At 33.6% G+C, this 72,089-nt stretch overlaps 1 protein-coding gene and 1 pseudogene across 1 annotated transcript; one reads left to right on the top strand and one right to left on the bottom strand.

Annotated features, from left to right (window-relative positions):
- The first annotated feature begins 23,504 nt into the window (after window positions 1–23,504).
- Window positions 23,505–24,680, top strand: LOC131035488 (AAA-ATPase At4g30250-like). The gene has a single exon (XM_057967201.2). It carries the CDS (start codon window positions 23,505–23,507, stop codon window positions 24,678–24,680), a length of 1,176 nt encoding a protein of 391 aa, XP_057823184.2.
- A 24,829-nt stretch (window positions 24,681–49,509) lies between these two features.
- Window positions 49,510–63,641, bottom strand: LOC131035481 (AAA-ATPase At3g50940-like; annotated as a pseudogene).
- Window positions 63,642–72,089: the final 8,448 nt, after the last annotated feature.

Genomic DNA, 72,089 nt, shown 5'->3' with positions numbered 1-72,089 from the left:
GTTGGTTGTAGCAAGTTCAATATTTAGGAAAGAGATTTCAATGTATGTAGGAAACAATATTTAATGTTCCATTGGTAAAATGATTTGCATTCCTCCAAATGGTAAGGATTATGTCTTATGAATGTTGCATCAATTGGTTTTCTAGTTCCTAGATTGCAAAAGCTAAGTGTTAATATTCTTTGATAGTGATGGTGCTTATCAGACTTGTTAAAACAATCATCAGATTCCTCCATATATGTTGAATATTATGCTATTTCATGGACATGTTTATTTGGTTCATGCAGTGTTTCAATTTTGTTCTCTTTTGGTATTTTTTCTCTACATGTGAGCTTTGTTGGTTTGCACTTGACATGTTCAGTAGTATTGTGGTTTAGTGTATCTTGTTGGAATATCTTATTTGAATCATACCTTTTTGGTTTGGATATGCATTGAAAGTTGAGTTAGGACATTGCTATGGGTCTCACCATGGAAAGTGGAGATGCGCATTAAGTAATTTGCATTGGAAGATGTCGTTTGGTTGACTGAGTACTAATCTTTATTGTTTATCTATGTATTTCATTTGGCATTGACTTTGGAGGATATTTTAGTTTGTGTGGTTTGTTGGATTTTACTTGGAAGGATGTATTATGATGTATTTGGGTCCCCTCTTTCTCCTTGAGTGGACTTCTTTGAGTATTTTTAATTTGGGTGGCTTTTTTTTCTGTAATATTTATTATTCTATTTTTGGTTGACCTTCAATTAGGTTTTTGATGGTCTATCTTATATTTAAGAAGTTTGGATGTATGAGTTATGTGTGTGGTGATATGGGATAGAGTGTGAATTGATGAGAAGTGACTGTGAATGACGTGCAAGTAGATTTGAGATTATGGATGTGTGAAAGTAAGTTTGTACAAATATTTAAAAGTGATACATTTAGTGAGACAATGTGTTGTGAAAATGGTGATTATCAGAGATTTTTTTGTGACAATGTGTTGCTTGACACAAATTTTTTCAGGATAATTTAATGATCAAGAGATTCCTCTCATATCAATTCTACTATTCTTTCTATTACTAGATGACTGTGTCTCTCTTGGTAGCCTCTTTTGTATCTTGCCCTAAAGGAGTGTGCCTCAGGTAATAAAGTCCTTATATCTTGCCCTAATGTAGTGTGCCTTAGTCTTACAAGTCCATCAAGTTCATATTTCTCCTTGGAAGTAATCCTAAAATTTAATAAGAAATTAAATTTATATTGCAAGTATGATTTTGACTATGGTCTTTTTCTGATTGGGTTTTCCATGTAAAATTTGGTGTTCATGTGTTGATGGTTGATGTTCTTATTGTTGGTTTTAAATATTGCTAAGTAACAGTTAGATTAGATTTGAAGTGTTTCAGACTAATTTACCAACCTTTTCAGTCTTGTTGTGGGCTTAACTATGACCTCCCCAAATTTTATTGAGAAGTCAATCTACATATATACTTGTTTCTTTTCTTCTTATTATTTGTCTATCATTTGCATTTCTATATTTCATTGGTGTTCTATTTTTTTAGTATGGATTATATATTGACCATGGGAGGTGACCAACTGAAGATGAAGCCCAACAATAGTGAGCCTTTTAACAATGAACTATAAATCTAGCCCATTCTACAAAAGGAATTTTGGTTCCTACATTGAAGAAATGACTAGCCATGAAACTCTTCTCCTTACTAAATTTTATTGTTCTTGGGAAGAGGGATTGGTGGTTATTAGGGGCCTCTCACTTAATATCAATATGTACCTCATTTTGGTTATTGTTATACTTCTTGCTAAGGGATCCTAATAGCTTAGGAAATCTAAAGTAAAATACAACAAGGATATGGAAAAAAAAATTGAATAGAGGGGAGGAAATTTTTTGTCTATAGAATGGGTTTAATTGTGAGGACTTATTGAGGGTGTGGAAGACTATTGTGCAGGCTCTTTATTTTATTCATAGTTGTTTCCTATGATAAATTACTTTATGCATAACAAAAAAATACATTTTTCTTTCTAGATTCATTATTGCTTAGTACAGTCAATGAATGTGATTCTAACCAAAGACAAATATTTTCCACTTCAAGGCCTCATTTATTGTATTTATTGGTTTAATATTGCTCATTATTCCTATTTGATTTCCCTCATCTTACTAATAACTTTATCAAATTTGAAATAAAACCTAACACCTCTACTAAAAACCTTGAAGTCCCCTCTGGGCTATTTTAAACAAAACTAACGATAAAGAAGCTTTTCTATTTAAACCCTCCAATCACAAACTCTATGAGGAGAATAAAGTATTTCTTTAACTATACACTTGTTAAGTGATGTGATTCTAGAAGGGAGTGGTTTTATTGTGGGAATCAACTGTCATATCATGGATAGGCCATATGGGTAAGTAACCTTATCATTCAATTAATTAATCACATTTGGTCAAGCTACCTCAAAGATGGTGGAGATTTAAATTGAAACTCCATGAATATATAGGTGTAATATTAGGGTGATATGACTTAGCAGAGAGAAATCTTCATTCCATACAAATGGATCATTGTTTTGAGCAGCCAATTTAACAAGATCTATGTTGTATGCCTTCCCTATACACATGTGTAGCCATGTGATTCTAGAACAAAGTGTTGTTGTTGTAGGCATGTGTCACAAATGGGCTAGCTAGGCTTGGCCCTATCAATCAAAAGATTAATCACATTCAATGAGTCACCTTATATTATAATTTTTTTAAACCTTTCATTTTGGTAATTAAGATTCAATAATAAGTCACAAACGCCTTAAAAAATTGTGATGGCTGCACTCCTAGGTTTGTGACATCTAGGACAAAATCAATTTTACTTTGTGTTGGCTTTGCACACTACCTACTTATCCTAGATTTCCATGAAGCCACAAAATTTATTGATAAGGCTACAAATCAAGGAAATTCTTAGGAAATTTCAAGAGAAATAAATCTAGGCATATGTTATAATAGAAATAAAATTTCTTGAAATTATTTATGTTAATAGATATGCACTTTTCATTTTGTAATTATTTGAATTTATTTTAACATACTACAAATTTTAAGGTTTATACAAAATTCATATTTGAGGCTAGAAATCAACAAAATTATTGGAATTTTTTCAAGAAAGAAAAATATAGGCCTAGGTTATAATAAATAAATTCAACTTAATTGTAATATTTTTTTAATATATTATAAACTCATTATGATACATTGGTTGTAGCTAATCTAGCTCCAAAAATGTCATGATTTTTGAATAACACAAGTGCAAGTCAAAAATTACAGATCTCAGCCATGCTTTACAAAACTAGTTGTGTCTTTTATTTTTTGACTCTGTATAACATGAAGGTTAGTTAGTCATTTTGGAGCTAGATTAGCCGCATCCATGATATGCCAGGATGTGCATTTTAATAAGATATTGTGAATACAAGCTATTCTCTTCATTTTTCTCAAAATATCGAGCAACACAACTTACAAATTACAACTCAATCATATTATAATCTATTAGATGTGACCTATTACATTCTTCATTCATAACTTAAATTGAATTTTTTTATTTTAGAATTTCATACTTTTATTAATATTAATCAATTTAATATTCCATCAATAATCAATTTATTAGATTTCCCATTTCTTTTACCATACAATATTTCACCATCTAAATACAAAAGAAAGAAAAATTCCAATATACATGTTCAAATTAAATGTTAAATTATTATTATAATTTAAATATTAATTTATTATATAGAATAAGTTGCTTTAATAATGTTTGTTTACAAACATATATGTTATAATGATAGGAATGTTAATGTAGTTTATCAAGAAAGTAGCTTTATTGACTTTGAACATGTATATTTAGATGCTTGTTTTATAATTTTATGTTACTTTTTATTTCCTATGTGCACTTTATTTTTTAATCTGAATGTTTTTCTTATGACTTAAAATACTTTGAAATAATAATCATTAAAATTAAATATTAACATTTACAAATTATTAAAATTTATATATTATTATTCAGTAATAATTAGAATGTCTCATGGAATTTTTTTATTTTTAATATGGCATAAATTTTTCTATACACTTGTAATTGTTAAATCCAATATTATTTTATAACGTAAAAGGGAGAAATGCTAACATATTTAATTTTGAAAGCTATAACATATGATTTGGTAAAGTGGGAAACCCAACTTTTAAGAGTTCTCTACGGAATCATTTTCAAGATTTATCCCTACCTTCGTCATGCATTTTTCTTCCTCCTCCATTTGTGACTGATCCTTTGAGATTGTTTTTCCTTAATATTGGCATCCAGCGAACTAATCACATTGCTCACTTCTTCGCCATGAGTGTATATTTTACTCATCATAATTTTTATAATTTCAACAGGAGTCATCTTAGCCTCAGAAGCGATCTTCTCCTCCACCAAACGATAAAGGTCGTGAGCTTCAATTCTCAAATAATTGAAAGCAAGAATTTTAAAAACAACATGAAAGGATCAAGTGTGAGCATGTGGAAAGTGGAGGGATTCTTAAAAGGCATGCTATACCATCCTTATCCATTCAAGGTGCATATTTTGTTGTTGGTATATAATTTGAGTTCCCATTTGCTCTGTCGCCTTTTCAGATACACGGTTCAAATAGGCCTTGAGGAGGTTCTAGTCTAGTTTGTTCATTTTGAGAGTATAGGCGTGTCTTTCAACTGTTTCTTTGTCTACCACTTTCTGTATGGTGTGTTGGGTCCAGCACATTCTCACTCTATGAAAAGAGTCGTGGATGAGTTGGTCTATGTCAGGAGAGATGCCCAAATCTGTCACATTCACGCATCGATATGTCATTAGATTGCAAGCTTCCGACGTGCTTTCCAGAGTTTTTACATACTCTTCAGCATCCATGTACAACTCGTTCTTGTTCATTCCGTGCTTTCCTTTGAATTCTAGGAGGCTCACGCAACAACACAGATTTACGTAGTCAAAATTGTGCATCACCCATTGCCTCACGATTTGGCATACCTATGGGGTAAGATAGCTCTGTACGAATGTCAGAAACTTGATTATGGAAAATGTCTTTCTGATTAAGGCTTCCAATTCCATCTTTATCTTGAAATTAAGTGCTCGCTCACTATTTTCGTTAGATGACAATAGTTTTTCATGTTTTATAGACTCCAATCGTCGTCTTGTGATCAAAATGACTTTATTACCTCACACGTCATCCAAGTCGTATATTATGATCTTGATGATTATAATAACTGAATATTATGGTTATGAGATTCAAAATCTTGAGTATGGTCAAGATTTGAGGTATGCGTTTTCTATACTAGTCATATGACATCTACACATTCACATATACTTTGCATTCTCACTTGAAGCATGTAGTTTTAGACCTCATAACCTTCACATTATTAGTTATTAATCCATAGGTTATTATTGTAGGAGAACTTCATTGAAGTTGCGTCATGTCTCATGCTGAAAAGTTTGTTGTAGTCGCTGGGAACTATTGATGTCATCATCTGGACATAGTCCTTCAAAAACTCCACAGACATAATGGCGGATCATCCTCCAATGAATAAATTTTCTTAGTAGGACAAAAACATTGAAAAGAGTCTGTTGAAGACTGAGATGAATGGCTTTAAACCACAAAATGTTCGACTTTTCTAGGGTGATATGAATCCAACTATGCAAGTGTGGCCATAGACGGTTGCAATTGATGATAATTTTAAGCTCATAACAACACCCAAGAGCTTGATGATTTTGTTGTCAAAGGCCCTAGTTTGAGTCTCCTCGTCATGCAAAATCTTGTGTCTATGGATGTAATTTGTCTCTTACACTAAAAGAATGCACTATCTTATGACCTTCAATCCCACTACTTCCTGGTATTTTTTTGTTTTGCTCTAATGTGGAGTTGGGGGTTCCTCAGAAATCTCAACCAGAGCAGGAACACATGCTAAGCGACATATTGGTTGTCCCTAGGCAATCAAATTTATGGTGAATGTTTAGAAGGTTTATAAAAAATTAGACAACTTGTTGCAACAAGCAACCTTCTGACATGATACTATGAGATACATCAAAAATTTGAATAGACAATCAGAAAGGTGCATGGAACTGGGCTTTGTAGTGATTAAGTTCATGAAGGAAAATTGTAGATGAAAATATGGTACAGTTTCCCAACCACATCCAAGACTCCCTCCTTCCCCTCTAGCTCTCTTTCCACGCTAATATTATAGCATATAAGTAGCAAGACTACAAGAAGAATCAATCGATGTTATATCTCGAGTTTGGATGTCTCTTAGCATATAAGTAGCAAGACAACCATAAGAATCAATTGATGTTATATCTTGAGTTTGGATATCTCTAAGCCCAGCTAATTAGGATTTTGACAAGTTACTTTGTATGAGATTACTTCCAGGTCATTTTCGCTTTCGAAAGGAAGTTGCTAGCCATGAGCCATATTTATTCTTATTTTCTGTTATTTTTTGCTAATGTTAGAATCTGTTTGAGAATGCTTCATTAATTCAAAGATTTTGAGAGCTTCCTTGCAAAGTCCATTTTGTTGCACATTCTTCAATCATTTCATTTCATCCTTAACATGATAGCTCTTTGAGGCATTCTATCAAACAATTAAGGTGCATTGTCTATTATTCCACATTTTGCATGCATGTCTATTAGAGGTTTCCAACTATAATATGTGATAGACATCTTCTTGCCATTACGCTCTGATGAATTTCCATATCCATTTTGGCAGGGGTAGGGAGGGGTAGGGAGGACATTACGATAACGTTTTACATACATTTCCTACAATATATTGTGACCATTGCATTCCATGAGACAACATCTCTTTGAGGCATCCTACAAATCTTGTGACCATTGCATTCCATGAGACAAAATCTCTCGAAGACATTTTGTCAAGCAGTTCGCGTGCCTTATTTGTGCTTCCACATTTAGAATACATGACAAAATCCCTCCTTCATCATGCTTTGAGGGACGTCCATACCCTATTCCACAGCTCCCATTTTATCATAGGTAGGGAGGGTGTTGGCAAATGTTATTGAATTTATCATTACACTTTCCAATTACAATGGCTTGAAAATTTCTAAAGATTTTAAAAAAAAATCCTTTTTGTGCATATCCCACAATCATTTCAATCCATGAAACCACATTATCTTCCAAGAATAGTGTCATGTTTTTCCTACGCTTTATGGATGTTCATACCCTATTTTCAAAGCTTGCATTTTGACATAGGTAGGGAGGATGTTAGCAAAGGTTGTAGTTATGGTTGAGACAATACTAAATATGTTTGAAATGGAAAAATAAATAAAAAATTAGCAGTTATAATGGAGTTCTTTATTGAAGATTGTTTTCTGTAATGGACTTGAAACCCAAAGTATTACAAACCAAGGCTGGTAGCCAACCAGACCAAAAACTAAGCAGGATAGGGGACGAGCCCCACACAGACCAACAACAAAAAACAAAAGCAGAACCAAAAAATAGGACCAGACACTCAAATAAGAGAGTGCATAAAATCAATGTTTTTCTGAATAATACTCCTATTAATCTTCTCCAAGTCCTCCGTGATGAATCTGGACGTTCCCTGGTCCTAGCTCTAGCTCTTGGTTCTAGTAGCCAAAATCGAACCAATCTTCCTAGCAACAACACTTAGTCCAGCCTCCGAAGTAATATTTTTCTATTTTTCACCCATGGGAGGGTCACTGGCGATGGTCCAAGTTCTATAATTGGTCATCATGGAATTAATCTTTTCCAAACTATCAGTACTATTGTTTGTCACTTGCTTACTAATTTTCACTAGATTGTTCAGGTTTTCCTTGATCTCACTCACATCCTCTTCTAGCTTCTCAAGTTGAGCAATAAGGGTTATGCAAGACATATACCAAAGATCAACAAATCAGTAAGCACATTTTTTGATGAATGTGTTAAAGGAAAGAAAAATAAGGTCTATTTTCAGACTAAAGAACATAATACCTCAGGGTCATTAGAAATGGTGCACACAAATCTATGTGGTATTACTAAGACAAGAGTTGTTACTGGTGAGAGATACTTCATGCTCTTCATAGATGATTACTTAACAATGACATGGGTGACCTTCCTCCAAGATAAATCACAAGCATATGAGATATTCAAGATCTTCCAGAAGATGGTTGAGATGGAAAGTGGTTGGAAGCTAAAATGCCTTAGATTAGACCGAGGTGGAGAGTTTATATCAAATGAGTTTGAGGACTACTGTGAAAGACATGGAATCAGAAGACAATATTCAACTCTGAGGACACCATAGGAAAATGGAGTGGTAGAAAGGAAAAATAGGACAGACAAGGAGATGTCTAGAACCATGTTAAATGAAGCTAACTTACCGAATACCTATTGGAAGGAAGTTGTACACACTACAGTGTACACTTTAAACTGGGTGCAGTTGAGAAAAAACAAAGATATGACACCTATGAGTTGTGGTATGACCGAAAACCATTAGTCAAACACTTCAAAGTGTTTAGAAGTATAATTTTTATCAAGAGAGACATGGATGCTTTGGGTAGTTTTCATTCCAGAAATGATGAAGGCATGTTCTTAGGGTACTCAACTCACCGTAAGGCCTACAAATGGTACAATAAGAGACTAAGAAGGGTCATTGAAAGTGTGAATGCGAGAGTTGATGAAAATACAAATAAGGGAAAACAACCACAAGTGAACTGGTATGATGATTTTAGTGATGAAGACAATGGATTCCAGACTGATAATGAACCAATAGATGAAACTTGTAAGTCCCCCAATCGGTATGTGCAGAAAAATCACCTGAAAGAGAAGATCACAGGAAATAAAAATGAAGGTGTACAAGCAAGAAGGAGATTAGCCCGGAACAATGAGCAGGTAAATTTCTGCCTCATGAAAGAAATGGAACCCAAAACCTTCTATGAGGCCAACAAGGATGAGAAGTGGATGGCTGCCATGGAAGAAGAATTGCAACAAATTGAGAAGAATAAGACTTGGGAATTAGTCCCAAAACCGACAGACAAGAACATCATTGACACCAAATGGGTCCACCGAAACAAGATGAATGAATAAGGTAAGATTGTTAGGCATAAAGATAGACTTGTGTGCAAGGGTTACTCTCAAGTAGAGGGTATTAATTTTAAAGAAACATTTGCACCAGTAGCTAGACTAGAAGCCATTAGGATGTTTCTAGCTTTCTCAGCTTACAAAGGGTATAAAGTGTATCGGATGGATGTAAAATTTGCCTTCTTAAATTGAAATTTGGAAGAAGTGTACATCAAACAACCAGAAGGAATTTTATTACATGATGATAAAACCTTTGTGTGTCAGTTGAAGTAAGCTCTGTATGGTTTAAAGCGCCCCCCTAGAGCATGGTATTCAAGGCTATATAAGTACCTGAAGGAGCAAGGATTCAAAAAGGGGAGTCCTGACAGAAATTTGTACATCAAAGCAGATGGAAACAACATGATCATTGTGGTAGTATATGTAGATGATATCATTTTTGGAGGCAACAAGGAAACTATTTGTAGAGATTTTGCTGATCAAATGCAGTTAGAGTTTGATATGTCAATGCTTGGATAATTGACATACTTCCTTGGTTTGTACATATCACAACTAGATAAAGGAATATTCATCTCACAAAGGAAGTATGCAAAGGACATGCTAAAGAAGTTTCAAATGGAGGAATGCAAACCGATAAGTACTCCCATGGTGGCTGGATGTAAAATGAGCAAGAAGGATAAGTCATCGGTAGTGGATTAGACCCGGTACAAATCCATGATAGGTAGTTTGTTATACCTAACTGCAAGTAGTGTGCGTGGTGGCCAGGTTTCAAGCAATCACAGATGAGTGCAGTCAACAAAATTTTTAGGTACCTACAAGGAACACTCAATTATGGATTATAGTACCCAAAAAAGGAAAATTTAACTTGGAAGAATACACATATATTGATTGGGAAAGTTGCATTAACGACCGAAAGAGAACAAGTGGAGTTGCATTCTTCCTAGGTGACCAGTTGGTTTCATAGCACAAGAAGAAGCAAGATTTTGTCTCCCTATCAACTATTGAAGTATAATACATTATTGTTGCCACATAAAGTTCTCAAGTGCTTTAGATGAAGAAGACCCTCAAGGACATATAGGTGGATACCTCTGATCCTCTTCCCATTCGGTGTGACAATTCAAATGTCGTCAACATATCAAAGAACCCAGTGATGCAATCAAGGACAAAGAATATAGCCATCAAGTATCATATTCTGAGAGAGAAAGTTGAAGGACAAGAGGTCATGATGGAATATGTCCCCACCAATGAACAAGTGGCAGACATCTTCACCAAGCCATTATTGGTAAGAACCACATGATGATCATAGGGGGAGTTTAGGAATTCATCCATTAGTACCGGTTGAGATCACACAAAGGAGACTTGACAAAGGGGGAGTATACACACTCAAACCAGTTGAAGATGAATCAAAGGGGGAATGGACCTGTTATGGCAGAATGTAACTTGTGTTAATAGGGGAAGAATAAACTGGATAATGCAATACCCCGAAGCTTTACCATTATTGTCAAGTGGGGAGAAATCAACCAAGGTGGAGTCCAGCTCGTGTGTTGACATAAATGCCAAAAGGAGAGATTATTGGCATTAGGTTGTCATTAATGTCAACCGGTATAGAATGGTCATTGGTGAGTAAGTAGAGGTGACCAACAAGTCTGAGCAAGTATACAAGATGTAAACCAGTGAGAAGGAAGAAGTATACAAGAAGACATGAAACCGGTATGAATTTACATAGCATCACAACAAGAGAGAGAGATGCTTGGATGTTGATTATGATGAAGAGATAAAATGTTACAAGAATAACATCAACACCAAAGGTGAAGTATGTGCAGGCCACCGGTATAAAGGATGGATTGTGTTAGCTAGAAAAAACTGTATATTATCAGTATACTTCAAGTGTGACATCTACCTATAAGCAGGATCACATGCAAGAAAGCAAGAAAACAGGGCAACCAGTAAACAAACTTAATGAAAGGACTATTAAGGATAATGGCAAGCCAAGTAGATCCACCTACAGAAGATATGTTGTAAGGTTTGAGGGAGAATTGATTAGGTTATACCAATAAGGTGTATTAAACTGGTAGTGAATCTTAGTTGGTGAATGGAGTCAAGCTGACATGACAAGTCTAAAGATCAAGCAAACTGACTCAACAGTCTAAGAAAAGGTTGATAATGACAACGATGACATGTGGCAAGTATGCAGAGGTCGATGAAGTGCTCATCGACATGGTAGTTGTGAGTAGGTTGACGTTTTAATGAAGAACCAAAAAATCACTGGTTGACGATAGAATGTTGCGGCTCGAGGAAGACATAGAGGTAGGTGATTGATTTGGTCATGCAGGATGATCCGATCCTTGTGCACGGTGGTCGGAACAAACATCTGAGCCATTAATGGAAATGGAAAAAGAAAGCTTAAAAACCTATTGTAAATAGATAAAATTAGAATACATACATAGGAAGGTGAATTTATGGCACTCCTTGTCTGATGTGATATAGATCATCTTCTCAGAAAAGAAAATCTGATCGGATCTAATGAAGATTAAGTTGGTGGAGGAAAACCCTAGCATGTCACCATTTGAATGGTATTTTTGGCAGGAACCTCCACATATAAATATATGGACTGAAGATTGAATTGTGAGAGAAGTGCGAGCTTGAGAAAGAAGAGAGAAATCAATTTCAAAGACATTTCACTGATAATCAGAGTGATGAAGTGTTAGCAGGGTAAACTTGTACGAGGGCTTTACCAGCAGTGACAAAGCAACCAATGAACTGAAACAAAGTTATCAGTCTAGTATATCAGCAGAGTACGTACCGGTAGGAAGGCATTTGTGAATGTGTTATTGTGCAAGGAAATATTTAGAGATGGAGAAGAAAGGCAGAGGGAGACCTGTTGGTGATTTAAGATAGAAACTAAACAACCAGTAATGGAAGAACCGGTGTGGCAGAGAATAGTGTTACCGACAGACAAAATTTGATCAGGTGTTGCATAACCCATTTGCAACAAGGTGCTCTCATAGTATTTAATTATATTTCTTTGTATCACATCAAGTTGGTGCTTGGTGTAGGGGTTGGTGCTCCTTGGGTTGGTGCCCTAAAATATTTGTAATTCATTGATTCACTATGAGGTTGAATTGCAGCAGTAGTCTCCAACAATATTTCTCACCAAGGTTTTTCCCACATTGGGTTTTCCTCATGTATCTGGTGTTGTGTGATTGTATGCCTTTGTGTGTTTACTTTTAATTACTTCTCTTGGAAAACTGACATAACCATTTTTAGTGTTTAGATTGTTAACCAGTACTTAAAGCCTGGTTTAAAAGTAAAATATTTTTAGGAACCACTGATTCACCCCCCTCTCAGTGTTACAATGTGTTTAACATGCTCTTCGCAGAAGTGGAGTCATTCACAAAAAAACCAACAACAGCTTCCAAAACAAGAAATAACCATAAAACGTACGAGGACTAAAGATAATAATTATAAGTGAAGGCATTCATTCCAAAACCAAGCCAAAAAATGATAGAAAATATAATTACTTGTATGATCGAATTTAGTAGGAATCCCATCAAATCTGCCATGTGTCTGATCAAGCATAAGAAAGGACTTGACCTCAACCTCCAAGGTGTCTTCCTTAAACCAATTCTTCCTTGAGTCAAGCCTAACCCCCATATTGGTAAAATAATTCACATCACAATTAACTTCCCTATAGTCAAGGGAAATGTAGGACTCATAAAAAAATTTAATTATATTAATAGAGGCCTTAATGGTATGCTCAATAGTCGAAGAAGGTTGGCTTCTCCCTCTAAGGCACTAAATAATGTTATTCGCTTCATCCTCAATCCACACCTTCTTACATTGTAATTGTTTGGAAATTTGAAATTTTTAGAAAGCACCCATAGCTTCAACAATGTGGTTGGTCTGAATACCCATGGGAATTTGCACCACTGCAATACACCTGTCATGCTCATCCCTTATCACTCCACCACACCCAGCTAGCCCTAGATTGCCCTTAGCCGCCCCATCAATGTTAATCTTTACCCATCCTGAAGGAGGAAATATCAACACACTACCATCTATAGACATCTTCACCTTTCTTCTAAATCTAGGCATATCAAAAACAACCCTCCACTCTTTAGATACAACAATATCATAATCGATGCCCATGACCAAGGAAAACGAAGAAACAACTCAACACCAAATTAATATTCTCAAAAATGTTGCAAATTTTTTCAGCAACCACATCAAGGGGAAGAGAAGAATCCCTAAAAATATGATTATTCCTCTCCTTCCATATTCCCCAAGAGACATGAGGAAATATAAAAGACCACAACACCTTTAAAATAGAATAAAAAGGACACCATCACTACTTCGAAAATTCCAAAACATTCTGAGGGAAGACCCAACTGAGGTTCCATTTCTGAAGGACCCTGCTCCAAGAATCAAAAGCAAAGGAATAAAGGAGGAAAATATGGAAAACTGATTCCTCCTCCTACAATCATATAAAACATCTATTGGGAAGCAAAAAACCCCTTCTAGAAAGATTATTAGTAGTGAGAATTTTATTTTGAAGTGTGAGCTGAAAAAATATATTAACTTTAGGGATAATGTTCTTCACCCACGCTTTTGCCGAGCAAGGGGGGCGAGAGGAAGAATCGTGAGAGTCCAAAAAAGGATTGACATAAAAAAGATTAACCCACCCGGAGTCCTTCCAATAGTCAGCCACAAAAACCCCAAAATTAGCTTTACAATCCTCCACAAAAGGAGCAAAACTAAGATTATCACATAAAGAGCCAAGAGAAAGCCACGATTCTTCCAAGAATCTAATAGTCTTACCATTTCCAACCTTCCAAACCTCTCCCATCTCAAACACCTTTCTCGCCTTGAGGACATTATTCCAAAGGAAAGAGCATGAAGGGAGACCTTCCACTCTAAAAAACTTCATTAAAGAGGGCAGATAGAACATATACTTACCGCACCAGACTGAGTTCCAATCCAAAAACCTAAAAAAATCCTCCATATCTACTTAGACAATAAAGCTTTATTAAAGGGTCGAATACTTTGAATTCCCAACCCCCCCCTCTCTTCTTTTGGTTTACAAACATTATCCCATGCGAGTAAAGGCATACACGTTTTATCCTCCAACCCAGACCAAAGGAACCAGTTTTGAATCCTTTCAATAACTTCAACAAATTTGGAGGGAATTCTATATAATACTTACAACATAGACCAGGAGATCTTGAAGAGTAGACTTCAAAAGTTGTAATTTCCCAACCTGGCTTAACAAAGCACCTTTCCAACCTGCAAATTTTTTATTGAATCTATTAATCAGGGACAACTAAAAGGAATCAGGCGGTTTTAGACAGAGGGGAAGCCCAAGATAAGTAGAAGGAAAATAACCAATATTATAGCCAAGAATGTCTGCAATCCTTCTCTAGATGATCTCAGGAGTATTGCAAAAGAAAAGGGAACTCTTATTCCAATTAATCATCTGACCATAAGCCTTTCCATAAAGATTAAGAGCCTTCTTCAAAGTTATATCTTCCCTAATAGTAGAAGTCCCCGGGAGGATAGTATCATCAATGAACTATTGGTGGGAGCATAGAAGATTAGAAGAAGAAGGCTTCAAGCTCTAAAAGGAACCTTCCAAAACCAATTTCAGCAAGTATCTGCCAAGACCTTCCGCGATTATGGTGAAGAGGATCGGAGAAATTGGATCCCCCTGTCTTAAACCTCTAGAGGACTTGAAATAATTTAAAGGGGAACCATTAATCAGGACAACGAAAGAGGGTGTAGAGATCAACTACAAAATATGCCTAATAAATCTGTCAAAAATCCCAAAAGCATGAAGAATTCTCGGAAGAAAAGACTAGTCAACATGATCATAAGCCTTGGATAAATCCAGCTACAGGAGAAATCCTTCTTTACGAGAAACTTCCAAAGAATGGACCTTATCCTACACCATAATGATAGAACTAATAATCGTTGATGTTGCAGATATGTCGAGACCATGCATGGAGTAGCTAAATGATAAATTTAATGGTGATGACTGATATGATTGTTTCCTTTTTTATGTTGATTGTACTCATAAATACAAAATGTACATGTATATTTTGAGTGAAAAATACATTGATAAAATAGGAGAAAAGATACATATGTAGTTGTGAATAATCAAATTTGCTACTATAATGCTTTCATAGTGTGAATCAATTGATTATGAAAGGGTTGAAAATATTTATGTATGTTTCTTAGTTGAAATTTTTATCTCTGAAATTGTTGAATATGGAAAACATGTTTCTCATTCTAGTAATGGTATTTTATATGTTTAGCTATAGCCTCTTAACAATGACAGTGAAAATGACTTGTGGCTAGAAAATAGAATATGAATTTCTTAGCTGAGATTACTCAAAAATATCTAGGAGAGGTAATCAATTTCTCAAATAAGATAATTTTGTATATAGTAAAATCTATTTTGGGTCTAGAGTTTATCCCTGCTAATCATAGATACCATATAAACGCAAATATTTCGGCAATGTTTTTTGCCATAATGTTATACATGGGAGAAAGAAAACTAGATGCAAAAATGTTGTGTCACTGTCTTTTTAAAGGAACATTTCTAGGTGAATTGGATAGAGTGTTGTTAGTGAAAGATGATTGACTCACAATCTTATGTCCTAGATAATATTTTGTAGTTAAAATTAGGGCAAGGGAGCTGCCAAGGATTCCAATTCACTATGTAGAACCATTAGAGCTTTGAGGCAAGAGATTTCAAAATCAGTAGGGGTTTAAATTTTTTAAAGAAATTCATGGGATTTTCGTCTAACGACCAGGGAGAGAGCCATAGGCGATGATGTAAATAAAGATGAAGGATGGGTATGAAAATACAAGCATGGTGAATGCCTATATGGTCTTGGAAGTTTAGATTAATCTAAAGACGATGAGGAGGAGAGAACCTTTGAGTGGGTGGAGCAACTCTCAAAGAAAATTGATCGTGTTCAACTACATTCACCAACATCTTTTCATGAGCCAAGAGGCTAAGGAAAGGAAGTCTTTTATTTTTTCTCTTAGCAATATCATTTACTATTTTCTACCATTGTCAATTTGGTCTTGTCTTAAAATCTAGATATTATTGGTCCTCGTATTGTTATCTGACATAGAATTGGGTGATTTGTCCCTATGTTTTGTTTATGTTCAAAACTTTGTATTAATCTGTTAATATCTAATAGGATCTCTGGCTTCAACCATTTACTAAGAAAAAAAAATGAATGTGTAAATGATCAATTTGATGATTGTGAACATGATTTGTATACTAAAATATTTCCTTGTGATGTTGATCATATTAGCTTTAAGTTAGATGTTCTTGAAAGGTTTAAGATCAAAGATAAGTCAAATCTCCATGGTTATACATTGCAAGAGTTGTTTGATGAATTGAAGAATGGATCAGATTTTTTGTTCAAATATAGAGTGGATATTTTTACTGAATCAAGGGATATTGATGTGAATGATATTATTTATTGTTGGCATATATGCTAGATTTCGTTAAGTATTGTCATTAATGTCAACACTATATCTCGGTTGGACCTATCTCAGTTAGTCTTGGTGATCATCTTGGTTTTAGCTATGATTATGATCTGGCATGATCAGACCTCTGGAATCAGTTTTGGATGCTTATTCTAGATGGTTATATGCTTGCTATATTTTATTGGTTGATGATTTGGTGCTCTGGTTGCTATCGCTTTTGTTCTTAGTTGGTATTTCTTGGTACCGGTTAGCTTTGCTGGTAAGCATTATTTGATGATCTAGTCAAACGATTTTGGTTCGGCCTATGGGAATGATTTATGTTGTGCTGAAGGTGCTTCTTGGTTGCATTCTAGTTATTTGATGGTGTTGCATTACCTAGTTTACTTTATAGGTTATCCTATTTGGATCCGGTTAGACTTTCTGTTATTTCATTGAGGGTTTCTACCAGTTGGTAAAGTATGTTGGATTTTAGTCTTCCTGAAATTTCCACTGGATATAATTGTTTGGTTAATTGATTTAGGTGGTATCATGTGATGTAATTTTTTTAATTATAGGTTTATGGGTTTAGGGTTTAGCTAACCTTGTCAATAAGGTTTATGATCTATATTTGTAGGTGACTTATTCATGTAATTGGCATTGTGGATGGTTATGCCAGCATTATCAAAAAGTAGTTTACGTGCGAACAAGATTATATAATTCAGGGAAGGTTTGAGAAGGTCTTGTATTGCAGGGAAAACATCTATGCTTAAATGGAACTATATCAAGCATTAGTAGATGCCACTTTCACAATTATATCTTTTTGGATTGTAGTCTGATGTTTATGTAAGTCAGTGTGACTTCTTTTTTTTAGGAGCAGTCAGCTCTATATGGTTGGCCTGGTTGCAAGTGCAATCCCCATTGTAATTAATTCACATACTTCTACAGAAGTATCATCTGATTGTGGGTAGGGTTTCCCACCATGGTTTTTCCCTTTACCGAGTTTTCGACGTCAAAATATTAGTGTTGAGTGTACTGTTCTTTAATGTTTTATCTTTGATTGTGTTGAAGGTTTTGATATGCAATAGTTCTGATTTCTGATAGTAAATTGATTCAGCCCCCCCCCACTCTTAGTTTACTCCAGGGATCAGATTTGTCCGACATTTATAATATCTCCTCTTTGAATGCTACTCAAGTTGCTATGGATAATGATGAATTATACTTTTCTGTTGTGGTAGATTTGAAAAGTGAAAGTGAATATGAATGTTAATATTCTACAAGAAAAACAGAAATGGAAACTAGGGATGAGCAATTTTTTCTTGCTAAAAAGGATGATTTCCAATTAGCAATGAAAAATATTCCATATAATAAATCAAAGGATGTATATGAGTTTTACACTTTTGCTAAGTTAGAGATGAAATGTAACCTTGGTAAATTAATGCAATTCTCATCAAAGATATTTATCAACATTTTTGTATCTAATGCTCAATTATTTGATAATGTAAATGTGGTTGATGTCAAATTCCATGTAGATTATGAATATTTTTACTTTTGGGTTTTGTTGGATAGCTATCCAATAGTGCGTGGTAAATTTTTTTAACATAAAGTATTATAAACACAGGATGATTAATGCGGTATGTTATTGTCACATGATGATAATTTTTTTAAGTTTAAGCTTGGTTGCACAATGAAGATTGAAGAAAGTAATACTAATAGTGTTGGGCTCAATGGAATGATAGGAGATTTTAGTGATAGTGTGTGTGATTGTCCAACCTTAAACCACACATACTAAGTAATATATTAAGCTAGAGAGTGTCGATCTATGTTTGATCAAATAGAGTGTCGTTATATTTTCAAATTGGGTTTATGTTTCTCAGATGAAAATCAAGTGAATTATAGAGACCAATATAGGCTCTTCATTTGTTGTGGCACAGGGCCACCAAATGAGTTTTTATTGTCAGTGCTTATTGTAGTGGTAGAGTTGGCCAATAGAATATGAACCTAGTCTACATCCTGAAGAAATTGAGAATCTTCCATCCTCACAAGGTGCATGTGTCTCCAAACATGAGCCATTGTTGGCACCTACAAATTTGACACATTTACAATGCCTTGTTTTTGAAGTTCATAATGTTAGTTAGTGTTTGTGCCTTGTTGAATCTAACTATGAGCCCAACTTTGATGAATAAATTTTTGTCTAGGAAAAAATATTTGGTGAATTTTTTTGAAGATGAATCATTGTAAGTTCCTCTAATTTCATGGTCTCTAGGTGAGTTTTGATGTATTATTTAATGCAATTGCAACCACCAACATGCTTGAATGGACTCCAAAAAAAGTTTCAAATCGTGTAGATCTAATATGACCCAATTGATATTTCGGCCTAAATAGCTAATTGTTTTAATTAAATTATTATTTGAGTTAAAATGATACATTATCAAAAATAATTTGGGTCAAGCACCCCCTTCTGGTAGGCTCAATTACAAAGGAGGTCTCATAAATCTTCTTGAAATTCTCATTATGGTGTCTCGCAAATATGAAAGTTTCAAATGCAAATGGAACTATTTTGATCTTTTAAATGACTTGTGAAATATTTATTAATATTTTTAATGTTTATTCTTTACATGTTTTGACTTCATGCAAGCATTTGAATTTCATATTTTTGCAAATTCATGAAGGGAGATAAAGTTCAAATCTGCAAAATGCATATTTGGTGCAATGTATTTTGCAGCATACACGTGGCATGCTTGCACGCTTTTGTGGGATGAGGAGAGAAGGCAAAGAGAAGCTTCCAAAAAAAATCTCTTAAGCATAATACTTCGAAAGATATGTTGTTTTTTTTATTTTCTCCTCGTATGGGTTGTTTTTCTCAAGAAAACAAAAATAAAGTAACTTGTGTAGCACAAACAATCATAGATGCGACTAATCTCTACACAAAACAACACTATGTAAAGTTTTTAAAATTCACAAAATACAACAGATATTTGTGAAATTTTCAGGAGTGAAATCTTCTTTCTTTGCATCCCTATTGCTCTTAAAACGCAAAAAATTGAAAAAACAAAGTTGTGTTTTGCACATCTAATTTTTGTTTTGAAATGCCATTTTGTGTGGAGATAAGACTATTCCAAAAATCACAACAACATCCCTCCATTGGCAAGGATGATTTTTATTATAGTTGCAACTACTGAGTATGCTTATTGGTTCTAAGTAGATGAATTGGGAAGTTTAACAGGTGTTCTATAAGAAGTCTTAGCTTAAAGTACATGCGCAGTGGTGGTTTTGGCTCCTTATTGTGGTGTTTTTCAACAAGATACTGATGCAGTAGATCCTACAAATGAGGAATTAAAGCACACAATGGTTCTATTTTTAGAGTTATATAGAAACTCAAAAATATACAAACAAATTGGTTGAGTTCAAGGTTGCGTTCTTTTACTGGGACTCGACATGCTTGATAGTGAAGGTCCTTGTGTTGTTGAAGAAGTTGGGGGGCTGTTGAACATCCTATCAAATAATAATCAAAATATTTTCCAAATAGTAGAAACTAATTGTTTTAAGACATTTGTACAATGTTTGTTTGAAGGTTCAAATATGACCAAGATTCTCATGACAAGCACATCAACAAGAATGAATCTCAAAGAACAATGTAAGGTTTCCTTGGAGAAAGGTGGGGGTGATGTAAATTCAAGAGATAATATTATATTGATAACACTACTATGAAATGGAACCTAAGAATGTAGATAATATACTTCATTCCACTAATAAGTTGATCAAGAAACTGATGTGAAGCTTTAAAAATTAAGTGGTTGCAACCTACAATAATACAAAATTATGTGCCTCAGATTTGAGAAACTATTCACCTATATATAATTTTGGCTCAAGAAATATTTAAGAAAACATTGTCATTATTGATATACATAGGTTAATGTCAGCAAAATAGTTGCCTATGTAACATATGGATGTTTCTTCAAAAAAAAGATGTATAGGGAAAATTGAGTATGTATATCAGTAATATTAACAATGAACTTTTAGAGTAGAATAGAGCTCAATTTGGCTTAAAATGACATAAGGGAAATCACATTGAATTTTGGCAAAGTGTAGTAAACCTCTTTTCTTTCCTCTCAAATCAATCTCAATTTAAGTCTTCTATTTTCAATAAATGGGCCACCTTAAGAGGAGAAAAAATGACATATGAATGGTGAATGCTATGATGAACCTAACTAAATTAGTTGCAAAAGAATCTTAAAGATTCTTCTAGGTTATTTAATCAAAATATTTTTTGTTTGAAAGATTGAGCCTTTTTAGTAATAAGATTTCATTGATTCACCTAAGGATAATAACACTTTGATGTTGTTTCTTTGTTAGTTTACATTTAGGTAGAATAAGATTTTAATTACACTTAGTATCTTTCCATAGATGAAAAAGTTGATTTGGAAAAGAATCTAAAAAATTAAAAACTTAAAAAATATAATCTAAGTTGCATGAGCAAACATATAAAAATGGTGTGGCAAGAATATAACTACCTTATGCTTTATTTTATAAATAAAAGAAAAAGAATAAAATTGATTCTTTTTATACATAATAGTCTTAGGTACAATATGTCTACTTTCAAAAAGAATGGAAAACAAGAATTATGAATCCATCAATTCCATCATAAAATCTAGGTTAATATCAATGAAATAGTTGCCTATGTACCATAGGGATGTTTCTTCAACAAAAAGATGTATAGGGAAAATTGAGTATGTATATCAGTAATATTAACAATTAACATTTAGAGTAGAATAGAGCTCAATTAGGCTTAAAATGACATAAGGGAAATCACATTAAATTGTGGCAAAGTGTAGTAAGCCTCTTTTCTGTCCTCCTAAATCAATCTCAATTTAAGTCTTATATTTTCAATAAATGAGCCACCTTAAGAGGAGAAAAAATGACATATGAATGGTGGATGCTATGATGAACCTAACTAAATTAGTTGCAAAAGAATCTTAAAGATTCTTCTAGGTTATTCAATCAAAATATTTTTGTTTGAAAGATTGAGTCTTTTTAGTAATAAGATTTCATCAATTCGCCTAAGGATAATAACACTTTGATGTTGTTTCTTTGTTAGCTTACATTTTATTACCTTAGGTAGAATAAGATTTTAATTACACTTAGTATCTTGCCATAGATGAAAAAGTTGATATGAAAAAGAATCTCAAAAATTAAAAACTTAAAAAATATTATCTAAGTTGCATGAATTAACATATAAAAATGGTGTTGCAAGAATATAACTACCTTACGCTTTATTTTGTAAATAAAAGAAAATGAATAAAATTGATTCTTTTTATACATAATAGTCTTAGTTACAATATGAATACTTTCAAAAAGAATGGAAAACAAGAATTATGAATCCATTGATTCCATCATAAGACATTAAATAAATATTCAATAAAATTTGAAATAAAACAAACCTTAAAAATTTTAAAAAGTAAATTAGCATGCTATAACAACTTTACTTCAATTTTCCTATCTCATTCTATACTTCTTTTACATTAGTTATATCTAGAAATTAAGTTTTGATTAATTTGGTGTTCAATTAAATTTAAGAGAATACTACCTTCTTAAGCACACTTGAAATGAAAATAAATAAAAATGAATAAGCGAAGAAACTCGGGTAAGAGAAAACACCTTCAAAACATAATTCATTAAACTTATCAATGCTAAAATCATAACGATAACACTCCAATTAACCATTAGAAAATAACTAAATGCACGAACAATATTTCATCCAACTCTATTGAATAATACCATAGCCTACCATTAGACACTCTTTCATCAAGGAGTGACTGAAAGTAATGCGATCCACTTCAACCCCACATTTCATTATCACTTGTTAAGCTCTTTCATGTGAAGATGATAGTTACACTAATAGGCATAAGTCTAAAATCAGAGAGACATATAGACCTCATCCATCTGTGTACCAAAAAAAACCATTCCTTAAGTCTAGGTATTTTGTTAAAATCGCAACCCTATTCCTTAAGAGCGTGCACCAGTATAATAAAAAAACAATTCCTTACATCTAGGTATTTATTAAACTTATCACCTTCCTATCCTATTATTAATATGTGTGATTTCCCATGACCTTGAGATGTGATCTATATTTATTAATGGATAGAAAATCACATCCAACCAATGCCTAATAAATCTTACCTTATCTTGTTACAGTCCACTATTTCTATATATTGCAGTGAGTTTGTAATAGTAACTTACTCTTCCATGAGTCCAGCTCTGTAGAGCTGTAAGGACATTTTATGAGCAGTAGTTCTGTGAGATTGTGTGTAATGGTGTTTGTGAGTTTGTGATCAGGAGGTGTAATGTTTCAGACTTATGTTATGGTATCTGTGAGTATGAGCTGAAGCATGCCACCAATATACGTTTGTAATGTTTCAGACTTATGTTATGGTATCTCTGAGTATCTGTGAGTGTGAGTTTGTGATCAGGAGGTGTAATGTTTTACATTGATGAATATAAATCTTATGTTTGTTTTCTATTGTTTCACCTCCCTCTATTTCCAAGAAGCATGCCACCAATATTAAACATACTCAAGATTTTGAAACTCGTAACCATAGTAATGAGTAATTATAATTATGAAGTTTGTAATTCTCGACCTCGAGCGTGCACGATTTGTTGGCCGTGGTGTAATTAAAAGTTATCACGACGTGTAAGGTAATAATGCCGTTTTGATAGCGAGACGACGCTTACAGTCTCTATAAAACATGAAAAACTGTTGTCATCTAACCAAAAACTGAGCAAGCACTTGATAATTTGTAGTGAAAAATGGAAATGGAAGCCTTAATCGGAAAGATATTTTCCATAATCGGGTTTATGACATTCGTACAGAGCTATGTTCCCCCACAGGTACGCCAAATCGTGAGACAATGCGTGATGCGCATTTTTGACTGCGTAAATCTGTATTGTTGCGTGAGCCTCCCAGAATTCAAAGGAAAGCACGGATGGAACATGAACGAGCTGTACACGGACGCGGAAGAGTACGTGAAAACTCTGAAAGCGCGGCGGAAGCTCGCAATCTAACGACGTATCGAGGCGTGAATGCGAGAGAGTTGGGCATCTCTCCCGACACAGACCAACTCATCCACGACTCATTCCGCGGAGTGAGAATGTGCTGGACCCAACACACCATACAGAAAATGGTGGACAAAGAAACCGTTGAAAGACACGCCTATACTCTCAAAATGAACAAACTAGACCAGAACCTCGTCAAGGCCTATTTGAACCACGTATCCGAAAAGACGGTGGAGCATAAACTGGGCAAAAGGGAACTCAAATTATATACCAATAGTGGATTTAACGGCATTCGTGGACAAGGATGGAATAGCATGCCTTTCAAGCACCCATCTACTTTTCATACGCTCGCACTCGATCCATCCATAAAGAAAACAATTATCAATGATCTTGATCGATTTAAGGCCGGAAAAGATTTCTACAGACAGATCTGTCGCGCCTGGAAACGCGGTTACCTTCTTCATGGCCCTCCCGGAACGGGAAAGTCCAGCTTAATTGCCGCCATGGCAAACTACATGAAACATGACATCTATGATCTTGAACTCACTAAGGTCTCTCATAACCAGGAGCTCCGTGCCCTTCTTACTCAGACCAGTGAAAAGGCCATAATTGTTATCGAGGACATTGACTGCTCCATCGATCTTACGGATAGAGAGTCGAAGGAGAAGGCCACAGAAAGCAAGCTGCGAAGTCAACTTACCCTTTCTGGTTTGCTCAATTTTACGGATGGATTGTGGTCTTTCTGCGGTGAGGAGCTTATTATTATCTTTACTACTAACCACCCTGAACATCTCGATCCCGCTCTTCTTAGATGTGGGAGAATGGATGTCCACATTGAACTCTCTTACTGCAACTTCGCAGTTTTTAAAATTCTGGCTTTCAGTTATTTGAGAATTGAAGCTCACGAATTTTATCCTTTGGTGGAGGAGAAGATCGCTTACGGGGCCGAAATGACTCCTGCTGAAATTATAAAAATTCTGATGAGTAAAGTGGACACTCCTGACAAAGCAGTGAGCAATGTGATTAGTGCCCTGGATGCCAAGTTTAAGGAAAAACAGGCTCTACGTCAATCCCAATCTTCCCAAGCGGAGAAGGAAGAAAAATAAGTCACGAAGTAAGAGATAAATCCTGAAAATGATCCCATAGAAGGCTTTTAAAAGTTGGGTTTGCCACTGTAGATGCACGTCTATACCTAGATAGAACATTATTATTTTAAATAATTTTTATTTTTTTAAAATAATAAGCGATGTGTTGTTCTAAATCACTTATCATGAAATATTGATCAATCAAGATTGATTAAAAAGTTATGCAATTGAATCTTGACAAAACATCATGTAATTTCAATTCTTATCCACTATTTAATTGTTGATCTAATTTAGCGAAATAAACTTTCAAAACCTTTGTTCATAATGACACATTATTAAAACATGTGTATCAAAATATAAAGGAGAATAGTCTCATCAAAGACAATAACTATTCAACGAGTTAATTATATTCTATCAAATTATTAAATTACTTATATGTTAAAATAAGTTACTTTATAAAATATATGAATGTTCTAATTAGGCTAATAGTTGGACTTAATTTGAACACGTGGGAGTGAAATTATTCTTGGTTTTGTGTTTAAGAAACTAAAATATTGCATGATCAAGAAAATGGGACATTAAGTATAGTCTGACGTTTATATGTAGTCAATATAAATTATATTAGAATTTATGTGTGTTTTAATCATAAGTGCATTGAAAACTATTAACAAACTAAATGACAAAGAAAAAGTAATAAGTGTATCCTAGGTATATGAGAGAGAAAATATATATTAAGATACAAATGAATAAAACAATATAAAATACTAAAATGAAATTGAAAATGAAACAAAACCATCCTAAGGAGTGGTGTCTAATGGGCTATAAAAAGGTTCATAATTAAAGTACCAAAAGAACTGAAAATAAATTATAAAATTTTGAGTGATGTAGAAGTGTAGGAGGATTTATAATGAAACATAAATGTTTGAGAAATAAAAAAATGAATATAAGTTCAAAATATGAATTGTATAAAAGGTATTTTGGGTTATAAATAAGGTAAGGATTATTGGCGAGAAGCATTAAATAAATCTTTGAGAAAAATGCATCGAACAAAGTACTTTGAAAATAATCACATCAATATATATCACAAGAAGTTGGGGTGATGTTATAGATGTCTACATATTCAGACATCCAAAAGCAAGAATTTGAATTCCAAGACGATAAACTATGAATTAATTAAAAATAATAATGAATAGGACATAAGTAGAAAAGTAAAAAATTAAAATTGAGCATAACATGGGAAATTAGGATTGAGATTAGAGGCATCAACATGAATACATTTTAGAAAGTTTAAACTAAATAAATGAAGAATAAAACCATTATCAGTTAATATATGTATTCAATGATCACAATATTAATGTGAATTATGAAAAGAGGAATATTTTCTTGTTGAAATTTGATCAGGTTACTATAAAGATAATCAACTAAAGTAGTTATTTTCAGTGGTATTAGCATAAGAAGACACTTGTACCATTTGCAAGGATTTTTTAAGCAATTCACTATACAAGAAAATGAGACTTTTTAACATTCCATAGAGAATCATTTTCATGTATTTTCAAGCTACTTAATATATAATAGAATAATATAATTAAAATTATGTTACAAACACTTGATAATAATATACCATTTAAGGAAGTAACCTCAAATGTATTTTGATGGTGATACCTCTAATAGTATTTAATATGAAAATAATATTTAATATGATGATAATAAGTCAATTCCACCTCTTATATATCCATATCTATGTCTTGGATGCAACTCAAGCTGATTTAATTACTTCTATAATATTATATTAATGATCATATAACTTAAAGACATTAGATTTCCAAAGTTCATGTTTATTAGTTTCAGAGCTTTGGATTTAGCTGTGTGTTTTATTCTTGCATCAATGTTTCAAATCATACTCTATGATTCATCATAATGATGGAGAGTTGGAGAAGAGAATGATATCATCCCCACCTCTAACATTACAAGTGATGAAATTTTTAAAATCATCGAAAACCATAGAACACACATGTTCTAGGAGAGAAGTTATCTTAGTTTAGACAAGAATATTTTGCACATGAGATCTTAAATTTGCCACCCTATCTATTGACATTTTACCTTCCTTGAAGGTATGCTTGAGTATACTGTACACTAGTCTCGTCATATTGAGATGATACTCAAGGATAAGATAACTAATATATTATTTGATGGTGGCTTTACCATTCACCATTATAATAAAATTTCTAGAATATTCTTTATAACTATCATCATGAAAGTCATAGTTGGATTACTAGTTGACCAAATGAAATGCATGGGCAAATATCATCAAGCCTTTCTCGCCCCTTAGGATGTCACTCCAACTCTCCATCGTCATGGTGAATCATAGAGTATGATTCAAAATATTGATGCAAGAATATTTATCACACAGTCAAATCTAGAAGCTCTGAAAATTAACTATATAACTTAGTCTAGTTTTAAGGTAATCAAATTTTTGCTACTCATTACCCCATAAACCTATAGGATTAATTTTGTAGTATGGGTCCCTCTTTAGAGAATTTTATTATTCTCAAAAGTAATTAAATATAGATATTGTTGCATAAAAATCTTCATCTTCTCATACTTCTTGTCCTAATGCTTCTTAATTTACTTCTTATAATCATTTTCTTTCTTAAATATTTTATTCTTCTTCTTCCCAAGTATTGTTTTAAAGAACCATGTGATAATATTCTCTATATCCATATCTAGAAATTATTTGTCTAATTAGTCATATTAGACCTTAGTTGGTTCAAAAAAACCTTTGATGGCTCAACTGAAGGGAGCCAAAATCGAGGAAGAGGGAGTGACATCCTTAGGCGCGAGAAAGGCTTGATGATATTTGCCCATGCAATTCATTTGGGGGACTATTAATCCAACTATGACTTAAACAATGATAGTTATAAAGATATTCTAGAAATTTCATTATGATGCTGAATGGTAAAGCCACCATCAAATAATATATTAGTTATCTTATCCTTGAGTATCACCTCAATATGATGAGACTAGTGTACAATATACTCAAGCATATCTTCAAGGAAGGTAAAATGTCAACATATAGGGTGGCAAATTTAGGATCTCATGTGCAAAATATTCTTATCTAAACTAAGATAACTTATCTCCTACAACATGTGCGTTCTATGGTTTTCAATGATTTTAAAAATTTCATCACCTATAATGTTAGAGGCAAGGATGATATCATTGTCTCTAATAATGCCTCACATACTTTATTACTCTACAATTTATGATTATCTATGATTTGTTGGCCATTTGGTGGAATTGATTATGTGTTGCATTGATGTTTTGTCATTGATGCCAACACTAGTTGTTTTGATGCTTTACTAGCACCCTTCTGGTCCTAGTAGGTTGAGTGGTTTTTGGTTAACTTAGATCTGGCATGATCTGGTTGACTCTGGTATAATTTGGTGATGAAATTCACTTTTCTAAAATTCTTATACTCATAGTTGGTCGGTTGGTTTTGGTCTGGTGATTGGATGCTATCATGCTTGCTACGAAGATTGGTTTTTGGTTCTGGTGAGGGTTTCACCAACAAAGCTTTTGGTGGAGATCTTTGATACATTTCATAATAGGTGTTGGTGCAGCTTCTGATGAAGATTCAGGATGTTGTTGGTGATCATGTTCGAGACTTGACATTTGGAGATCATTGCTAAAGCATGTGGACCTATAATTGGTCCTGGATGATCTAGGTTATGGACCAACATTGAGGTAGCATGTGGATAGGACCTATTGTTGTATTTTTGGGATGTATTATGTTTTGGATATTATTTGTTTTTGGTATAAGGCCGACATGGTTTGTAATTATGTAATTGGTTTATTGTCTGGTGGCCAACCTGATTGTTTATGGTCGAGGGTTTTTATAAATAAGATGTAAGATCTCATTGTAGATCATCATGGTTATTGTAAGAGGTCATGATCAAGGAAACCCAATCGACATTGAAAGATAGGAAACAAGGATGGTTTGTGGCAGGATTGTAACGATGCCACACACCATCGAAAGTGCAAGAAGCAAAACATTAAAATAATCTGGGTCGATGTTGAACCCGACACACACCATAGCCATTTGCTATGGTGTGAGTTAGGTTCAAAACCCAACTCAACACCATGCAAAGCCATGGAAAAATAAGGAAAGCGAATAATGGTGAGTCGGTTTCAAAGGCACAACACACATCAAAGTCGAGGCTTTGGTTTGTGTCGATTCTTAAACCCGACTTCACATGGGTGTAGGGCATGATAAAAATTAATAAAAATGATAATGCATATATTGGAAAAAACACGAAGAGAAGTAAAAAATATAGTGGCTTTATGAATCTCTTTATGAATAATAAAAACAAATAAGGGCACCAATCGGTAATATAGGAAGAGAGAAACACAATATAAATCAAACTCTTCAAACAATAAATGCAAAATTGTGATCAATAATGGTGCTAATTGGGCCCATAGGTTCGATTCGCACCAAAATGACTTAAGAGGTGTAAATCAACCTTGTAGGTCTGATTCACACCTAAAAGGGGATAATCAATTGCATTGTCAAGTTTAAAATCTGATTCTACACCTAGAACTTTAAAATGATGTAGAGTTGGATTTCGCCCACGACTTTACACCAATCATGAAAAAATTCTCTCTTAAGTTAAAATTTGAATTTGAACTATGAAGACAAGATTTCCAATATTGAACACAAAGTGTTCAAAGATGAGTGAAGCGGTAGAAATGTTGTGAAACTCACAACTTAGAGAAATGAAAACAAATTTTAAATTTTTTTTGTAGAGGCATCCTTGTTTTCTCTGAAAAGGAAAAACAAGGATAACAATGCATGAGGCCAATAGAGCCCACAAAAGTTAGGATCCCTAAGAAATAACAATGTGTCTCAATGGGAGGATGCTTATTGTACTTGATTTATTGTTGATGGTTCATGATTGATTATACCCGACACCCCAATATTATTACATGAAAGTTTAAATATTGATGAGCCATGTATCTCAAAATGATTCTCATAGAACTAACAAGCATAGCGGCTAGTTACCCATGTGTCTCGGTAGATGGATTTTTTTTTATGGACTCAATAATCAATGCAGGTACAAAAGGAGAATAATAAAAGTTAGTGAGTAAAACCGAGAGTAACGAATCAGAAAGTGTATGCATTATAAATCATTTTCCCATCATGAAGATCATGGTTAGCAAAAACCACTTGTTTGTGAGGTTTATGGTAATCCAAAACCATTTGTGAAGTTTCATGGTTAGTAGATACCACTCATATATAAGGTTTGTGGTCAACCAAAACCACTTATATGTGAGGTTCATGGTAAGTCAATACCACTTGAGTACAAAGTTTATGGGAAGCTAGAAACCATTTTATAATTGTATTGGCTAGGGATAAGAAACAAAATACTAAGGTGATTATGATGAGGAAAAATTGGTAAAATCAAGTAGCACACTAAAGCCTAGTTAAATAGAACTTGTAAAAGTCTTGTTGTCTGAGTAGAGAAAGATTGAAGATCTGCAAAGAGAAAGAGAAGGTTGTTACAAAGAAGATGCATCCATTTTCAAAAGAAAAATGAATTGTTTGTATGACTGTCGTAACAGGTAGAGGAAACTGTAACAAATAAGATGATAAATGATAGTAGTTGCGATTAAGAGGGAGTATTAGAAATAGTAATCACAATGATTACATCTATATTCACTAACAGAGGATAGACTTTTATTTGAAGATTTTTTTTAACTTATCACCTTCCTAACTTCTTCTTCTTATTAATATGTCTGATCTCCCATGACCTTGAGATGTGATCTATATTTATTAATAAATATAAGCCAATGCCTAATAAATATTACCTTACCTTGTTGCAGTTAACCATGCTCTACATATCACCCAATTGTAGCACTCCACTATTTCTATATATTGCAGTGAGTTTGTACTAGTAACTTACTATTTCCAACACTGTAGAGTTGTAATGAGATTTTATGAGCAGTAGTTATGTGAGATTGTGTGAGTAGCAGCTCAAGCAATAATTAATTTGTAATGACGTTTGTGAGTTTTTGATCAGGTGTAATGTTTCAGACTTATGTTATGGTATCTGTCAGTATGAGCTGAAGCTCAAACTGTTTAATGTTTTACATTGATGAATATAAATCTTATGTTTGTTTTCTATTATTTCACCTCCCTCTATTTCCAAGAAGCATGCCACCAATATAATTATGAAACTTGTAACCATAATGATGAGTAACTATAATTATGAGGATTATAATTCTCGACCTTGAGTGTGCGCGATTTGTTGGCTGTGGTGTAATTAAAAGTTTTAATTACGTGTAAGGTAATAATGTCGTTTTGATAGCGAGGCGACGCTTAGAGTCTCTATAAAACATAAAAAACTGTGTCGGGCTTAACCAGCACATTCTAAGCATTGACTGCTTAGGTGGTCGGGCCCACTTAACAAAGATTTCCTGTTCATAGCGTTTCTGTTTACAGCTTTGTTTGTTTCCACCGTTATTTCGCCTAACGTCCATTCCCTCCCCTCCGTCCCGTCCAAATAAGAGTCTCCCTTAACTTTGAATTTGAACGCCGATCCCACCCAAAAGTTTGAAAGATTTTTTACATAAAATAAAGCAAGCACTCCCATTTGTCTCACCGCTGTTAAGGAAGTGTTTACCAGTTGCATGCCATAGATTCTGAGGTATTTTCAGGGCCTTTCTTTCTTTATGAAAATAGATTTTTCAACAAATAGAAGACATGGGCATCCTCACAATGCACTTGATGCAACAGGTTTCCATGTCAATCAATTTTATTTTCTAGCGTACTACTCACCTCTGCCAAAATAGGAGTTTTGGTATCCATCAAAGCATTAAAAAAACCAATTACTATGAGAGGTTACAGCTGGAAAGACAACACACGAACTATTTGACTAGACGCCTCAAATAAATGTGGTATCATGGACGCTATTATTGCAGGATATGCACAAATTGAATTTGTTAAATAGGATTCAAAAAATCTCAACCAAATGCGATTGGTGGGTGTAAACCTAGACTCCACAACCTTTGCCAGTATCGTCACAACCTGTGAGAAAATGGGAGCTTTAAAATAGGGTATGAGGATCCAGCACCGCGTAAATGATAGAGGAACACTGTCATATTGCTCTGGTGGTATCGTGTGATGTAATTTTTGTAATTATGGGTTTATGGGTTTAGGGTTTAGCTGACCTTGTCAATAAGGTTTATGATCTGTATTTATAGGTGAATAATTCACAATCACATAAGCTTTTAAGTATATCCTCTCTAAAAATGGAGTTTTTGTGAATCCCATGCTACAAAATGGATCCCATCACTTTCCTTTCTTGTAGAGATAGTTTTAATGAACATAAATCCTTTGCATCTGGGAGGCTTGCTACTCTACTCAGAATGGTGACATAATCTCTTCCATCCATATGTAGGTAGGCTTGTTGAATAATCTTCATCTGCTCCAATTGATTAGGTTTTTTGGACTTCTCAAGCAGATGCTCATTGATATGGACCACTCGGTTATTCTCCTCTACATAATATTGTTATCCACGAGTGATTTCCACCTTAGTATATGTATCATATTTAGGAATGTGGAAGATAACTTCAATTGCATCAAGAGAGATATCTAAAATGATGTATCTGAATGGGTCATAATCCCTTCTCTCATTTGAATTGTAGTTTGTTACACATTCCATGACCAAGTCTATAGAATGCAAGGAAACAAGAAATATAGCTATTTTCCCCAACCTTGAGTAAACCAAAGATGTAGCCCCTAGGGGTCCTCCTATTTGGCTCTGACATTCACCTTAGGAGCTCATCTAGGTTTACTGTAGAACCTCACACTCTGCCTAGCATTTCCACAAAGGATTACAGACCTACAAATGTGACAGATGTACTTTTGGATTCCATAAAGAGGATCAAAGAATGCAATGCCTTAGCATTTAAGGCCATTGATGATACTTTACCTATTTTGGAAATGATTGCACTAGCATGTAAAGTTGATCATAATGATGGATCTTTAGGTCAATTGGACACATTCTCCATATTCATTGCTTCAAATATTCTAACTGTACATAAAATTAATGAAGAGACTGTTAATGAAAGGGTGAACAAGGAGAAAGGTGAATTCTTTGATAAGGCTATTAAGGATTGTACTGAGCATATTGATTCTTTATTACTGCCACTAAATTCCACTATTTTGAAAAATAAAGAATTGTATAAGGAAATGTGCAAGCCTCACCACTTAATAGAGGATATTAATGAAGAGATAAAGAAAGCACAAAAAGAGATTGATGATATAGAAGATAACATGATAGGTTCTTCGAAACTTACTTCATTTTTTGATCAAGAAATGACAGTTTTTGAAGAAAAGATTGAGAAATTAGAAAAGGAAAAAGCAAGGATAAGAATGAAGGCCCGAGAGCTGAAAAATAAACTTGGTCCTAGATTGGACAAACTTTTAACTCAACGGATTGAGCTGTCTAAAGAAACAATTCAAGGAGAAACATCACTAGAGAAATAGATGAACTATCTGACCTGGATGATCCAATAGACTGAAACCATTATTTCTGACAACACTAAATTCATGCAGAGTCTTAATCTACTTTTGGCGGATATCTTTCAGATTGTACACAATCAGTTACAGGCTATGAGGTAGAATTTTGAACTCTTTGATTATTTTTTTTGACATCCTTTGTCATTGATTTCAAAGGGGGAGTAGTAGCGTGGAGAAAAATGTACAAAAGGGATCATTTGCTCAAGGGGAGCACTCTTATTTTTAGATATCAGTTTTTGGATTTTTCTTATGAGTGTTTCCATAAATGCCAAAGGGGGAGATTGTTGGCATTATACACTCAGATGAGAATAGTTGATGTTGTCATTGATGGAAACCAATTGGTAACATGGTTCATAGGTTACACCGGCAACAGACATCAATTACCAGCACCGGTAGGCACAACAAGGTTATTCTCACTAGCATCCATTCTACACCGACAGAAGATCTTACCAACACTCTAAGATGACATGGAATCTATATTGTTTTGTTTTGTATTTATAATATATAGCCAACATGATGTATTGTAAAGACTCATATACATATGAGATCTTGTAGGTCATTTTGTAAGTAAGTGCAATGTAATTAGGTAATGAATATAAGTGGTATATGAGAGCAAATATCTATATATACATTATGATGTAATTATTTTATGAGCGAACAAGAGCAGAGCAAAGCGAAGCAAGGTTTATGGAAGAGGTATCTGACAGAGCTTAAACCGGTACTAAATCTAGCATTGCAGATGCTATTTTGAGCAATACATTGTCATTGGATTTAATCATCTAATTGTGTAGTCAGTGTGACTCCTATTTGTGATTGAGCAGTGAGCTCTAGGTTGTTGGCCTTCCTGCATGTGTAGGCCCCTATTCTATAAGTAATATTTATTCATATTGACCAGTGAGTAAATATTGTGGGTCACAAATCCTGCCGTCGTTTTTGCCCTACCAGGTTTCCTTGCCAAAAATATATGTGTTATGGTGTGCATTGATGGTTATACTGTTATTTCACTTTATTGCATTATTACTTGTTTACCAGTATATTAATTTGGGTTATAAAGTTACAAACAAGTTTAAATCTTTTTTTAACTGGTAAGACACTGATTCACCCCCCCCTCTCAGTGTCTTTGGGACTGTTCAAGCATCTAACATAGGTAGCCTATTTGTGACACATGCCTGCAACAACAACACTTGGCTCTAGAATCACATGGCTACACATGTGTATAGGGAAGGATACAACATAGATCTTGTTAAATTGGATTCTCAAAATAATGATCCATTTGTATGGAATGAAGAGTTATCTCTTCTAAGTCATATCAACCTAATATTATACCTAGATATTCATGGAGTTTCAATTTAACTCTCCACCATCTTTGAGGTATCTTGACCAAATATGATTAATTGAATGAATGATAAGGTCACTTGCCCATATGGCTTATCCATGATATGAGAGTTGATGCCCACAATAACACCACCCCCTTCTACAATCGCATCACTTAACAAGTGTATAGGTAAAGAAACACTTTATTCTCCTCATAGAGTTTGTGATTGGAGGGTTTAAATAGAAAACCGTCTTTATCGTTAGTTTTGTTTAAAATAGCTCAGAGGGGATTTCAAGGTTTTTCGTAGAGGTGTTAGGTTTTAATTCAAATTTGATAAAGTTATTAGTAATATGAGGAAAATCAAATAGGAATAATGTGACAGCAAGATTAAACCAATAAATACAATAAATGAGGCCTTGAAGTGGAAAATATTTGTCTTTGGTTAGAATCACATTCACTGAATGTACTAAGAAATAATGAATCTAGAAAGAAAAATGTATTTTTGTGTTATGCATAAAATAATTTATCATAGGAAACAACTATGAATAAAATAAATAACCTCCACAATAGTCTTCCACACCCTCAATAAGACCTCACAATTAAACCCATTCTATAGACAAAATGTTTCCTTCCCTCTGTTCAATTTTTTTTCCATATCCTTGTTGTATTTTCCTTTAGATTTCCTAAGGTATTAGGATACCTTAACAACAAGTATAACAACAACCAAAATGAGGTACATATTAATATTAAGTGAGAGATCCCTAATAACCACCAATCCCTCTTTCCAAGAACAAGAAAATTTAGTAAGGAGAAGAGTTTCATGGCTAGTCATTTCTTCAATGTAGGAACCAAAATTCATTTTCTAGAATGGGCTAGACTTATAGTTCATTGTTCAAAGACTCACAATTGTTGGGCTTCATCTTTAGTTGGTCACCTCCAATGGTTGATATACAATTCATAGTACAAAAATAGAACACCAAAGGAATATAGAAATGCAAATGATAGACAATAATAATAAGAAAAGCAACAAGTATATGTAGATTGACTTCTCAATAAAATTTGGGGAGGTCACTCTTAAGCCCACAACAAGACTAAAAGGGTTGGTAAATCAGTATGAAACACTTCAAATCTAATCTAACTATTACTAAACAATATTTAACACCAACAATAAGAACATCAACCATCAACACATGAACACCAAATTTTATGTGGAAAACCCAATCAGAAAAAGACCATAGTCAAAATCATACATGAAATATAAATATAATTTCTTATAAATTTTTAGGATTACTTCCAAGGAGAAATATGAACTTGATGGACTTGCAAGACTAAGCCACACTACATTAGGGAAGGATATAAGGACTTTCATATCTGAGGCACACGCCTTTAGGGCAAGATACAAAAGAGGCTGCCAAGAGACACATAGTCATCTAGTAATAGAAACAATAGTAGAATTGATATTAGAGGAATTTATTGATCATGAAATTATCCTTAAAATTTTGTGTCAAGCAACACATTGTCACAAAAATGTCTCTGATAATCACCATTGTCACAACACATTGTCTCACTAAATGTATCAACTTTAAATATTTTTACAAACTAACTTTCACACATCCACAATCTCAAATCTACTTGCACATCATTCACATTCACTTCTCATGAATTCACATTATATCCCATATCATCACACACACGAATCATATATCTAGACTTCTTAAATATAAGATAGACCATCAAAAACCTAATTGAAGGTCAACCAAAAATAGAATACAAAATATTACAGAAAAAAAAAGCCACCCAAACAAAAAATAGTCAAAGAAGTCCACTCCAAGAGAAAGAGGGGACCCAAAGACATCATAACACATCCTTCCAAGTCAAATCCAACAAACCACACAAACTAACACATCCTCCAAAGTCAATGCCAAATGAAATAGGTAGATAAACAATAAAGATTAGTAGTCTGCCAACCAAAAGACATCTTCCAATGCAAATTACTTAACGCAGATCTCCACATTCCATGGTGAGACCCATAGCAATGTTCTCACTCAACTTTCAATGCATATCCAAACCAAAAAGGTATGATTCAAATAAGATATTCCAACATGATACACTAAACCACAATATTGTTGAACATGTCAAGTGCAAACCAACATAGCTCACATGTAGAGAAAAAATACCAAAAGAGAACAAAATTGAAACACTACATGAACGAAATAAACCTGTCCATGACACAACATAAGATTCAACATATATGGATCCAATGACCTTTTTAACCAGTCTGACAAGCACCATCACTATCAAAGAATATTAACACCCAACTTTTGCAATCTAGGAACTAGAAAACCAATTGATGCAACATTAATAAGACATAATCCCTACCACTTGGAGGAATGAAAATCATTTTACCAATGGAAATTAAATATTGTTTCCTACATACATTGAAAACTCTTTCCTAAATATTAAACTTTCCACAACCAACACCAAAATATTGAATAAACAAACCTACAATAGTATGAGATCATATCCAAACCAAGATCCATTCGAACAACCAAGTTTGAAATCAATGAAAAACCCAAACTCAAATACATAACTCATATTTCTAATAATCTCTCCCTTTTTCATTGATGTTAATATTTAAACACATCTTTGAAAACATTAAGATCATCTCTTCCCTTATTAATAGGATCTTTCACCCAAAAACCATCAAGATCTCTCCCCCTCTCACATAAAATACCTAGGGCATCAATAGACACCACATTCACGATTACTCCAAATGAGAGCAAGACCAACATTAATCAAGGAGACAAATGATAAGCTTTGAATGTTCCCCAGGAAATATGTTCTACATCTACACATCTATCTAGAAAAAGGAGGGGCAATAGCCCCTAGTTTCATCCTAAGATACTATTACTATCATTCACCAATGCTATAGTAGAAAATATATTCATCTTTCTATTTTGTAGAAATGTACTTTAATCTGACTTGCTTCTTGGTAAATTTTTCTCTTAAGAATTGATACCTAATTGAAATATGTTTAGTTCTTGAATGCATTATTAGATTCTTTGTAATATTTATAGGACTAATATTATCACACGTGATAGGAATAGCTTCATCATACATTAATCAGATATTTTGAAGAGTCTATTTCATCTATATAACTTGAGTATAGAAATATGTTGATACAATGTATTTTTTTTCTAATGTAGATAGAGATATTGATTCTTGATTCTTTATTCTTGCTTAGAAATGAGACCAACATGCCTCCCAAGAAGAATACACCACCACTAGTACTTTTCCTATCAAAAACACTTTTGACCCAATCTGCATCTATTTATGCCTTTATCATGAAATTTCCAATCTTTTTATATCAAAGAGAAAAAAATAGTTACCTTTCAAATACTTCAAAATCAGCTTCACTTCTTTCTCATGTGATTGCTTTCGATTAGCCTGAAATATTGCTACTAGATAGACACCTTGTATAATATCTATTCTAGAGGCAATCAAATATAATAGTCCACCAATCACAGATTATTACTTCTAATAAACTTTTAAAGGTTCATATTTTTTTCTCAACTAACAACCAACAACCAAAGGGGTTCCAATCAGTTTATAGTTATCCATTTCAAACTTTTCAGCATTTCCTTGACATACTTGGCTCGATAAATAATTTGTTTATCTTCTAACTGTGTAGTTTGTAAACCAAGGTAGAAATATTAGTCGTCGATCATTAACATTTTAAATTCCTTCTGCATCTCTTATACAAACTCTTTACATAGACCATCATTTCCTCTAAATATAATATCACCAACATAAACAAAAATAATAAATAGTTTGTTCCCTTCATCATTGAAATAAATATTGCTAATGGCAAGACCTTTTCTCAAATTTTGTTGCAAAAACTATCTATCCAATCTTGCATACTTAACCCTAGGTTCTTGTTTGATTCCATATAATGATTTCTCCAACCTGCAAACCATATCTAGATAATCTAAAAGTTTGAACCCAATCGATTGTTCAACATATAATTTTTCTTCAATCTCTCTATTTAAAAAAGCTAACTTAACATCCATTTGATACACCTTAAAGTTCTTATAAGAAGAAAAAGCAAGAACCATCTTTATAGATTCCATCCTAGCTATCACATCTCCTAAAAATATATGCCTTCACCTTGTTAATAATCTTTATATTGAAACCTTTCCTTGTTCCTTCTAGCATATCCATGTTCATCCATCAATAGATAATCATGTTAGATAGTTCAGATAACTAGAAGACAACTAAGGAGGGGGGAGGGTGAATCGGTTGTCACATATTACCAGAAGCATTAGCAATTTAAAACAACAATACTAGAACCCAAAACAATAAAAATGGAATAGTAGTTAATCCAATTAAGCATAAACAATAATTACAGAATAAAATCCATCCACACAACACTAAGATTTGTACGTGGAAAACCCAGTAAATGGAAAAACTATGGTGGGAAGCGTACCCATAGTTAGATAATACTTCTGTTGTAAGTAAGTGAATTTACAATGAAAGGGCCTACACATGCAGGAAGGCCTGCACAAACAAATCCAGACTACAATCCAGAGAAGTGTTGAACTACAAAAGATAACATCTCCTATGCCTCAGTACAGTTTCAGTTAAGTTGAATATCAGAGGACTAAATCCTCTTACAAACCCAATTCGATCTCCAATGATCGACCAACTCCTCTGCCTAAATGATATTACATTATTCGCACATTACATTCCTTGACCATTACCTCTTACAATAACCATGATGATCTACAATGAGATCTTACATCTTATTTATACAAACCCTCGACCATAAACAATCAGGTTGGCCAGCAGACAATAAACCAATTACATAATTACAAACCATGTCAGCTTTAGACCGAAAACAAATAATATTCAACACATAAGACATACCAAAAATACAACAATAGGTCCTATCCACATGATACATTAATGTCGGTCCATAACCTAGATCAACCGAGACCAAGTATAGGTCCACACACTTCAGCAATGATCTACAAATGCCAAGTCTTGAACATGATCACCAACAATATCCTGAAACTCCATCAAAAGCTACAGCAACACTAATTATGCAATGCATCAAATATCTCCATGAAAAACTCTATCGGTGAAAACCTCGTTGGAACCAGAAATGAATCTTCATAGCAAGGAGGATAGCATCCAATCACTAGACCAAAATCAACTGATGAAATATGAGTATAAGCATTATTAACTAGTCAATTCCATCACCAAATTATACCGGAGTCTACTGGATCATGTCAGATCCAAGTTAACCAAAAACTACTCAATGGACCGAGACCAAAAAGGTTCTTGTAAAGAATCCAAACAACTAGTGTTGACATCAATGACAAAATATCAATGCAACACATAATCAATTCCACCAAATGGCCAACAATATTCCCCTTTGGCATTTATGGCAACACTAGATGTGAAACATATCTAAGTACCAAGAAATGCCAAACAAGTCTCCCCCTATGGAAGACAACCAATAATCTTTTGCATATAGCTCTGAATATCAGTGTGTCTCCCCCTTTGAGTATTGTCTCTCCCCCTTTGAATAATATCTCTATAAAAGCTTTGAATTTATTTTTCACACCACTATCTCTCCCCCTTTGACATCAATGCGAAAAATCTGACAGAAATATCAAAGCAAAAACACAAGCCTCTGAAATTTAGAGCTAACTACTCCCCCTGAGTAGTAGCATCCCACATCAGTGCCAGAATGAATAGTATCTTTGATAATGCATATCGGACTAATGCCAAACTGCATGAATCAAGTCTTTGTTGGAGGGGCAGAAACCCCAATCTGTCTCTCAGGTACTCAAATGATTCCTTGGATAGAGGTTTAGTGAAAATAACTGCAATCGGTTCTTTAGTGTTCACATAAACTAGTTTAACTTCATTTTCTTCCACCTTCTCCTTCAAAAAGTTATAATTAATAGATATGTGCTTTGCCTTAGAGTGAAATACCTTATTCTTGGATATATCAATAACAGTAGAGTTATCACAATGAATAACTACCGGTGCATCACAATCTACCTTTATATCCTTTAACATTTGCTTCATCTATAGAACTTGTGTACAATTAGTAAGAGCAACAACATACTCAGCTTCAATAGTAGATAAAGAAGTACATGATTGTTTCTTGCTGACCCATGAAACCAACTTCTTTCCAAGAAATAAAGCTCCACCAGAAAAACTTTTTTTGTCATCAACATCTCCAGCCCAATCAACCTCTGTATATGCACATAAAGTAAAGTTATCATCTTTAGGATACCACAAACCATATTCTGATGTACCTTCAAAGTATCTAAAAATCCTTTTCACTGCCATCTCATAATTTTGTCTAGGATCACTCTGAAATATTGAAACAAGAGAAGCAACATTCATAATGTAAGGCCTAGTCTGAGTCAAATAAAGTAGACCTCCAATCATAGATTTGTATCTTGTAGGATTTATCGGTGCAGAAACATCTTTCCTTATCAATTTCTCACTTGTAACCATAGTTGTACTTACCGATTTAAAATCTTCCATACCAAATTTCTTCAACAATTCCTTAGCATATTTAGTTTGACAGATAAAAATACCTTTGTCAGTCTGAGTAATCTGCAAACCTAAGAAAAATTCCTTGTCACCAATCATAGACATCTCAAATTCTATGCATAATTTATCTTCACCTCCAAAAATAATATCATCAACAATTACTTCAACAATTAGTATATCATCATGAGTGATTTTATAATATAAATTACTGTCAGCACTACCCTTAGTAAAACCAAGCTTCAAAATATATTTATCCAACCTTGCATACCAAGCTCTAGGTGCTTGTTTCAATCCATATAAATCTTTTGTTAACCTACAAACCATATCACTATCTTGTGATAGTGAAAAACCATCAGGTTTCTCAATATAAACTTCCTCATCAAGATCCCCATTCAAGAATGCACATTTAACATCCATCTGATAAACCTTGTAGTTTTAATAAGTAGCATAGGCAAGAAATAATCTTATAGCTTCAATCCTAGCTACCGATGCAAAAGTTTCAACATAATCAATTCGTTCCTTCTGAGAATATCTTTTACAAACCAATCTAGCCTTATTCCTTATATCTTTACTATCCTCATTCAATTTATTCCTAAAAACCCATTTAGTTCCAATAACATTTTATTTTTAGGCCGGGGAACCAAAGTCCATGTGTTATTTTCTCAATCTAATCTAATTCTTCTTCTATAGCTTTAACCAAAATTCATCTTTACATGCCTCAAATAATGATATAAGTTCAACTTGTGAAATTAAACATACCTCATTAGTTGCTAGACTTCTTCTTGTCATTACTCCTTTGTTTTTATCCAAGATGTTTTGATATTCAGAATGATTCAATCTTACATACCTAGGAGTCTTCTTAATCTTTGTTCCTCTTCCATGTTCTTCAGTTACTGTAGAATTCTCTGATGTTGCCGGAGTAACTTGTTCAACTCTTTGTTTCGGTAAAGGTTCTACCGATTCCTTCTCGTAAATTCTAATTTGACTTTTGCTTAGCTCATCTACTTTAACATTTGCACTCTACACTATTCTCTGCACACTCTTGTTATAACATCTATATGCTTTGTTTTCATTATAATAACCAATAAATATTCCTTCATCACTTCTAGGATCAAATTTCCCAATACTATCATCTCTCCTGATACAACATTTACTACCAAAAATTCTGAAATACTTAACTATAGGTGTATTGCCAAACCATAATTCATAAGGTGTCTTACCGGTTTCTCCTTTGATATGTACTCTGTTGAATGTATAAACCACTGTACTAACTGCTTCTCTCTAGTAGACATCAGGTAGATTAGCTTCCACCATTATTGTTCTAGCAGCATCCAAAATAGTTTTGTTTTTCCTTTCCACAACTCCATTTTGCTGAGGTGTTCGAGGAGCAGAAAATTGTCTTCTAATACCATGCTTGTCACAAAAGTTATTAAACTCACCGGATCTAAATTCTCCACCATGACCTGATCTCAAACATTTAATCTTCAATCTTATCTCAGTTTCCACTTTAGCCTTAAAGATTTTAAACTTTTCAAATGCTTTAGATTTTTCTCTCAAAAAGGTAACCCACACCATTCTAGAATAATCATCAATGATTAGCATGAAATATCTATCACCATGAAATTTTTTAAATCTAGCAGGGCCAAACAAATCAGTATGAATAAGATCAAGAACATCATTTGATTTATCTTTTATACTCCTAAAAGAGGTTCTGACCTGTTTACCCATTTGACATTCTTTACATACCGGATTATAGGGCTTCATAATCTTAGGTATATCTCTAACAACCTTAGTTGAAGTGATCTTCACAATGCAATCAAAATTCACATGACATGGCCTTTTATGCCATAACCAACTCTCATCAATCTGTGTAATCAAATATGTCTTCTCCCCAGAGTTCAAATAAAATATGTTACTTTTTGTCTGTGTACCGGTTGCAATCTCCAAGCCAGATCTGTTAATGATTTTGCATTTTCCATCCTTGAACTGTAATTGAAATCCCTTATCTACCAATTGTCCTACACTCAATAGATTATGCTTCAAACCTTCAACATAATAAACATTGGTAGTATTGTTCTTACCATCCAATGATAGAGTTCATTTTCCCTTGATCATACATGCCTTGTCATCTTCAAATCTAACTAGTCCATCATCAATTTCTTGTAAGGACAGAAACTTCCCTTTATCTCCAGCCATATGATGTGAACAACCACTACCAATTACCCATTCATCCTTATCCTCAATTTTAGCAGCAAGTGCCTTTTCTTCAGGTACATTCTCTTCCAGTGCTGGATCATCTTCCTTGATAGCTAGGAATACCCATTCCTTCTCATTGCTAGATCCACTAGTTGTGTCTTCTGTCGATTCATCATCTAAATCAATAATAATTTCCTCATCTGTTATGTAGCATGATTCGTCTCTGTTTTTCTTGAATCTATACTTGTTCTGATATCCAGGGCAAGGCTTAAATGATCTTTTAACTCTTTCTCCAAGTCTTGAATTCCTTTCAGGACATATAGATGCAAAATGACCAATCTTATTGTATGCAAAACATTTAAAAAGTTATTTTCCTTCATACTTACTTCCTACCGGTCCTTTCGATACTCTTCTAGCAAATAGTGCTTCAAGTTTCTCAAACTCATCATCTTCTCTCTTCATATCTTCTAATTATTTTACATATAAAGCTCTCTAGTCTTGCTTGCCAGTTGTAGATGTAGATGCATGAAAAGAAGGTTTAGTCTTCACAACTCTAGAAGGTCCAAATTCCTCAACCTCAAAATAAGATAGTTTCTCACCCAAAGTATCTCTATTGATAGATGTATTAGCCATTGTTCTCAACTGATTAATAGCACTAGCCATCATTTTGTAAGCTGGTGGTAGGGCTCTCAGGACTTTAGAAACAATTTCATCTTCGCTCAAAGTTCCACCACAACATTGCATTCCCATAACAATCTCATTTACCCTTTCCATGAATGCATTAATCCTTTCATATTCTTCCATCTTCAGGTTTTCATATCTCACCTAGTAACCATGAAGTTTAGCAATCTTCACTGTAGGGTCACCTTCATTAAGAGTCTGCAACTTATCCCATATAGCATTTCCAGATGATTTGTTGGTTAATCCCATAATTTGTTGATCAGAAAGTGCACACAAGAGGGCTTCTCTTCTCTACAATCATTCTCAATCTCCTAGTCTAGGTTTTCCTTAGGAGGATTGTCAAACCTTGGATTAAAGGGTATGACACAATTCTATGTGATCTCCGAAATCTCCTTGCCAAGACATCTCAAATGAGTCTCCATCCGAATCTTCCATACTGTATAATTTGTCCTTTCAAGCATCGGTATATCCCTTTGAAAGATAGCTCCAGAAGAACTGGATGAACTTGAACTGTTAGTCGCCATAGGATCTTCCTCAAGCAGTTAATCTTTTTGCAGAGAGGACAAAATCTCTGATACCAATTGTTAGACAGGTCAGATAACCAGAAGACAACTGAGCAGGGTGGGGGGGGGGGGGAGATGAATCAGTTCTTACATATTACCATAAGCATTAGAAATTTAAAACTATAATACCAAAACCCAAAACAATAATACCAGAATAGTAGTTAATCTAATTAAGCATAAATAATAATCACAGAATAAAAGCCATCCACACAACACCAAGATTTGTATGTGGAAAACCCAGTAAAGAGAAAAACTACGGTGGGAAGCCTACCCACAGTCAAATAATACTTCTGTAGTAAGTATGTGAATTTACAATGAAGGGGCCTACACATGCAAGAAGGCCAACAGCCTAGAGCACACTACTAATCAGAAAAGGAGTCTCACTAACTACATACAAATCTAGACTACAATATGGAGAAGTGTTGAAATGCAAAATATAACATCTCCTATGCTAGAGTACAGTTCCGGTTAAGCTCAATATTAGATGACTTAATCCTCTTACAAACCCAATTGCATCTCCAATGATCGACCAACTCCTCTACCTGAATGATATTACATTATTCGCACATTATATTCCTTTACCATGACCTCTTACAATAACCATGATGATCTACAATCAGATCTTACATCTTATTTATACAAACCCTGGATCATAAACAATCAAGTCAGCCACCAAACAATAAACCAATTACATAATTACAAACCATGTCAGCCTTAGACCGAAAACAAATAATATCCAACACATAAGACATCCAAGAAATAAAACAATAGATCATATCCACATGCTACATTAATGTCGGTTCATAACCTAGATCAACCGAGACCAAGTATAGGTCCACACACTTTAGCAATGATCTCCAAATGTCAAGTCTTGAAAATGATTACCAACAGCATCCTACAACTTCATCAGAAGCTGCACCAATACCAATTATGAAATGCATCAAAGATCTCGACCAAAAGATCTGTCGGTGAAACCCTCGCCAGAACTAGAAACCAATCTTCATAGCAAACAGTATAGCATCCAATCACCAGATCAACTAACCAAATATGAGTATAAGCATTATGAACAAGTCAATTCCATCACCAGATTATACCGGAGTCAAACATACCATGCAAGATCTAAGTTAACCAAAAACTACTCAACCTACCGAGACCAGAAGGGTGCCAGTAAAGCATCAAAACAACTAGTGTTGGCATCAATAACAATACATCAATGTAACACATAATAAATTCCACCAAATGGCCAACAAATCATAGATAATCATAAATTCTAGAGTAATAAAGTATGTGAGGCATTATTATAGACAATGGTATCATCCCCACCTCTAACATTACAGGTGATGAAATTTTTAAAATCATTGAAGACCATAGAATACACATGTTTTAGGAGAGAAGTTATCTTAGTTTAGACAAGAATATTTTGCACATGAGATCCTAAATGTGCCACCCTATATATTGATATTTACCTTCCTTGAAGGTATGCTTGAGTATATTGTACACTAGTCTCATCATATTGAGGTGATACTCAAGGATAAGATAACTAATATATTATTTGATGGTGGCTTTACCATTCACTATCATAATGAAATTTGTAGAATATTCTTTATAACTATCATCGTGAAAGTCATTGTTGGATTAATAGTCCCCCAAATGAACTGCATGGGCAAATATCATCAAGCCTTTCTAAGGATGTCACTCCCTCTTCTTCGATTTTGGCTCCCTTTAGTTGAGCCATCAAACTTTGTTTTGAACCAACTAAGGTATAAGATGACTAATTAGACAAATAATTTTGAGATATGGATATAGAAAATATTATCACATGGGTCTTTAAAACAATACATAGGAAGAAGAAGAATAAAATATTTAAGAAAAAAGTGATTATAAGAATTAAATTAAGAAGCATTAGGACATGAAGAACAAGAAGTATGAGACAATGAAGATTTTTTATGTAACAATATCTATAGATAATTACTTTTGAGAATAATGAATTTTCTCTAAAAATGATGGCATACTACAAAATTAATCCTATAGGTTTATGGGGTAATGAGTAGCTAAAATTTGATTAGCTTAAAAGTAAACTAAGTTATATAATTAATTTCAGAGCTTCGAGATTTTACCATGTGTTAAATATTCTTGTATCAATGTTTCGAATCATACTCTATGATTCATCATAACGATGGAGAGTTGGAGTGGCATCCCGAGAGGCAAGAAAGGATTGATGATATTTGCCCATGCAGTTCATTTGGGGGACTAGTAATCCATCTATGACTTTCATGATGATAGTTATAAAGGATATTCTATAAATTTCATTATGATGATGAATGGTAAAGCCACCATAAAATAAAAATATTAGTTATCTATCCTTGAGTATCACCTCAATATGATGAGACTAGTGTATAGTATAGTCAAGCATACCTTCAAGGAAGGTAAAATGTCAACAGATAGGGTGGCAAATTTAGGATCTCATGTGCAAAATAGTCTTGTCTAAACTAAGATAACTTCTCTCCTAGAATATGTGTGTTCTATGGTTTTCAATGATTTTAAAAATTTAATCACCTATAATGTTAGAGGTAGGGATGATATCATTCTCTTCTCCAACTCTCCATCATTATAATGAATCATAGAGTATGATTCGAAACATTGATGCAAGAATAAAACACATCGCTAAATCCAAAGCTATGAAATTAATAAACATGGATTTTGGAAATCTAATGTCTTTAAGTTATATGATCATTAATGTAATCTTACATAAGTAATTAAATCAGCTTGATTTGCATCCAAGGCATAGATATGGTATATATAAGAGGTGGAGTTTACTTATTATCATCATATTGAATATTATGTTCATACTAAATACTATTAGAGGTATCACCATCAAAATACATTTGAGGTTACTTCCTTAAATGGTATATTATTATCAAGTATTTGTAACATATTCTCTATTATATTATTCTATTATATATTAAGTAGCTTGAAACTACATGAAAATGATTCTCTATGGGATGTTAAAAAATCTCATCTTCTTGTATAGTGAATTGCTTAAAAAATCCTTGCAAATGGTACAAGTGTCTTCTTATGCTAATACCACTAAAAAATAACTACTTTAGTTGATTATCTTTATAGTAACTTGATCAAATTTCAACAAGAAAATATTCCTCTTTACATAATTCACATTAATATTGCGATCATTGAATACAAATTTTAAGTGATAATGGTTTTATTCTTCATGTATTTAGTTTAAACTTTCTAAAATGTATTCATGTTGATGCCTCTAATCTCAATCCTAATTTCCCATGTTATGCTCAATGGGATGTTAAAAAATCTCATCTTCTTGTATAGTAAATTTGTTAAAAAATCCTTGCAAATGGTACAAGTGTCTTCTTATGCTAATACCACTGAAAAATAACTACTTTAGTTGATTATCTTTAAAGTAACTTGATCAAATTTCAACAAGAAAATATTCCTCTTTTCATAATTCACATTAATATTGCAATCATTGAATACATATATTAATTGATAATGGTTTTATTCTTCATGTATTTAGTTTAAACTTTCTAAAACATATTCATGTTGATGCATCTAATCTCAATCCTAATTTCCCATGTTATGCTCAATTTTAAATTTTTACTTTTGTACTTATGTCCTATTCATTGTTATTTTTTAATTCATTCATAATTTATCATCTTGGAATTCAAATTCTTTCTTTTGGATAAGTCTGATAATGTAGACATCTATAACATCACCCCAACTTCTTGTGATATATATTGATGTGACTATTTTCAAACAGCTTTGTTTGATGCATTTTTCTCAAAGATTTATTTAATGCTTCTCTCCAATAATCCTTTACTTATTTATACCCAAAATAGCTTTTATACAATTCATATTTTGAACTTATATTCATTTTGTTTATTTCTCAAACATTTATGTTTCATTATAAATCCTCCTACACTTCTACATTACTCAAAAATTTTATAATTTTTTTTCAATTCTTTTGATACTGTAATTATGAACTTTTTATAGCCCATTAGACACCACTCCTTAGGATGGTTTTATTTTACTTTCAATTTTATTTTAGTATTTTATATTGTATTATTCATTTGCATCTTAATATATATTTTCTCTCTTATATACATAGGATACACTTATTACTTTTTCTTTCTCATTTAGTTTGTTCATAGTTTTCAATGCACTTATGATTAAAACAAACATAAATTCTAATCTAATTTATATTAACTACATATAAACGTCAAAATATACTTAATTTCCCATTTTCCTTATCATGCGATATCTTAGTGTCTTAAACATAAAAGCAAGAATAATTTCACTCCCACATGTTCAAATTAAGTCCAATTCTTCGCCTATTTAGAACATTCATATATTTTATAAAGTAACTTATTTTAACATTTAAGTAATTTAATAATTTGATAGAATATAATTAACTCATTGAATAGTTATTGTCTTTGATGAGACTATTCTCTATTATATTTTGATACACATGTTTTAATAATGTGTCATTATGAACAAAGGTTTTGAAAGTTTATTTCTCTAAATTAGATCAACAATTAAATAGTGGATAAGAATTGAAATTACGTGATGTTTTGTTAATATTCAATTGCATAATTTTTTAATCAATCTTGATTGATCAATATTTCATGATAAGTGATTTAGAACAACACATTGCTTATTATTTAAAAACATAATTTTTTTTTTAAAAATAATAATGTTCTATCTACAATAACATATATTTGAATTATTATATAATGAAATATGCAATATTAAAATACATTTTTTAAGTTTTATATGATATCCTATCTACCTATCCATTGAACCTCTTATAGATACGTGCTGGTATAGTGAAATTTGAAAGAAACTCTGTTGTAGGTGATACGGAGGGCCATGCACTCAAGTAAAGACGTGCATCTACAGTAACAAACCTAACTTTTAAATGCCTTCTATTGAATCATTTTCAGGATTTATCTCTTCCTTCGTGACGCATTTTTCTTCCTTCTCCGTTTGGGAAGATTCGGATTGACGTAGAGCCTGTTTTTCCTTAATCTTGGCATCCAGGGCACTAATCACATTGCTCACTGCTTTGTCAGGAGTGTCCACTTTACTCATCAGAATTTCTATAATTTCAGCAGGAGTCATTTCGGCCCCGGAAGCGATCTTCTCCTCCACCAAAGGATAAAGTTCGTGAGTTTCAATTCCCAAATAACTGAAAGCGAGAATTTTAAAAACTGCGAAGTTGCAGTAAGAGAGTTCAATGTGGACATCCATTCTCCCACATCTAAGAAGAGCGGGATCGAGATGTTCAGGGTGGTTAGTAGTAAAGATAATAATAAGCTCCTCACCCCAGCATGACCACAATCCATCAGTAAAATTGAGCAAACCAGAAAGGGTAAGTTGACTTCACAGCTTGCTATCTGTGGCCTTCTCCTTCGACTCTCTATCCGTAAGATCGATGGATTAGTCAATGTCCTCTATAACAATGATGGCCTTTTCACTGGTCTGAGTAAGAAGGGCACGGAGCTCCTGGTTATGAGAGACCTTAGTGAGTTCAAGATCATAGATGTCACATTTCATGTAGTTTGCCACGGCGGCAATTAAGCTGGACTTTCCCGTTCCGGGAGGGCCATGAAGAAGGTAACCGCGTTTCCAGGCGCGACCGATCTGTCTGTAGAAATCTTTTCCGGCCTTAAATCGATCAAGATCATTGATAATTGTTTTCTTTATGGATGGATCGAGTGCGAGCTTTTGAAAAGTAGATGGGTGCTTTAAAGGCATGCTATTCCATCCTTGTCCACGAATGGCGCAAAATCCACTGCTGGTATATAATTTGAGTTCCCTTTTGCCCAGTTTATGCTCCACCGCGTTTCGGATAAGTGGTTCAAATAGGCCTTGAGGAGGTTCTGGTCTAGTTTGTTCATTCTGAGACTATAGGAGTGTCTTTCAACGGTTTCTTTGTCCACCATTTTCTGTATGGTGTGTTGGGTTCAGCACATTCTCACTCCGCTGAATGAGTCGTGGATTAGTTGGTCTGTGTCGGAAGAGATGCCCAACTCTCTCGCATTGACGCCTAGATAAGCCGTTAGATTGCGAGCTTCCGCCTCGCTTTCCAGAGTTTTCACGTACTCTTCCGCATCCGTGTACAGCTCGTTCATGTTCCATCCGTCCTTTCCTTTGAATTCTGGGAGGCTCACGCAACAACACAGATTTACGCAGTAAAAAATGCGCATCACCCATTGTCCCACTATTTGGCGTACCTGTGGGGAAACATAGCTGTTTACGAATGTCATAAACCCGATTATGGAAAGTATCTTTCCGATTAAGGTTTCCATTTCCTTCTTTCACTACAAATTATCAAGTGCTTGCTCAGTTTTGGTTAGATGACAACAGTTTTTCACTACAAATTATCAAGTGTTTACCACTTGCATTGCGTAGCTTCTGAGGTATTTTTAGGGTTTCAAGTAAATTTTTCAACAGATAGAAGACATGGGTATCCTCACGATGTAACTGATGCAACAGGTTTCCATATCAATCAATTTTATTTTCCAGCGTACTACTCGTCTCTGCCAAAATGGGAGTTTCGGAACAGGGTATCGGTATCCACCAAAGCATAAGAAAAGGGCGATTACTATGAGAGGTTGCAGCTGGAAAGACAACACACGAACTGTTTGACTAGACGCCTCAAAGAAATGTGGTATCATGCACAAATTGAATTTGTTGAATAGGATTCAGAAACTCTCAACCAAATGGGATTGGTGAGTGTAAACCTAGACTCCACAACCTTTGCCAGTATCATCACAACCTGTGCGAAAATGGGAGCTTTAAAACAGGGTATGGGGAACCATCACCGCGTCATATGTTGTAGCTGCAACCGCCCTGGTAGGTATGCATGCAAAATGTGTTGGCTTCGACAATGCACGTGAACTGCTTGACAGAATGGCTTGAAGAATTATTTGAGAGAGTGCCATGTTTTCTAGATATGCAAAATGCGAAAGCATAGGAAAGGCATGTGAAATGTTTGACAAAATGCCTCAAAGAAATATGTCCTCATGAAATGCCCTGATTGCAGGATATTAACAAAATGTGCTGAGGATGTCTTCTTAGGTTCATGGAGCGCCAAAACAATTTTTCAGAATTTTAAATATTTAAATTTTTTATTCAATTTATCTAGATTTATGATGGAGTGAAATTCTAAAGTTCTATCATACTTTATAATAGGTTTTAAAAATACTATAAAAAATGAGTTGTCATTGTAACATGTTAATGTGATCTAATCAGTTCTGAATCAAAAGAATCACACTACAATGTTTAGGATTTTGAGAAAAAGATAGCTTTCACTAGTAACATAAAATATATTAGTTTATTTATATAGTGGTGGGTTTGAGGATAAGGGCCACTTAGAAAGTCTATTCAAGATCTCAAACTTGGTTTAGTCAAATGTTTAATGGTATTAATGTATTCAAAATAGATTCAACCAAAAAGTTTCTATCTAAAATAGATCTCGGTAGGATGTTTTCTTGCTCATATATAATTACATATCTTTTTCACTGTTAAAAAAAATGAACATTGCAAAACCAAAAGTCATGAAAACCAAATCAGATTTTATATTTTATTGTGAATCTCAATAGTCATTGAGAGATATGTTAGAAGTCAAAACAAGTAAACATGAGTTTGATGGAGCGAGTTGGATTAATATAATGTTATAGAGTCATCTCTCAATCAGTTTTCATTGTTGGATTTCTATGCATTATTAATTTTTTTAATTATTTTGTGTAAATTTATTACTTCATTTTCATGACAATTTGATATCCGAATATAATATGATAGCCATAAATTTTTTAAGCATGTTAAGAAACTATTGTACAAGGCATGAAATAGTAGGGGAATGATTGTCATGAAAACATCAATTGAGGAATACCTTTTGTTATTAATTCACTTGGGTATATACTATATAAAGACAAATTTAAATGCACCTTTCAATATGCATAAAAAAGTTGGATGAATATTTTTGATGATTATGTTTTCATATACAAAGATAAAGCTATGCTTCTCATCTTCTTTTTCTTCTTTAGAACCATCATCACTTTCTATTTCAATATTTATCATCTTCCTCAACATCATCTTCAAATTATCCTGTTGTGAAAGAGTCATTTGTTTGTATGAGCTCTTTAGAATTCTAATTTCTAATTTGATTGAATCTAGATATATGATTTGAATACTTTCTCACATGTGATTCCCTTGACCAAGACCACCTATGATTTTGACTTTAATTGCATCTTCATATTGCTAACACCTTCTTTTCATTTTTGATACAAATGATGACTTTGAGATGTCCAAAAGAATTCCTTGACTATAACCCATTATGATACTAATTGCCATTGCATTTTCATATTGTTCACCTTCATTGTACAACATCTCCCCCTCCCATCCACCACTCCCAATCATTCTCTCTTTTAAAATGAAGATTCAACTTTACTCATGTTTATTAATTTTCTTTCAAATTGGTTGCTTGTGCACCAATTTAGGATATTATTTTAATTATTTTTAATCATTTCTAGATTTAAGAAAGTATTCTACTTTTATATTTAGTACATTAATAGCATTCTTATATTACCTTATTTCTTTTGTGTGCTTGTGATCTTATCACATTTGTTATAAAGTATGATTGTCAATAAATAAAAAAGTCCATGGTCTTATCACATCCCTACATTAGGCCCCTTTAACTTGGGCATTATGTGGATAACATATTAATTAATATTAACTAATAAAAATAAATGAATGTACAAGAAAGGGAGAGGAAATTTGGATGACCTCCTACAATTCACATTAACTAGTGATGGCACGAGAGAAAAGGTGGGTTTGTCATGCTATTAATAAAACGTGGCATCCTTCCCCTTGGCTATCTAGTCATTTTGCTTCAACTTTATGAAATAATGTCTTTATGCTTTGATTGTAAGGAGATATACATAGACAATTGTGAAAGAAGGCAAGAAGGAGGAGAAACCATGGACAATGGTTGGAACCTAAAAAAGGGTAGGGGGCTACATAAACTACGTTGGTAGGTAGGATATTCTCAAAACTAGATTCGTTCAAAATGGCTCATGATTTTTTGAGAAATAGTAATTGGTAGAAGTAAAGGTAGGCTCCACAACCTTTGATGACATCCTTACTTCAATCTTGTGTCTGAAGGAAAGCTTACAAACAAGCTATGCATATACTTCATTTGTTTGTTTCCTTAGTTTTATTTTCATTTGTTTGTCAATAAACGACATTATTCCTGAGATTTCATTCTTTAAAATAGACTTATAAACCTTTTGATAGATGATTGAATGATTTTATCGGGGATTGAGGATGCCAACATCCCCGACCCCTGATCACTTTATACATAATTTTTGTGGGTATTTCAATATCCCCGACACATGAGGTTTCTCCTATATGCTTCAAAGTAGGATCAAGGATGCTGCCATCCTCGACCCCTCAAATACAAAGGTTTATTTATTGGGTAAAGCTATGAATGTTTGATAGTCAGTGGCTTAGTTGCTTTCAATGCTTAGTTAGTCTCTGCTTTCGATAAAATATTTTCATTAGTAGTGTAGTATTTTTTTACATTCAGTAAAGACTCCTAATTCAAGACGTTTTGTGTAGAGTCGATAATGTCTCAACAAAAGGTCATCCTAATGAAATACAAATTCAATGATTATATTTGCTCTACTAAATTGCACATACTAGATAGGGAGATCACAAACACTGATCTAGGACATATAAACCTAGATAGGTTCCTAAGGCAAATGTTAGAGCCAGATAGGAGGACCCCTAGCGGCTACATCTTTGGTTTACTCAAGGATGGGGAAAATAGCTAGATTTCTTGTTTCCTTGCAGTCTATAGACTTGGTCGTGGAATGTTCAACAAACTACAATTCAAATGAGAGAAGGGATTATGACCCATTAGGATACATCATTTTAGTTATCTCTCTTGATGTAATTGAAGTTATCTTCCACATTCCTAAATATGATACATATGCTAAGGTGGAAATCACTCATGGGTAACAAATATTATGTAGAGGAGAATAACCGAATGGTCCATATCAATGAGCATCTACTTGAGAAGTCCAAGAAACCTAATCAATTGGAGCAGATGAAGATTATTCACCAAGCCTACCTACATATGGATGGAAGAGATTATGTCATCATTCTAAGTAGAGTAGAAAGCCTCCCAGATGCAAATGATTTACGTTCATTATAACTATCTCTACAAGAAAGGAAAGTGATGGGATCCATTTTGTAGCATGGGATTCACAAAAATTCCATTTTTAGAGAGGATATACTTACAACCTTATGTGATTGTGAATTATTCACCTATAAATACAAACGATAAACCTTATTGACAAGGTCATCTAAACCATAAACCCATAAACCCATAATTACATCAGACGATACCACCAGAGCAATATGACAGAGTTCCTCTATCATTTACGCGGTGATGGATCCCCATACCCTGTTTTAAAGCTCCCATTTTCTCACAGGTTGTGATGATACTGGCAAAGGTTGTGGTGTTTAGGTTTACACCCACCAATCGCATTTGGTTGAGATTTTTTTAATCCTATTTAACAAATTTAATTTGTGAATATCCTGCAATCATAGCATCCATGATACCACATTTCTTTGAGGCATCTAGTCAAACAGTTCGTGTGTTGTCTTTCCAGCTGTAACCTCTCATAGTAATCGCTTTTTTGTTATGCTTTGATGGATACCGATACCCTGTTCCAAAACTCCCATTTTGGCAGAGACGAGTAGTACGCTGGAAAATAAAATTGATTGACATGGAAACCTGTTGCATCAAGTGCATCGTGAGGATGCCCATGTCTTCTATTTTTTGAAAAATCTATTTGCGTAAAGAAGGAAAGGCCCTGAAAATACCTCAGAAGCTATGGCATGCAACTAGTAAACACTTCCTTGACAGAAGCTATGGCATGCAACTAGTAAACACTTCCTTGAAAATTTTGGGTGGGATCGGCGTTCAAATTCAAAGTTAACGGCGACTCTTATTTGGACGGGACGGAGGGGAGGGAACGGACGTTAGGAAAAATAACGGTGGAAACAAACAATGCTGTAAACAGAAACGCTATGAACGGGAAATCTTTGTTGAGTGGGCCCGGCCACCTAAGCAGTCAACACTTAGAATGTGCCGGTTAAGCCCAACACAGTTTTTTATGTTTTATAGAGACTCTAAGCGTCGCCTTGCTATCAAAATGACATTATTACCTTGCACGTCATTAAAACTTTTAATTACACCACAGCCAACAAATCGTGCACACTCAAGGTCGAGAATTACAATATTCATAATTATAATTACTCATTATTATGGTTACGAGTTTCATAATTATATTGGTGGCATGCTTCTTGGAAATAGAGGGAGGTGAAACAATAGAAAACAAACATAAGATTTATATTCATCAATGTAAAACATTAAACAGTTTGAGCTTCAGCTCATACTCATAGATACCATAACATAAGTCTGAAACATTACACCTCCTGATAAAAAACTCACAAATATCATTACAAATTCATTGTTGCTTGAGCCGCTGCTCACACAATCTCACATAACCACTGCTCATAAAATCTCCTTACAGCTCTACAGAGTTGGACTCATGGAAGAGTAAGCTACTAGTACAAACTCACTGCAATATATAGAAATAGTGGAGTGCTACAAGTGGGTGATATGTAGAGCATGGTTGACTGCAACAAGATAAGGTAATATTTATTAGGCATTGGCTTATATCTATTAATAAATATAGATCACATCTCAAGGTCATGGGAAATCACACATATTAATAAGAAGAAGAAGATAGGAAGGTGATAAGTTCAATAAAAATCTTCAAATAAAAGTCTATCCTTTGTCAATGAATATAGATGTAATCATTGTGATTAAAATTTCTAATACTCCCTCTTAATCACAACTACTATCATTTATCATCTTATTTGTTACAGTTTCATCTACCTGTTACGACAGTCATACAAACAATTCATTTTTCCTTTGAAAATGGATGCATCTTCTTTGTAACAACCTTCTCTTTCTCTTTGCAGATCTTCAATCTTTCTCTTCTCAGACAACAAGACTTTTACAAGTTCTATTTAACTGGGCTTTAGTGTGCTACTTGATTTTACCAATTTTTCCTCATCATAATCACCTTGGGATTTTGTTTCTTATCCCTAGCCAATACAATTCTAAAATGGTTTCTAGCTTACCATAAACTTTGTACTCAAGTGGTATTGACTTACCATGAACCTCACATATAAGTGGTTTCAATTGACCACAAACCTTATATACGAGGGGTATCTACTAACCACGAAACTTCACAAATGGTTTTGGATTACCATAAACCTCACAAACAAGTGGTTTCTGCTGACCATGATCTTCATGACGGGAAAATTGATTTGTAATGCATACACTTTCTGATTCATTACTCTCGGTTTTACTCACTAAATTTTATAATTCTCTTTTTGTACCTGCATTGATTATTGAGTCCATAAAAAAATAATCCATCTACCAAGACACATGGGTAACCAGCCGCTATGCTTGTTAGTTCTATAAGAATCATTTTCAGATACATGGTTCATCAATATTTAAACTTTCATGTAACAATATTGGGGTGTTGGGTATAACCAATCATGAACCATCAACAATAAATCAAGTACAATAAGCATCCTCCCATTGAGACACATTGTTATTTTTTAGGGATCCTAACTTTTGTGGGCTCTATTGGCCTCATGCATTGTTATCCTTGTTTTTCCTTTTGAGAGAAAACAAGGATACCTCTACAAATTTTTCTTAAAATTTGTTTTCATTTCTCTAAGTTGTGAGCTTTGAAGCATTTTTGCCACTTCACTCGTCTTTGAACACTTTGTGTTCAATCTTGGAAATCTTGTCTTCATAGTTAAAATTCAAATTTTAACTTAAGAGAGAATTTTTTCTTGATTGGTGTAAAGTCATGGTCAAAATCCAACTCTTCACCATTTTATAGTTCTAGGTGTAGAATCAGATTTTAAACTTGACAATGCAATTGATTAGCCCCTTTTGGTTGTGAATCAGACCTACAGGGCTGATTTACATCTCTTAAGTCATTTTGGTGCAAATTGAACCTATAGGCCCGATTTGCACCATTATTGATTACAATTTTACATTTATTGTTTGAAGAGTTTGATTTATATTGGGTTTCTCTCTTCCTATATTACCGATTGGTGCCCTTATTTGTTTTCATTATTCATAAAGAGATTCATAAAGCTGCTATATTTCTTTTCAAATCAGATTTTCTATTAAACCTTGGTATGTATTTTGTAGTTCTCTTCGTGTTTTTCCAATATATGCATTATCATTTTTATTAATTTATGTCATGCCCTGCACCGATGTGAAGTTGGGTTTAAGAATCGACACAAACCAAAGCCTCAATTTTGATGTGTGTTGTGCCTTTGAAACCAACTCATCATTATTCACTTTCCTTATTTTACCATGGCTTTGCATGGTGTTGAGCTGGGTTTTGAACCTGACCCACACCATAGCAAATGGCTATGATGTGTGTCAGGTTCAACATCGACCTAGATCATTTTAATGTTTTGCTTCCTACACTTTCAATGGTGTGTGGCATGGTTACAATCCTTCTACAAACCATCCTTGTTTCCTATCTTTCAATGTCGATTGGGTTTCCTTGATCATGACCTCTTACAATAACCATGATGATCTACAATGAGATCTTACATCTTATTTATACAAACCCTCGACCATAAACAATCAGGTCGGGTACCAGACAATAAAGCAATTACATAATTACAAACCATGTCAGCCTTATACTAGAAACAAATAATATCCAACACATAAGACATCCTAGAAATACAACAATAGGTCTTATCCACATGCTACATCAATGTCAGTCCATAACCTATATCAACCTGGACCAAGTATAAGTCCACATGCTTTAGCAATGATCTCCAAATGTCAAGTCTCGAACATGATCACCAACATCTTGAATCTTCATCAGAAGCTGCACCAACACCAATTATGAAATGCATCAAAGATCTCCACCAAAGGCTTTGCTGGTGAAACCCTCACCGGAACCAGAAACCAATCTTCATAGCAAGCACGATAGCATCCAATCACCAGACCAAAACCAACCAACCAAATATGAGTATAAGCATTATGAAAAAATAAATTCCATCAGCAGATTATATCGGAGTCAACCAGATCATGCCAAATCTAAGTTAACCAAAAACCACTCAACCTACTGGGACCAGAAGGGTGCCAGTAAAGTATCAAAACAACTAGTGTTGGCACAATGACAAAACATCAATGTAACACATAATCAATTCCACCAAATGGCCAAAAAATCATAGATAATTATAAATTGTAGAGTAATAAAGTATGTGAGGCATTATTATAGACAATTATATCATCCCCACCTCTAACATTACAAGTGATGAAATTTTTAAAATCATTGAAAACCACAGAACACACATGTTCTAGGAGAGAATTTATCTTAGTTTAGTCAAGAATATTTTGCACATGAGATCCTAAATTTGCCACCCTATCTATTGACATTTTACCTTCCTTGAAGGTATGCTTGAGTATATTGTGCACTAGTCTCATCATATTGAGGTGATACTCAAGGATAAGATAACTAATATATTATTTGATGGTGGCTTTACCATTTACCATCATAATGAAATTTCTAGTATATCCTTTATAACTATCATCGTTTAACTCATAATTGGATTAATGGTCCCCAAATGAATTGCATGGGCAAATATCATCAAGCCTTTCTTGCCCCTAAGGATGTCACTCCCTCTTCCTCGATTTTGGCTCCCTTTAGTTGAGCCATCAAAGTTTGTTTTGAACCAACTAAGGTCTAAGATGACTAATTAGACAAATAATTTCTAGATATGGATATAGAGAATATTATGACATGGTTCTTTAAAACAATACTTGGGAAGAAGAAGAATAAAATATTTAAGAAAGAAAATGATTATAAGAAGTAAATTAAGAAGCATTAGAACAAGAAGTATGTGAAGATGAAGATTTTTATGCAACAATATCTATATTTTATTACTTTTGAGCATAATGAAATTCTCTAAAAAGGGTGGCATACTACAAAATTAATCCTACAGGTTTATAGGGTAATGAGTAGCTAAAATTTGATTACCTTAAAACTAAACTAAGTTATATAATTAATTTCAAAGCTTCTAGATTTGACTGTGTGTTAAATATTCTTGCATCAATGTTTTGAATCATACTCTATGATTCATCATAATGATGGAGAGTTGGAGTGACATCCTAAGGGGCGAGAAAGGCTTGATGATATTTGCCCGTGCAGTTCATTTGGTTGACTAGTAATCCAACTATGACTTTCATTATGATAGTTATAAAGAATATTCTAGAAATTTCATTATGATGGTGTATGTTAAAGCCACCATCAAATAGTATATTAGTTAGCTTATCCTTGATTATCACCTCAATATGATGAGACTAGTGTACAATATACTCAAGCATACCTTCAAGGAAGGTAAAATGTCAATAGATAGGGTGGCAAATTTAAGATCTCATGTGCAAAATATTCTTGTCTAAATTAAGATAACTTCTCTCCTAGAACATGTGTGTTTTATGGTTTTCAATGATTTTAAAAATTTTATCCCCTGTAATGTTAGAGGTGGGGATGATATCATTGTCTATAATAATGCCTCACATACTTTATTACTCTACAATTTATGATTATCTATGATTTGTTGGCCATTTGGTGGAATTGATTATGTGTTGCATTGATGTTTTGTTATTAATGCCAACACTAGTTGTTTTGATGCTTTACTGGCACCCTTCTGGTCCCGGTAGGTTGAGTGGTTTTTGGTTAACTTAGGTCTAGCATGATCTAGTTGACTCCGGTATAATCTGGTGATGGAATTCACTTTTTCATAATGCTTATACTCATATTTGGTCGGTTGGTATTGGGGATGATATCATTCTCTTCTCCAACTCTCCATCATTATGATGAATCATAGATTATGATTCGTAACATTGATGCAAGAATAAAACACACAGCTAAATCCAAAAGGTCTGAAATTAATAAACATGAACTATGGAAATCTAATGTCTTTAAGTTATATGATCATTAATATAATATTACAGAAGTAATTAAATTAGCTTGAGTTGCATCCAAGGCATAGATATGGTATATATAAGAGGTGGAGTTTACTTATTATCATCATATTGAATATTATGTTCATACTAAATACTATTAGAGGTATCACCATGAAAATACATTTGAGGTTATGGTATATTATTATCAAGTGTTTGTAACATATTTTTAATTATATTATTCTATTATATATTAAGTAGCTTGAAAATACATGAAAATGATTCTCTATGGGATGTTAAAAAGTCTCATCTTCTTGTATAGTGAATTGCTTAAAAAATCCTTGCAAATGGTACAAGTGTCTTCTTATGCTAATACCACAAATAACTACTTTAGTTGATTATCTTTATAGTAACCTGATCAAATTTCAACAAGAAAATATTCCTCTTTTCATAATTCACATTAATATTGTGATCATTGAATACATATATTAGTTGATAATGGTTTTATTCTTCATTTATTTAGTTTAAACTTTCTAAAATGTATTCATGTTGATGCCTCTAATCTCAATCCTAATTTCCCATGTTATGCTCAATTTTAATTTTTTACTTTTGTACTTATGTCCTATTCATTATTATTTTTTAATTAATTCATAGTTTATCATCTTGGAATTCAAATTCTTTCTTTTGGATGTCTGAATATGTAGACATCTATAACATCACCCCAACTTCTTGTGATATATATTGATGAGATTATTTTCAAAGAGCTTTGTTCGATGGATTTTTCTCAAAGATTTATTTAATGCTTCTCCCCAATAATCCTTCCCTTATTTATAACCCAAAATAACTTTTATACAATTCATATTTTGAACTTATATTCATTTTTTTATTTCTCACACATTTATTTTTCATTATAAATCCTCCTACACTTCTACATCACTCAAAAATTTTATAATTTATTTTCAGTTCTTTTGGTACTTTAATTATGAACTTTGTATAGCCCATTAGACACCACTCCTTAGGATGGCTTTGTTTTATTTTCAATTTCATTTTAGTATTTAATATTGTATTATTCATTTGTATCTTAATATATATTTTCTCTCTCATATACATAGGATACACTTATTACTTTTTCTTTGTCATTTAGTTTGTTAATAGTTTTCAATGCACTTATGATTAAAACACACATAAATTCTAATCTAATTTATATTGACTACATATAAACGTCAAACTATACTTAATTTCCTATTTTCCTGATCATGCGATATTTTCGTTTCTTAAACACAAAAGCAAGAATAATTTCACTCCCATGTGTTCAAATTAAGTCCAATTATTCGCCTAATTAGCACATTCATATATTTTATAAAGTAACTTATTTTAACATTTAAGTAATTTAATAATTTGATAGAATATAATTAACTCGCTGAATAGTTATTGTCTTTGATGAGACTATTCTCATTTATATTTTGATACACATATTTTAATAATTTGTCGTTATGAACAAAGGTTTTGAAAGTTTATTTCGCTAAATTAGATCAACAATTAAATAGTGGATAAGAATTGGAATTACGTGATGTTTTGTCAAGATTCAATTGCATAACTTTTCAATCAATCTTAGTTGATCAATATATCATGATAAGTGATTTAGAAAAACACATCGCTTATTATTTATAAACATAAAAAAATAATTTAAAATAATAATGTTCTATCTACAATAACATATATTAGAATTATTATATAATGAAATATGCAATTTTAAAATATATTTTTCAAGTTTTATATGATATCCTATCCACCTATCCATTGACCCTCTTATAGATACGTGCTGGTATAGTGAAATTTCAAAGAAACTCTGTTCGAGGTGATACGGAGGGCCATGCACTCAGATAAAGACGTGTATCTACAGTGGCAAACCCAACTTTTAAAAGCCTTCTATGGGATCATTTTCAGGATTTATCTCTTCCTTCGTGACGTATTTTTCTTCCTTCTCCGTTTGGGATGATTGGGATTGACGTAGAGCCTGTTTTTACTTAATCTTGGCATCCAGGGCACTAATCACATTGCTCACTGCTTGGTCAGGAGTGTCCACTTTACTCATCAGAATTTCTATAATTTCAGCAGGAGTCATTTCGGCCCCGGAAGCGATCTTCTCCTCCACCAAAGGATAAAATTCGTGAGCTTCAATTCTCAAATAACTGAAAGCGAGAATTTTAAAAACTGCGAAGTTGCAGTAAGAGAGTTCAATGTGGACATCCATTCTCCCACATCTAAGAAGAGCGGGATCGAGATGTTCAGGGTGGTTAGTAGTAAAGATAATAATACGCTCCTCACCGCAGCAAGACCACAATCCATCCGTAAAATTGAGCAAACCAGAAAGGGTAAGTTGACTTCGCAGCTTGCTTTCTGTGGCCTTCTCCTTCGACTTTCTATCCGTAAGATCGATGGAGCAGTCAATGTCCTCGATAACAATGATGGCCTTTTCACTGGTCTGAGTAAGAAGGGCACGGAGCTCCTGGTTATGAGAGATCTTAGTGAGTTCAAGATCATAGATGTCATATTTCATGTAGTTTGCCACGGCGGCAATTAAGCTGGACTTTCCCGTTCCGGGAGGGCCATGAAGAAGGTAACCGCGTTTCCAGGCGCGACCGATCTGTCTGTAGAAATCTTTTCCGGCCTTAAATCGATCAAGATCATTGATAATTGTTTTCTTTATGGATGCATCGAGTGCGAGCGTATTAAAAGTAGATGGGTGCTTGAAAGGCATGCTATTCCATCCTTGTCCATGAATGGCGTTAAATCCACTATTGGTATATAATTTGAGTTTCCTTCTGCCCAGTTTATGCTCCGCCGTCTTTTCGGACACGTGGTTCAAATAGGCCTTGAGGAGGTTCAGGTCTAGTTTGTTCATTTTGAGAGTATAGGCGTGTCTTTCAACGGTTTCTTTGTCCACCATTCTCTGTATGGTGTGTTGGGTTCAGCACATTCTCACTCCGCGGAATGAGTCGTGGATGAGTTGGTCTGTGTCGGGAGAGATACCCAACTCTCTCGCATTCACGCCTCGATACGTCGTTAGATTGCGAGCTTCCGCCGCGCTTTCCAGAGTTTTCACGTACTCTTCCGCGTCCGTCTACAGCTCGTTCATGTTCCATCCGTGCTTTCCTTTGAATTCTGGGAGGCTCACGCAACAATACAGATTTACGCAGTCAAAAATGCGCATCACCCATTGTCTCACGATTTGGCGTACCTGTGGGGGAACATAGCTCTGTGAGAATGTCATAAACCCGATTATGGACAATATCTTTCCGATTAAGGCTTCCATTTCCATTTTTCACTACAAATTATCAAGTGCTTGCTCAGTTTTGGCTAGATGACAACAGTTTTTCATGTTTTATAGAGACTGTAAGCGTCGTCTCGCTATCAAAACGGCATTATTACCTTACAAGTCGTTAAAACTTTTAATTACACCACGGCCAACAAATCGTGCACGCTCGAGGTCGAGAATTACAAACTTCATAATTATAATTACTCATTACTATGGTTACGAGTTTCAAAATCTTCAGTATGTTATATTGGTCGCATGCTTCTTGGAAATAGAGGGAGGTGAAACAATAGAAAACAAACATAAGATTTATATTCATCAATGTAAAACATTACACCTCCTGATCACAAACTCACACTCACAGATACTCACAGATACCATAACATAAGTCTGAAACATTACAAACTTATATTGGTGGCATGCTTCAGCTCATACTCACAGATACCATAACATAAGTCTTAAACATTACACCTCCTGATCACAAACTCACAAACACCTTTACAAATTCATAGTTGCTTAAGCTGCTGCTCACACAATCTCACAGAACTACTGCTCATAAAATCTCCTTACAACTCTACAGAGCTGGACTCATGGAAGAGTAAATTACTATTACAAACTCACTGCAATATATAGAAATAGTGGACTGCAACAAATAAGGTAAGATTTATTAGGCATTGGTTGGATGTGATTTTCTATCCATTAATAAATATAGATCACATCTCAAGGTAATGGGAAATCACACATATTAATAATAAGATAGGAAGGTGATAAGTTTAATAAATACCTAGATGTAAGGAATGGTTTTTTTTTTATACTGCTGCACGCTCTTAAGGAATAGGGTTGCGATTTTAACAAAATACCTAGATTTAAGGAATGGTTTTTTTTGTACACAGATGGATGAGGTCTATATGTCTCTGTGATTTTAGACTTATGCCTATTAGTGTAACTATCATCTTCACATGAAAGAGCTTAACAAGTGATAATGATATGTAGGCTTGAAGTGGATCGCATTACTTTCAGTCACTCCTTGATGAAAGAGTGTCTAATGGTAGGCTATGGTATTATTCAATAGAGTTTGATGAAATATTGTTCATGCATTTAGTTATTTTGTAATGGTTAATTGGAGTGTTATCGTTATGATTTTAGCATTGATAAGTTCAATGAATTATGTTTAGAAGGTGTTTTCTCTTACCTGAGTTTCTTCGTTTATTTTCATCTCAAGTGTGCTTAAGAAGTATTCTCTTAAATTTAATTGAACGCCAAATTAATCAAAACTTAATTCCTAGATATAACTAATGTAAAAGAAGTATAGAAAGAGATACAAAAATTGAAGTAAAGTGGTTATAGCATGCTAATTTACTTTTTAAAATTTTAACATTTGTTTTATTTCGAATTTTGTTGAATATTTATTTAATGTTTCATGATGGAATCGATGGATTTATAATTCTTGTTTTCCATTCTTTTTGAAAGTAGTCATATTGTAACTAAGACTATTATGTATAAAAAGAATCAATTTTATTCTTTTTCTTTTATTTATAAAATAAAGCGTAAGGTAGTTATATTCTTGCAACACCATTTTTATATGTTTGTTCATGCAACTTAGATTATATTTTTTAAGTTTTTAATGTTTGAGATTCTTTTTCAAATCAACTTTTTCATCTATGGCAAGATACTAAGTGTAATTAAAATCTTATTCTACCTAAGGTAATAAAATGTAAACTAACAAAGAAACAACATCAAAGTGTTATTATCCTTAGGCGAATTGATGAAATCTTATTACTAAAAAGGCTCAATCTTTCAACAAAAAATATTTTGATTAAATAACCTAGAAGAATGTTTAAGATTCTTTTGCAACTAATCTAGTTAGGTTCATCATAGAATCCACCATTCATATGTCATTTTTTCTCCTCTTAAGGTGGCCCATTTATTGAAAATAGAAGACTTAAATTGAGATTGATTTGAGAGGAAAGAAAAGAGGTTTACTATACTTTTCCAAAATTCAATGTGATTTCCCTTATGTCATTTTAAGCCGAATTGAGCTCTATTCTACTCTAAGAGTTCATTGTTAATATTACTGATATACATACTCAATTTTCCCTATACATCTTTTTTTTGAAGAAACATCCATATGGTACATAGGCAACTGTTTCGTTGACATTAACCTATGTATATCAATAATGAAAATGTTTTCTTAAATATTTCTTGAGCCAAAATTATATATAGGTGAATAGTTTCTCAAATCTGAGGCACATAATTTTCTATTATTGTAGGTTGCAACCACTTAATTTTTAAAGCTTCACATCAGTTTCTTGATCGACATATTAGTGGAATGAAGTAGATTATCTACATTCTTAGGTTCCATTTCATAGTAATGTTATCAATATAATATTATCTCTTGAATTTACATCACCTCCACCTTTCTCCAAGGAAACCTTACATTGGTCTTTGAGATTCATTCTTGTTGATGTGCTTGTCATGAGAATCTTGGTCATATTTGAACCTTCAAACAAGCATTGCAAATATCTTAAAACAATTAGTTTCTACTATTTAGAAAATATTTTGATTATTATTTGATAGGATGTTCAACAACCCCCAACTTCTTCAACAACACAAGGACCTTCACTATCAAGCATGTCGAGTCCCAATAACAGAACGCAACCTTGAACTCAACCAATTTGTTTGTATATTGTTGAGTTTCTATATAACTCTAACAATAGCAACATTGTGTGCTTTAATTCCTCATTTGTAGGCTCTAATGCATCAGTATCTTGTTGAAAAACACCACAATGAGGAGCCACAACCACCACTGCGCATGCACTTTAAGCTAAGATTTCTTGTAGAACACCCGTTAAACTTCCCAATTCATCTGCTCAGAACTAATAAGCATACTCACTAGTTGCAACTATAATGAAAATCATCCTTGCTAATGGAGGGATGTTGTTGTGATTTTTGGAATAGTCTTATCTCCACGCAAAATGGCATTTCAAAAAAAAAATTAGATGTGCAAAACACAACGTTTTTTTGTTCAATTTTTTGTGTATTAAGAGAAATAGAGATGCATAGAAAGAATATTTCACTCCTAAAAATTTCACAAATATCTGTTGTATTTTGTGAATTTTAAAATCTTTACACAGTGTTGTTTTGTGCTACACAAGTTACTTTATTTTTGTTTGCTTGAGAAAAACAACCCATACAAGGAGAAAATAAAAAAAACAACAACATCTCTTTGCCCTCTCTCTTCATCCCACAAAAATGTGCAAGCATGCCACATGTATGCTGAAAAATACATTGCACCAAATATGCATTTTGCAGATTTGAACTTTATCTCCCTTCATGAATTTGCAAAAATATGAAATTCAAATGCTTGCATGAAGTTAAAACATGTAAAGAATAAACATTAAAAATATTAATAAATATTTCACAAGTCATTTAAAAGATCAAAATAGTTCCATTTGCATTTGAAATTTTGGAAAACTAACACTCTATTATTTTCTTAAGTCGAGCAAATGGAAAATTTCACCATGGGCACATGAGATGTAGGAGAGTCATCAAAATTTGCGAGACATCACAATGATAATTTCAAGAATATTTATGAGACCTCCTTTGTAATCGAGCCTGCCAAAAGGGGGTGCTTGACCCAAATTATTTTTGATAATGTATCATTTGAACTCAAATAATAATTGAATTAAAACAATAAGCTATTTAGGCCAAAATATCAATTGGGTCATATTACATCTACACGATTTGAAACTTTTTTTGGAGTCCTTTCAAGCATGTTGGTGGTCGTACATGCATTAAAAAATACATCAAAACTCACCTAGAGACCATGAAATTAGAGGAACTTACTAAGATTTGTCTTAAAAATAAATTTATCAAAGTTGGGCTCGTAGTTAGATTCAACAAGGCACAAACACTAACTAACATTATGAACTTCAAAAACTTGAGGCATTGTAAATGTGTCAAATTTGTAGGTGCCAACAATGGCTCATGTTTGGAGACACATGCACCTTGTGAGGATGGAAAGATTCTCATTTTCTTTAAGATGTAGACTAGGTTCATATTCTATTGGGCAACTCTACCACTACAATGAACACCGACAATAAAACCTCATTTGGTGGCCCTGCGCCACAAAAAATGAAGAGCCTATATTGGTCTCTATAATTCACTTGATTTTCATCTGAGAAAGTTAAACCCAATTTGAAAATATAACGACACTCTATTTGAACAAACACAGATGACTTAAATCACAGACACTAAGCTTTGACTTCTAGGCTTAAAAGTGCTAAACACTCAGAGTTGACAGACACTCTCTAGCTTAATATATTACTTAGTATGTGTAGTTTAAGGTTGGCCAATCACACACACTATCACTAACATCTCGTACCATTTCATTGAGCCCAACACTATTAGTATTACTTTCTTCAATCTTCATTGTGCAACCAAGCTTAAACTTAAAAAAATTATCATCATGTGACAATAACATGCCACATTAATCATCCTCGTATTTATAATACTTTATGTTAAAAACATTTACCACTCACTATTGGATAGCTATCCAACAAAATCCAAAAGAAAAAATATTCATAATATACATGGAATTTGACATCAACCACATTTACATTATCAAATAATTGGGCATTCGATACAAAAATGTTGACAAATATCTTTGATAAGAATTGCATTAATTTACCAAGGTGATATTTCAGCTCTAACTTAGCAAAAGTGTAAAACTTATATACACCCTTTGATTTATTATTTGGAATATTTTTCATTACTAATTGGAAATCATCCTTTGTAGCAAGAAAAAATTGCTCATCCATACTTTCTATTTCCATTTTTCTTGTAGAATATTAACATTCATATTCATTTTCACTTTTTAAATGTGCCACAACAGAAAAGAATAATTCATCATTATCCATAGCAACTTGACTAGCTTTCAAAGAGGAGATATTATAGATGTTGGACAGATCTGATCCTTGGAGTAAACTAAGATTGGGGGAGGTGAATCAATTTACTATAAGAAATCAGAACTATTGCATATCAAAACCTTCAACACAAACAAATATAAAAAATGAAAGAACAGTACACTCAACACTAATATTTTGACGTAAAAAACCTGGTAAAGGGAAAAACCATGGTGGGAAACCCTACCCACAATCAGATGATACTTTTGTAGAAGTATGTGAATTAATTAAAATGGGGATTGTACTTGCAACCAGGCCGACCATCTAGAGCTCACTGTTCCTAAAAAAAACAAGTCACACTGACTTACATAAACATCAGACTACAATCCAAAAAGAATTAATTATGAAAGTGGCATCTACTAACGCTTGATATAGTTCTGTTTCAGCATAGATGTTTTCCCTGCAATACAATACCTTCTTAGACCTTCCCTAAATTATATAACCTTGTTCGCACATAAACTACTTTCTGATAATGTAGGCATAACCATCCATGATGCCAATTACATGAATAAGTCACCTATAAATACAGCTCATAAACCTTATTGACAAGGTCAACTAAACCCTAAACCCATAAACCCATAATTACAAAAATTACATCACATGATACCACCTAAATCAAGTAACCAAACAATTATATCCACTGGAAATTTCACTAAGACTAAAATCCAACATACTTTACCAACTCATAGAAACCATCAATGAAATAACAGAAAGTCTAACCGGATCCAAATAGGACCACCTATAAAGTACACCAGGTAATGCAACACTATCAAATAACTAGAATGCGACAAAGAAGCACCTTCAGCACAATAGAAACTGTTCCCATAGGTTGAACAAAAATTGTTTAACCAAATCATCAAATAATGCTTACCAGCAAAGCTAACTGGTACCAAGAAATACCAACTGAGAACAAAAGTGATAGCAAACAGAGCACCAAATCATCAACCAATATAATATAGCAAGCATATAACCATCTAGAATAAGCATCCAAAACTGATTCCAGAGGTCTAATCATGCCAGATCAGAATCATAGTCAAAACCAAGATGATCACCAAGAATAACCGAGATACAGTGTTGACATCAATGACAACACTTAACAAAATCTAGCATATATGCCAACAATAAATAATATTATTCACATCAATATCCCTTGATTCAATAAAAATATCCACTCTATATTTGAACCAAAAATTTGATCCATTCTTGAACTCATCAGACAACTCTTGCAATGTATAACCATGGACATTTGACTTATCTTTAATCTTAAACCTTTCAAGAACATATAACTCATCACAAGGAAATATTTTAGTATACAAATCATGTTCACAATCATCAAATTGATCATTTACACATTCATTTTTTTTTTTCTTAGTAAATGGTTGAAGCCAAAGATCCTATTAGATATTAAAAGATTAATACAAAGTTTTCAACATAAACAAAACATAGGGACAAATCACCCAATTCTATGTCAGATAACAATACGAGGACCTATAATGTCTAGATTAAGACAAGACCAAATTGACAATGGTAGAAAATAATAAATGCTATTGCTAAGAGAAAAAATTGAAGACTTCCTTGCCTTAGCCTCTTGGCTCATGAAAAGATGCTGGTGAATGTAGTTGAACACGATCAATTTTCTTTGAGAGTTGCTCCACCCTCTCAAAGGTTATCTCCTCCTCATATTCTTTAGATTAATCTAAACTTCCGAGACCATATAGGCATTCACCATGCTCGTATTTTAATACCCATCCTTTATCTTTAATGACATCATCACCTATGACTCTCTCTCCCTGGCCATTAGACAAAAATCCCATGACTTTCTTTAAAACATTTAAACCCCTACTGATTCTGAAATCTCTTGCCTCAAAGCTCTAATGGTTCTATATAGTGAATTGGAATCTTTGGCAGCCCCCTTGCCCTAATTTTAACTACAAAATATTATCTAGGACAAGATTGTGAGTCATTCATCGTTCACTAACAACACTCTATCCAATTCACCTAGAAATGTTCGTTTAAAAATATAGTGACACAACATTTTGGTATCCAATTTTCTTTCTCCCATGTATAACATTATGGCAAAAAACATTGCCAAATTTTTTGCGTTTATATGGTATCTATGATTAGCAGGGATAAACTCTAAACACCAAAAAAGTTTTTACTACATACAAAATTAGCTTATTTGAGAAATTGATTACCTCTCCTAGATTTTTTTGAGTAATCTCAGCTAAGAAATCCATATTTTGTTTTCTGGCCACAAGTCATTTTCACTGTCATTATTAAGAGGCTATAGCTAAAAACATATAAAATACCATTACTAGAATGAGAAACACGTTTTCCATCTTCAACAATTTCAGAGATAAAAATTTCAACTAAGAAACATACATAAATATTTTCAACCCTTTCATAATCAAATGATTCACACTATGAAGGCATTATATTAGCAAATTTGATTATTCACAACTACATATGTATCTTTTATCCTATTTTATCAATGTATTTTTCACTCAAAATATACATGTACATTTTTTATTTATGAGTACAATCAACATCAAAAAGGAAACAATCATATCAGTCATCACCATTAACTTTATCATTTAGCTACTCCATGCATGGTCTCAACATATCTGCAACATCAACGATTATTGATTCTATCATTACGATTCAGGAGAAGGTCTATTCTCTGGAAGTTTCTCGTAAAGAAGGATTTCTCATGAAGCTGGATTTATCCAAGGCTTATGATCATGTTGACTGGTCTTTTCTTCCAATAATTCTTCATGCTTTTGGGTTTTTTAACAGAGTTATTAAGCATATTTGGTAGTTGATCTATACACCCTTTTTTGTTGTCCTGATTAATGGTTCCCCTTCTCATTTTTTCAAATCGTCTAGAGGTTTAAGACAAGGGGATCCAATTTATCTGATCCTCTTCACCATAATCACGGAAGGTCTTGGTAGATACTTGTTGAAATTGGTTTTGGAAGTTTCCTTTTAGAGTTTGAAGCCTTCTTTGTCTAATCTTCTGTGGTCCCACAAATAGTTCATTGATGATACTATCCTCTTGGGGAATTCTACTATTAGGGAAGATAGAACTTTGAAGAAGGCTCTTAATCTTTATGGAAAG

This window comes from Cryptomeria japonica, chromosome 5 (assembly GCF_030272615.1).
Source record: "Cryptomeria japonica chromosome 5, Sugi_1.0, whole genome shotgun sequence".
Taxonomy (NCBI): domain Eukaryota; kingdom Viridiplantae; phylum Streptophyta; class Pinopsida; order Cupressales; family Cupressaceae; genus Cryptomeria; species Cryptomeria japonica.
The sequence above is the reverse complement of the archived record's forward strand: the minus strand, read 5'-3'. Positions and strand labels throughout refer to the sequence as shown.

Coding starts and splice junctions, on each gene's coding strand:
- LOC131035488 (XM_057967201.2), top strand. CDS start 23,505: ATGGAACATGAACGAGCTGTACACGGACGCGGAAGAGTACGTGAAAAC.